The sequence below is a fragment of the Ictidomys tridecemlineatus genome, unplaced genomic scaffold (genome assembly GCF_052094955.1).
Source record: "Ictidomys tridecemlineatus isolate mIctTri1 unplaced genomic scaffold, mIctTri1.hap1 Scaffold_92, whole genome shotgun sequence".
Classification (NCBI taxonomy): domain Eukaryota; kingdom Metazoa; phylum Chordata; class Mammalia; order Rodentia; family Sciuridae; genus Ictidomys; species Ictidomys tridecemlineatus.
In genome coordinates, this window is record NW_027526147.1 from 693,364 (window position 1) to 765,452 (window position 72,089).

The 72,089-nt window shown below is 37.3% G+C and overlaps 1 pseudogene across 1 annotated transcript; it reads left to right on the top strand.

The window, feature by feature from the left end:
- The first annotated feature begins 21,562 nt into the window (after window positions 1-21,562).
- On the top strand, window positions 21,563-46,728 carry LOC144374882 (protein Spindly-like; annotated as a pseudogene). Its single transcript, XR_013434140.1, has 12 exons — window positions 21,563-21,712; window positions 25,631-25,806; window positions 28,851-29,027; window positions 30,776-30,972; window positions 31,556-31,705; window positions 31,799-31,897; window positions 31,984-32,094; window positions 33,388-33,528; window positions 35,701-35,804; window positions 36,330-36,517; window positions 43,560-43,881; window positions 46,051-46,728. The product of XR_013434140.1 is annotated as a protein Spindly-like (transcript).
- The last annotated feature ends 25,361 nt before the right edge of the window (window positions 46,729-72,089 follow it).

Genomic DNA, 72,089 nt, shown 5'->3' on the forward strand with positions numbered 1-72,089 from the left:
GACCAAGGTAACTGCATTCCTGCTCTTTCATAAAATAATAAATAATATATGAGTGTTTAAAAGTGCACCTTATTATTGGAGATATATGTAGAAAGATTTTCAAATTAAATGCATAACAACTTACTTTTTTCTTTCTAAATATTTCCTGACTTTGTGCTGATACTAGATGCATTTGATTTAAGTATTTTTCTCTTTTTATACAGTGCAAGCTAGAATATCAGGCATGTGTCTTAGGAAAGCATATCTCAGTCAAATGTGAAGTACGTTGCCCATGTGCTTCAGTTAAGTCCATGAGTACAAGCAGAAACATTAAGAGAGGTAAGTGATGAACATTTATTTGTAGCTTTATATTTGTTCCAACCTATTAAAAAGTTTTACAATAAGTGACATTAAGTGCAGAATGAAATTTACTCTTATACATGTAGCTAACAGTTATTATGTCTATTTTTCTACCTTTTAGCCCCATAGCAAATAATTGTTTTTATATTTTTGACATTTCTTATCAGAATAAATAGGAAATCTAAAGAAAACCATTTCTTTTCAACGTGTTTACTATATGCCTTCTATAAATAATTATGTATGAAACGTGTCTTTTAGGTCTTGCTCTGTTTATTTTTATACTTATTTATTTCTATCATATATTGCATAGGTATAATTTCCTATAGAATATTTTCATAAATTAAACACTATTTTCTTGATTTGACACCAAATAAACTAATTCTGTGAGATTAATATAATGTATGTATTATAGTATAACTTTGAATTTTCTTAGATTATTTATTGTAGTTTTTATGGTATTATTTATATATTTTATAATTTATCTATTGATTTATTTATTTGATACTGGAGATCGAATTCAGGGGCACTTAACAACTGAGACACACCCTACCCATTTTGTATATTTTTTTATTTAGAGACAGGGTATTGCTGAGTTGCTGAGGCTGGCTTTGAACTTGTGATCCTTCTGTCTCAGCCTCCCAGGCTGCTGGGATTCAGGCATGTGCCACCACACTTGGCCTTATTGATGCTTTTTAAAAAGCCTCCATGGCTGTTAGTTTGATTCCTCCACAGCTCTAGATAAAGAAGGTAGTGTAGGGAATAGATGTTTCTTTAAGTCAAAAACTATTTTACAGATAACTATCAACATTTTCCATGTATTTTATAACTCTCTGACACTTGTAATTAAAAATATCATGGGGTGCCTTTATTGTGGTAGAGAATTGATTTTTGCCTTTTTTCCCCCTCAAAAACTGTGAATAATAGATATGTAGACTAAAAAAATATGTAGTTAATGTGAAATGCATTCAACACACTATACATTTTGTTGAACATGGTGTACCGGTCAGCTTTCTGCTATTGTGGCATAATATCTCAGATAATTAATTTATAAGGAGGAAAGGTTTATTTTTTTCAGAGTTTCAGAGCTTTCAGTCCATGGTGACTTGACTTGATAGCTACTGGGCTTGTAATAGTCCTCCTGTTTATCGTGCTGGGAGCACATGACAAAGGAGCTGCTCACCTCTGGGTAGCCATGAAGCAAAGACAAGGGGCCAGAGTCCCAATATGCCCCTGACCTAACTTCCTCCAAGGCCTCCCAGTGCCCAATTAAATGTTCCCCCACGCCCCTATCATGCCACAGGCTAGAGACCAAACTTTTAGGGACATTCAAAATCTAAATTAAAGCACTTGCTAGTCCATGTTATAGTCTCATAATGAATATTTAATAAAGGCATCTAATCTTCAATTATGTCACTTATATCAGACTTTACCCAATAAAGTTATATCTGAAATTACAAATTTAAAATTAAAAAAAATGTAATGACATTAAATTTAGCAGAGGAGACAGTGAGGTTTGTTTGTCCAAAGTAAATTACATAATTTGCAAACAACTGTTAAGTTAGTGCTAAAACTTGAGGTCACCAACAGAATGAGACTGACTGGTGGAAAGGGTGAAGTGGTCTTCTAGGACGTCTGATCTTTAATCCTCACTTTTGCTGCCTCACCCCAGTGTAGGGCCATCTTCAGAGCTCGCTTCCTTCTTTATTCCCTCCTCTGTATCCTGGATTTTCTCTCTCCATCTTAAGCCCAAATAAGGATTTCCAGCACCACTCTGAATCTATCAATCATCCCCCACATGATTCAGAATCAATTATAATTTTCCTTTCGCCAAGATTCTTTGATGCTTGAAACTTCCTGATCCACACTCCCAATTTAGACATCGATTGATTTGAAGAAACAGTGGAATACATTTTCATCTGAAAAATCATAGGCATGAAATAAATCCTAGCACATTTGATATCTATGTTTCTTTCTTTCACTGGGAGCCTTTAATAACATCTGAGAAGTAGCTCTAATAAATATATATTTAGGATACATTACAGTTCTTCAATAAGATTTCTCTTCAGTAATATTTCCTGCTTTTAGATTACTCATGAATGGGAACATATGTTGGAGATAGTATGAATTTATCATAATCTTCTAGAATTTGCATTAAATATTGGAAGGTAACACATATGAGAGGACCCTTGTGAATAAACAATAATTATGTTATTATTTAAGTTTTCTGTACAGTGTTTATGTTAAAATGTCAAGAAAGAAACTTTTCTTAAAGTCTTATCATCAGGGGATAAAGATCATTTGTGTTCAATTGTGCATTGAGAAATAGGCAAGAGGAATTTAAACTAATCCTGCTCTGACAGATTGTCAGGGCAAAGTAAGTACAGGATTTTGCTAGCTGCTGTGGGAAAGCAGTGCAGAAAATTTTGAATGTCATTTCTCCACAGTGCCAAAGGCCAAGAAACAAGGGAAATGTAAAACTGAGTTCCAAATCATTTCTAATCTTTCAACACCCATTTATATTAGAAGCATGTCTTAGGTGCAATGCAGGAAATGTTACTTTATATTATCTCTGTTCTAGAAGAAGAGGGGAAGAAACAACTAACAATAAAATATTTCTTAAATCTTTCTGGCTTCCTCCATTTGAGGTTAAACTGACACCAGAGTATGTTTTCACCTTCTTCTTTGCAGAATAAATCATTTAAATCTGCTTGGACTGCAGTAAGACTAATAAAAATAGATTTCCTTTATAAAGAAAGTAGAGGAAAATTAATTTCTCCTCCATTTTCCTAATGTATTCCATAATGTGTTCCATATATGTAGGTTCATGTGTCTATATCCAAGTAGCATAACTAAAAAACAATATAATTTACATTTCTTATGATCATGGATTCTGATTTTTTGAAGTAGATAATCATACCATTCTTCAATCAGAAACTTCTAGATTTCTTTCATAAATTTCTTCTTCTTTTCTCTTTCCCTTCATTTAAAAACAAAAGTACAGTCTTCAGTACTGCAAAAAAATATAGTGTTCATTAACAAAGAACAATTTTATTCAAAGATTACTGACCTTTCAGCTGATTTTTTTAAGTTCCCTGATGTTTTTATATGGCTAGGGAAATATAAGATTCATAGTTGTGAGCATGGACTATGAATAAGCCATTTTCCACATACATATTTAGCAATTCTAAATCATAAAAAGAACTTACAGAATCAAATACCAAGATAATCGGTAAAGACCTTGGAAAGGATTTATATTGTGGATGGTAAATCAAAAGAATTACCTTAGACAAATCTTAATTGCTCACATGGCAGTGATTTACAGATATAGTAAACTTTAGACTTAGGCATATCCAAAGTGCTCCCTTTGGTCACTCATTTGATTGGTTAGATGCAAGAGTTTATTTTAATTGTTGTTATTCTTATTACAAATTCAGATTTTCCCAAGTGTGAAATATTTTTCTTGATTCTGAGTCTTATATATCTCATCTTTTAGAATTTTATTCATTTTAAATAATGTCATTTTTAATATTTTTAACACTACCAACAGGTATCTAAACACACCATCACACTCCTAATAATTTGTAATACCAAATTTCAGTGGAAGCACCCATCAAAACAAAGACAATACATAAAAGATTTCAGCAGATCAACTGAGTGAAAGGAATAGAACATGAAAAGGAAATAGGTCACAAAAGTTATAGCACACATTCAAGGAAATCATATGTTCCTTCGGTTCTTGGATGCAGAGTGCTTTTTAGGGAAACATGCTGCAACCATTGCCAGACACGAAGGCTCTGGTTTTAATTCATTGAATTCAGACACACAAAGAAGTTTAAGGTCTTGAAAGAAAATTTCCCAAACATTTTCTTACTCTTACTATGTAACTGTTCTATACAGGCAATTTCATGTTTATGTCTTTGGGAAAGAGGTAGGAAAATAGAAATGGAATAGAATTGCTGGAATAGAATTCACAAGGCTTGGAATGAATATGATAGACAAGGAAATTAATGTATCAAAGATAATTGAGTTTAATAATCTGGGAGATTTATGCATGCTAACACAAATGTCTAGTTTATCTTCCTGAACTTGTGAGTCATACTGTTTCTCTACCTTCACTTTTTTTGTACAATTCAAGGTTCCTTTTACCAAGAGCTGAGAATAGGTAAATTGCATAGTTCCCTTTATGCCTTATTCTCTAGATGATAAGAATTAAATAACTGTGTAATCATGATTCTATTTATTTATAAACTATACTTGCTCCAAATTTTGATTGTTTTTTTAATTTTAACTATTTTTCCTATTTTCTTTTTTTATTATTAGTTGTTCAAAATATTACAAAGCTTTTGACATATCATATTTCATACATTTGATTCAAGCAGATTATGAACTCCCATTTTTACCCCATATACATATTGCAGATTCACATTGGTTCCACATCCACTTTTTTGCATACTGCCATACTCGTGTCTGTTGTATTTTTCATACTTTCTACCTGCATTGTGCATTGTTATCCTATAAGGTAGCAAAAATTAGTGTTTATAGTATAGATTTTAAAATCATAGTTTTCCACTGATGAACATGTATATATTGGCAATATATATATTTAAGCTTATAAATCATAGTTTCTTTGATTACAAAAACATTGAAGGGTTTTCAACTTTTTCTATCATTCATAGTATTTATAAATTTCGAGAATTCATTGTATACTTTGAAATAGCTTAGCAGTATAATTCTGTAGCCAAGAGGTTAATGGTTATTTTCTTTAATAAACCTGATACATTCTTTCACATCTGTTGGTCTTTTCAGTATGTGTTGTGTGTGTGTGTGTGTGTATTGCTTCTTTTATTATGTTACTATAAATTATGTTAATTTATATTTCAAATGAATGACCATTTTTGAAGGTTTTGAATGTATTATCCAAAGTTGTATATGATATAAATTTGTAATTAAAAACACCTTTTCTAGGTCACAAGACTTTTAGGAAATATGTAATAGACTTTATAACTCTGAACTCATTCATTAACGCCTGAACTTCCATTCTTCACTGTTTAAGCAATTACATTTTGTAAAATTTAGATTTTCTTAAATTCTTTAGTACTTTGGGTTTCCTAATTAGTTTGTATCAGAATATGGTTTTACTAAAATGCACATTCGACACCGTAGAAAAAGACTAACACCAGTATGCTAATATATTCTGGCAACATGCATACATAAGTACAACATTTATAAACAGTAAGTTCTCTGATTTTTATTAGCTTTAGAGAATTATAAAATTAAATAAATTTATTGACAAGTGTTGCATGATAATTTACAATAAAATAAATGTTAAAATTTTAGAGTATTTATTCTTGGATTAAAGCTAATATGTGTTCCAAAACAGAACATAAACTGAACAAAAGTACATTTTAAATTTGGAAATTGTTAGAGCTATTCCTTGAAGACTATATTTTGTGAAGCTTATTCAAAGGATTAATTTAGAATTTCACACAAATATTTTAATTTGCACATAAAATTACTGTGGGATTTTTATCTTCCCTATAAATTCTAGCCAGAATCATTTTATTTTAAGCTTATGCACTTGCACATTATCAGATATAAAAGTAGAAATCCTCCTATTTTAATTATTGTAGCCCTAAAGGACTGTTTATACTTATTCTTTATCCAACTTCTTTCCAATCTTTATTCTTTCATATACTTTGAGGATAAATGGTTGCAAAATGTAGTAGAAGCACTCTTTTAAAAGTAGCAGTCATAGTCACAGTACTTGATAAGAACAAATCAGAACTGACTCACACCCAAACAAGATCAAGGCAAATAGTAATAGTAGTGGCCTATGGGTACCTAGTAGATGAACATTAAGTTTAAATAAAACCCAAAGATGAATTCTGGAACTTGATGTTTCTGGGTTTCCATGAATAGGCTGAAATGCATTAAGAGTCTGATATCCATCAACCCTTTTCCTGAAATTCACATGTGTACGTTTTTTTGAAAGAGCACATAAAATTACTATTAATGGAGTGATGATATTTCCAAACTTTTTCTAAGTTCTGATCTGCATCATATCGATTTAACGATGAATGCTCTTGACGGGTTTTAATCTTAAACTAGATACTACATTCCTTTCATTTCATTACATTGAAATCAAGAAAGGAAATAAATAATCACATACCTCAGATAAAGGCACAAAATTACCTATTTCCAAGAATATTTCAGTTTTTGCGTTTCTGGGACCAAAAGTCCTGACAAGAACTATTAGAAGAAAAAAAGTTTATTTTGGATCATGGTTTCAGAGATCTTAGTCCATAAATGGCACACTCTATTGCTCTGGGGCCAAGGTAAAGTAGAACATCATGGTGAAAGAGTGTGGAGGAAGAAAACAGCTCAAGAGGTGGCAAGGAGGAAGCAGAAAGAGTTTTGCTCACGAGGGACTAAATATAAACCCCAAAGGAACACTGCCAGTGACCTCCATTCTCCATCCACTCCCAACTTGCCTACATTTCTTTCAGTGTCTTACATGTGCGATTTTGGGGATATCTCAGATATTAACCATAAGAACTCATGCCCACTATCTGCCTTTCCACTCATTGGTTATGTGACAATGAATATCATCCCCATAGTAGGTTGTATTGACCTCCATCAATATTAAATATTATGGAAGGTATTAATGTTATATGTGCTGTTCCACTACTAATTTAGAATGTATTAAGTTTTCCAACTCTGTCTAGTGAGGTCAAATAATTTGTATTTAGAAGATCTCGTGTGGAACTTTTTTGGTAAGTGACATAATTATGAAATATATTTCATGAAGTGTAGCACCACATACATTTTTAAGACTGTATTACAGTTTATGTCATTTATAAGCTTTTTACAACACTGTGGGTGAGATTTGAGGTATCCAGTGATAGTTTAAAGCCTCAAAATGAGAAAAGGACAGTCAGTGCAGTATCTACATAGTCTCATGAAGACATTGTTGGTTTGTTATTTCAGAAATAGGAAAATACCTACAGATTGTCCATTTTAAATATAAAAATATTGTCCATATTTTGTGGAGAAAACAAGAAAGCTTAAAGCCAGTTTGAATCAAAAACAAAAAAGTGAGAATGCATTCTTTTTTCTGTAATACCTATTCAAAATGAGTAATTTAGTCTAACCAGCCATCCAGAGCAATACTACGCTATACTTCTTTGTTTTATAATTTCTGAATTAATATTAATTAATTTATTGAATGAATCATTTTATCTTAGTAACAAACAACTTTTGAGAGCTAATGATTTGTCAAATTATTTGCTATTTTGTAAGTGTCTAAGGAAATATATAGATACAATCATGTGTTGTTTATATTGGTAGGTTAAAGAATGTTGAACTATGTCCATGATTTTCTTTTATTGGAAAAGATAACAAAAATAAAATCATATTTCATTTAATTCCACAAAACTCAATAATTTTAAAGTGACAATTTTAAAGTGTTCATGTTTTTCTGAGTTTCATTATAATTTATACTTTCATTAGTAGCTTGATAAGCTTATTTTACAAACATTTTATAAAGGTCTATGGATAATTCATAATATAAAAAAGAGGTAATATATTTAGTAAATAGTAGAACAAATCAGTCTTCAAGGGTTTTCAGTGAATACAAAAATTATGAGAGAGGTTATACATGGAGTTTTGAAAAGTTTGAGACATGTGGTAGTTAAATATGATGGTTCAATGGTGAAGAAACATGAGCAGTTATGAGGTCAGTAATAACTGCAGCTGGAATGATGGTGACTAAGAGATTGGAGATGGGAAGCAGATAGATGAGGGACTAAAAAATGTGTAGGGAGCTAAATGGTTAGGACTTGTTGTTTGATCAAATATAGGAAAGAAGAGGCAAATTAATGGTAACTCTTGAAAAGACTGTGCTGATAAAACTGATAAAAAAATTGGTACAATGTCCATATGAGATAGGAAGGATGTTAAGTTTGGTATTGGACACCATGTGTTTAAGGTGTCTATGGACTGCCATGTTTAGACACCATCATGTTTACATATCTAAGGTTAGAGATCTGGGTTGGAATAGACCCAGTTAATAATCAAACCACTACAGTGGATAAAATCTAATGATGTGCACAAGTGAGAAGAACTAGGTGAGTTTTCCAGTTTTTCATTGCTGTTACCAAAGTACTTGAGAATAACAATGTGGAAAGGAAAAGTTTATTTTGAGCTCACCATTTCAGAGGTTCAGTTCATGGACTGATGGCTCTGATGCTCTGGGAAAGAGATGAGGCAGAACATCATGGCTATAGGGCATGGCAGAGTAGTAATATTCAACAGATACAGAAGAGGAGGGAGCCAGGGGGCCAAAATACATGAACCCCAATGACCCATATCCTCCAGCCACACTCATCTGCATACAGTTAGTACTCAGTGAAGTAGTACTTTCAGATTTATTGATTTATGAAATGGATTAATTCATTAATTCAGTTACAGCTTTCATATTCTGATTACTTCAATCATTCCTGCTTTAACACAGGAGCTCTAGTGAGACAACCTCACATCCAAACTATAACACAGGCACATACATTGAAGAGGAAGGAGAATCTATGGAGGAATTGATGGAATTCAAATGAGAAACAAAACTCCTGAATACAGAAGCAATGTTCAGTAATATAAAGCCTGAGAAATGACCACAAGTATTTGCATTTAAAATGTCAGTTACAACCGTAGAAAGAGCATCTAGTGTGAGTTAAATGAAATAATGTAAATAAATTACTTGGCATATTATATAAGATGCAATAAACGTTCTGTCTCCCACTACAGTTTGTCTCCTATCCCCAACATATAATTCATTTCCACCACTGTGGTGGGGTTGAGTGAACAAAATGTAGATGTCAAGTATGAGAAAGTGAAGACTATTTTCTGTAGAGCAGTTGACATTTGAGGAAATTAAAACTCAAATAATTAAAGGACTTTCCTTTAATTTGAAATAGTTACCAGGCTATCTTTCTAACTTTTCCTAGCCTACCCTCTGTATATTTTTTCTAACTTCAAAAAGACTGATTTCAGGCCAGACTTGTGACTTTTATAAAAACTGTTTAAATCCCTTAAATAGGTTGAACTTAACTTTTTAGTAATTTGAAAAACTGGACTAAAAAAAAAAAAGAACTGGACTTATGCCATTTAACCCTCATTGATATAAGCTTGACACTCCTTTAGTTACTTTACATGTATTATTTCATTTAATCCTCAGAAAATCCTATGAAGTGTATGCTGCTTATATAGTCATTTTAGAAATAATTAGGTTAACATACAGAGAAGTTATTTAACCAAGCAAAAGTAACACAGTTAAAAAGTGTTAGGGAGAGAATTTCAACCTATCCTGGCTTACCCTAACTATATTATCAAGCTAGCTCTTCAGAGTTTCTATTCTATTAGATCATCTATGCTTTTTCACTAAAAATATATGGCATTGATGACATGTGTAAAATAATTTATAGTATATATTACATTAGTAACCAAGCAGAGATATATAAAGAATGATATCAGCTTTTAAGAGTAAATTGAGTGCAAGCAAATAGTTATGCATATATATATTTTTAAAAAAGCAATGTTAATCATGTTGTGTTACTTGTTGAAAGTCTAAGATTTAGTAGCTTATGTCAACTACAATCTTGGCCAACTCCTGAGAGTGTATATTTTCTGGAGCCAAATTTTCATAAAATATTACATAATAAAGTTTCTGAGATGCCAACAAGGAAGGATGCAACATTTAGCTTTCTTTTCTTAATGTCTTGTTTGTATCTTCCCCTGCGGGATTTTTCATGTTTCCAGGGTGATTCACGAAGATCATTATGGTAGTGGTGGACAACTTACTTAATGTGTTACTAATTAATCTCTCACATATTTTCTTCTAAATTACATTAATGCCAATTTTCATTTATTTTTGGCAAAATTACCACTGTTTTTATTAGTTTTACAGAATCACTAAAATCAGGAAAACATAAAATCATTTGAGATGATATTACCAAAAATCACAAATCTGTTCAATGATTCAATACATTATTTCCCCAAGACATTGCTCATAATGAAAGTATAATATATATCCCTAAACAAAAATGACTTGATGATGAGAATTTCCACATTATTATGTATTCTGAATTTGGATATGAAACAGTTTTATTTTCTCAGTTTCCTTTTTATCACGTCTTTTTCTTCTTTTGTATCCTCACCAAAATGTGGTATTTAAGCACCCTTCTTGATCGAAATTTATGTCAGATTTTCTTAAGAAGACAATTTATGCGGTTTTATGTTGGATTTTTCTGAAAGTGAGATCTCTAGTTACTCTTTCTTTTTTGTAATGAAAGTTTTTACTGAAAATTTGAGAGTTGTATCACCATAAAGGAATTTTTTCAACAGTAATAACAGAATTCAACTAAAGAAAAATAAGTCACCAATGAATATTTATTAATAACCTGAGAAAACAGCCACAGAGAAATATATTTCTGAATCACAATAAGAGAATTTTAAAATGTCTCCCAAAGATTTTGAATTTGAGTTTCTATATTTCAATAATAATTTGTGTATATGGTAAAACACTAAGTAGTTCAATGAGATCAACTGTAACCTGCACCAGCCCCTAAAACCCCACTTTATTGATTAGAAAAAAGCGTAGAGTTTCTTATGTCTGTAAATAATTTTATTGCAATGTGATATACTATGCCATGGATCTATGTCCATCACCAATATCTAGTTCCAAGTGATGTACCAATAAAATGACAATATCAAGATCAAAGAGATCCTCTTTTTACCATCATGAGTTGCTTAAAGTTGTGTAAAATTTTAATCTTGTATTTGAGAAATTTTTTTCTGATTTGACTTTATTTGCATTTATTTTATCCTGAATTCATTCCTAGGCCATGTGTTTTTGTTTCTTGGGTTTCTTAATTCTCTCCACAGAGTTTCTAAATAGCTCTCTTTTGTTCCTTGTGTTTTTGTTTTGAAAGAACCATACACCATTAGTTTATTGGTATGTGGCTTATATACTGAAGGATTTTTTCCCAAATCCGTTAGTCTCATAAATTATTCCAAAATGCTGCTCACATCCCCCATGCTGTGTAGGGAAGAAATTCTCCATAGTGTTTTTGACTCTTCAATCTATGTTTTCAAGTAAACCTTCCTGTGATAATTTTTCCCTCCATCCTTGAGTGGGACATATTTAATTACCTTGTAGTGAAAGTCACTTGCTTCTCCAAGATTCATTTCCATTCACAGTAATACAGGGAATGTCTTCCTCCAAGGTAACAGTGCTAAGTTTGCTAAAAGTCTTCTCAAGGGAGAGGGCTGGGCAGCTCCTAAGCCCCCTTTCCCAGTTGTGCCACAGATCCACCATGTGCTCAGGATTCCCCTGGACCCCTTTCCCCCATGAGAGCTTGGGAGAATGGTAACCCCAGTGGATAAGAGACTCAAGCTACCCCTTGTGCCATGAATAATCAGTATTAGGAAGATTGGGTAAGTGGGCATATCAGTGCTCTCCACAGGGCACTTTGTCTATACTTTCTTCTCCTTGTGATCCGGTGCAGATGTTTTCTAAACCTGAAATAAACCTACATCTGTAACTCTCATATATTCCACTCTTGCACTGTACCTACATTTTTACTGATTCATTATCTTTACTTTTTTATGACATTTCTTTTAGCTTTGTTTGGCCATATATATTTTGTTATTGTCTTTATAGGTAGATGTAGATGGTGGAGTGTTGGCAGACTTTGAATATAAGAAAATTCTTTATTTTGATCATAGGATTGGACAATAGTATGCCTAAGAATTTAATGTTAGATGAAATAACATAGTCCTTCTGTATTTGAAGAAATTGGTCCCTTGTCTTCTCCTACTGATTGAGAACAATAGTGTCTCTTATATCACATCATTTTGCATTTATCTCATATACTAGATACTGTAGAGTACTGTATCAATAAAATTAGTGTTATACTTATAGAACAAGCTGTACCTACTAGAAAATCCAAACCTATATGTTAAATAATTAGGCACTTAATTTTCTTCAGAAGTAAATATTTTATCATACATTCATACATAATTTCAGATTCTTATTCTTTGAAATATTCAAGCATATCATGGAAAAATATCATTTTATTAAAAAGAATTTCCAATTTATGTTAAATTCTGGTATGTCATTACTGCTTCACATTTTGAAAATATAACAGGTATATCCATGTATACCTTTAAAAAGCTTTAAATGTCAGCCAATCCTCTATCAGATAATTCCCTTACAGATTTTGACCACATTGAAGCATGACAAAATGAAGGAACACAATTATTTGAGACAAAAATGTTTTACATTTTGGACAGATTATTATGACCTTCTGATATTACAGTCTCTTCATATAAATAGAAGATATGGATATAATTACTTAACTAGGTTAGTCAAAAGGACTTTTTTATTAAAATTCTACAATTTAAGGTATTACTTCTTCCAATAAGATATTAAATTTGCATCAGGCCTAATTTTCCGTCATTTTGCATTTATCTCATATACCAGATCAGGTTTCATTTCTAAGAATTATGATCATTATAATGCTTCCTTTAAAATACAACTATCCAGGGAGTCCATTAGTAGCTAAACTCAGGTGCTATGGTTGATATGAATATCTTTATGTCAGTGATACGGCTGCTGCTTTGAAGTTTGACCCTGAGGTTAGTTAAGCACTCTAATTTCCAATGTCCTCTTCTATAAATTAGGTAAAATATAATCCACTGGGCAACTGTGAAGATTAGATTGAATTAAGTAGATGTAGTGTCCTTAGCATGGTATCTAAATTATAACATTTATTTGTCAAGATCTGCATTGGTCAAGGTTCTGATACTTCACCCTACTTGGAAGTCAGCCTGCTAGCTGGTTCATAGATGGTAGCAGCACACAGCAGACTCTTAGCACAGAGATATGGAACATTACTGCTAACACCAAAAGCTCACTGTATGCATTCATTCCACAGATGAGAATCAGAACAGTGCAGGAGAATATTCTGCACACAGTGGGGCTTAGTCTCAATTGAGGAACCTCAGACATGGGAAACTCTTATTCTTCACATAACTAGCATAGTAGCAATCTTGTCCAAACTGGGTCCCAGAAAAAGTCTTATCTTTATTTTTCTAGAAAGCATTGTACTTTCCCACATTGAGGGTGGGAATACTGTCTCAATCTTCCAACCTCATTTGCTAAACAACAGCTTTGATATGATAGTCTGGAACAAAACATTTTATAAGGTGCATGTACATACAAGGGACACTGAGGCACTCTCTCTCAACACCATCATTAGCAAATTCTTCCTTGCTTCTTAGTGAATACCCACATGCTTTGAGCTCTTCAATGCTACTTTGCCTTCTTCTCTTTCTTATGAAATCTGCCTCTCTTGCCTCACTTGAGTTCTGTACCTTTCCCTGACTACCAGCTCCTTTGCCTAGAATCCTCCCTAATGTCATTTATGAAAAGTGATCAGAAAATTATTATTGAGATCAAGTGAGTTAAGTTTACAAATTAATTAGGAGTCTAAATAATGTAGTAGTAAGAGTGAATTTTAAGGAAGGGGCATTAGAATTTATCTGCATCATGGTCCTTGAAGTCAAATACATGATACTAGAAATGAATACTTTCAATAAAAAAATGTTTATATGTTGATTAGTTTTGGCTCAAGGTAATATTGAGCTGAAGGCACAGAGTTGTCCTGTATACCTCTTGCTCTCATGCATGTCCATCCTCTTTAGTTCTCAACATCTCCCATAAGACTGATTTGCTGAATTTATGACATTTGCTGAAACTACATCAAAATCACACAAACTTCTTAGTTTTTATTCAGGTTCAATCTTGGTATTGTGTTCGGTCATATTTATAATGACATGTATCCATTATTTTATCGTGGAATAGCTTCACTGTTTTAAAAATACTCTACACTCCACCCATTCAGATCTCTATCCCCACTAATTCCTGGAAACCACTGATAGTTTCACAGTCTCCATAGTTTTGCCTTTTCCAGAATATAATCTAGTTTAAATCACAGAATCTGTCACTTTTCTGACTGGTTCTTTTCACCTAGCAATATGCATTTAATTTTCCTCCTTTTCTCCATGGCTTGGTATCTCATTTCTTCTTAGATAATATTGCCTTTTGTGGACATACCAGTTTATCCATTCACTCCCTAAAGGACATGTTAATGACATCCAAGTGTTAAAAATTATTAGTTTCTGGCAATTAGTATTGTCAAAAATATGTATACTGTTAATTCTAATACATATATAGTGGTTTATCATTATTGATTTAATTTGCATTTCCTTGATCACATATAATATGGAGCATCTTTTCATATTCTTTATTTGACATATTTATGTCATCTTTGGTGAGCTATCTGTTAAAGTCTTTGTGTTATTTTTTAAATTGGTTGTGTTGTTTATAGTTAAGATGTAAGAGTTCTTGGTATATTTTGGATAACAGTCATACATCAGATAAGCCTTTTCATATATTTTCTCCCACTTTGTGATATATCTTTGAATTTTCTTGACATTTTATTTCACATATTTTAATTTTAATAAAGTCCAGATAATTAATTTTTTTCTTTCATGGATCACACATTTGATTTTAGAAGTTTAAAAGTCATAGCCAAACCAAGTTCATCTAGATTTCCTTCCAATGTTATTTTTTTGCAATATATAATTTTTCAGTATACATTTAGGTTTATGATCCATTTAGAGTTAATTTTGTGACGTATATAACTTCTCTGCCTATATTCATCTTTATGCATGTATATACCCAATTGTTATCTTTTCACTTATTTAATTCTTCTTGATTTCTTTCATTGGAGTTTTGTAGTTTTCCTCATATAGAGCTTGTACATATTTTTTATAGATATGGCAGTATTTCATTTTTGGAGGTATTGAGATATATGATATTTTGTATTTAATATCATATCCCGTTTTTTCATTTGTAATATGTGAAAACAACTGATTTTTCCTATTTACCAAATATTCTGCAACCTTGTTATAATAACTTCTAAACAATTATTATATAATCACATGTACTATAAACTATACATATATATAATCACTTTAGCTTTTTGTTTTCTACTGCAGAACTTTTTACATAGGTAATTATATTATTTGTAAATTAAGAGTTGTTTAATTTCTTTCTTCTCAATGTATGCCCCTTTTTTCTTTGTTATTTGCTATAGTTTCCAATATACTTTTGAAAATCTAACATGATAAAGTACACTAGTTGATTTCTTTTTGTAGAAACAGTGTTACTTCTGGGAATGAATTCTAGAGGAGCATAACATAAAATCTTATTTTATACATTTCTGAAATCAATTTTCTAATACTTTGTTAAGGATATTTTGCTTTTATATTCATGAGAGATGTTAACCTGCAATTTTCTTATAATATCTTTATCTGGCTTTATCATTAAGATGTTGATTGTCCTATGAAGTGAGTTGGAAAATGTTTATTTCTCTTAAAATACCTGAAAATTTTTACGTAGAATTAGGAATGGTTTTTCCTAAATGTTTGCTTGATAAAATTCACCATTAAAATATATGTGCTTCATATTTTCATTTTTGGCAACATTTTAGCTAATAATTCAATTACTTTTACTAGGTGTAGTACTAGTCATTTTATATATTATGTCTTGAAAGAGTGTCAATAGTTTCAATCCATCAAATAATGGGTCTGTTACATCTAAATTATGAAATGTATGAAATATAGTTATTGATAATATATCCTCATTGTCTTGCTAATGTTTAGGAAACTAATATTGTTGACTCTTTTGCATGTCTGTGTAATGCTAAATTTTGTATTCTTTATGTATTTTTTGATTTATCCATTGTTTTCCCATGTTATTCATATGACCAAAGAACTGCCCTTTAGTTTCATTGAATTTTCTCTATTAATTTATTAAAAAAAATCTCAGAAGCAAGTCAAAATAATAGCTCAAATGTATTGAGTGCTTATGGTGGATGGCCAAAGAGTGTTCAAAGAGATTTACATGGGATATTGCTATGAGTCCCATAATGAATTTATGTGACAAGTAATGATGCACATGTTCAGAGGGGAAAAAAAAACAAGAGAGAAATAGATTAGGTAATTCATCAAAATTTATTCCATTTATGAGTGGAAGATCAAAATTAAGTAGTCAGATCAACAACCTTCAGAGCAAATGCCATTGCTGATTGTGCCTTGTGGACTATCACTAGGGAAGCACTACAGATTCATAGATAAACACTGATGCAATTAATTTTTGCACAATTGAATAAATAGATATTTTGGCTTTTTTATAATATTTGCCCCTACTTTTACAGTATTGATAATTACAGATAAAAACCCCAAATGCTTTGTATATGATGTCCAATAACTTAGAGATTGGTATTACAAGAAAGAGATGATTACCTTCATTTTATTATTATATTTACCATTAAAATGATATCATTCTATTCATGGAGTATGAATAACAAAAATGATTTTTAGAAATCTATAAAATCAATAGAATTCATTTTTAATGAAAAAAAAACATTTTTTTCTCTAAACTGTTCTTCAGGTATATGATCACATTTCTATATTAAGGCTGAAGTTAGTTGATCAGAATAGGTAAGATATTCTGACTTTCCCAAATACAGAAAAATCCATTGTCATGATCAACTTCAACCTATAATCTTTCATTCAGTTAGATGGGAGTTAGAGTCTACAGACAAATCAGTACAAATTGGTGCAGAGCTTTGGTAAGAGTGTATATATGTGCATAAATGAGCTGTTATTTTAGAATTCCAGATGGTATAAACAAAATTAGATCATAAAAACAGTAGGCCTGATCCCTCCTCACTCTCCTGCTTTCTGTTCTGCCTTCTTAAGTCCATGTGACTCATCCCCACGTACATGGGTTCCCACCTGATGCCATCTGAGATGTGGTGTTATAATTAGAGGCCTTCACTAATGGCTGGACAGATGGGGCCTCCCAGACTAAGACTTACAGCATCTAAAATTATAAGATAACTAAACATTTTTCCTATATAATTTACCTAGCCTTGGTATTTTTCTATGGCAACAAAAACCAAACTAATACAATCCATTTTGCGACCCCCAAACCATGACATTAGATGACTTTTCAATTTATGTCAATAAATATCAATTTTACTAACACATTTTCACTTTCAAAATGTTCTAATACGGAGTCATGAAGAAATCAAAATCCAGGTTTTCCTTTGCTTGCATTAGTTGATAGATAATAAACATAACATAATATGTTTTCTTATTCTCTGGATTCAGAAATGTATATTTGGGAATTATTTCTGGGGGAGATGATAGTGGCCATGTAAATAATTTCTAAAGATGTTAACTTTTAAATAAAAGACTGGAAAATCAAGAGAAATTGTTCTGCATTATAAAACATGAAAATCCTTGGGTCTTTGAGTTTTTCTTTGTGTGTGTGTGTGTGTATTCACACATGTATGCAACCTGTTATACCTCCTACACTGTGTGTGTTGGTAGCTACAATTCTGTCCTTTCAAACACAGCACCCTTGTTTTAGAAAAGAATTCTCAACTAAGCTTATATATACAATTGTCCTTTGGTGTCTTAAAAATTACTGATGCTTGAAACCTACCTTCAAAGATTTCGATTTAATCATCTTGGCTTGCAGTTTCAATGTTAGGAATTTTAAAGTCTCTCTGGGTGATACTATCATGTTGCTAAAGTTGAGAACCACTGCTTTAGGGTTTTCTATTTGGAAATCCTCGAGAAAAAAGTTTATAACTTCCTTATAGCTGTTCATGTTGAACTTTTGTATTCCTTAAGAAATAAAGGTTGTGACCAAGAAGTCTCCAGATTTCAAACTCTTCAAGAGTAAGTAGGAGGTGGAAGCCAACTTCAGGGTATTCCACACAGCAGATGAAAAGCTCTGCTCACAAGCTCTCATCAGTCTTCTAAGTTACTTACCCAGATCCACAATGAAACCACAAGGAATATGTAAAGGAGAGCGAGATACTTAGTGCTCTCAGTCATCTGGGAAGACTGAGGAAGCTCAGAAAATACCCCGTAGAAAACTGCACAATAGTTATACCTCTCTAATGTTTGCATTCAGAAATTGTGAGATAGATGTGCTATGCATCTCTGTTAGAGGAGTGCTTTGGGATTTTTCAAAAGCATGAGTCAGCAAAACAGTGAGGGGTCAAGTCCACCCAAAATTAATAGAAAGAGCAATTATGAAAGAGCAATAGTTTCTACTTTTTATATGATTTTTAAAAATTTTTAAAAGGGATAATTATATGAAATTTAAATTAGTGTTTCTAAATAAAGTTTTTTTTTGAAGAAGCCATGAACATTTTCCTCTCTGTTTTCTATTGCTCCGTGACTGCTACAGTGACAGAGTATAATCATTGTGAAAGAGATCACAAAGCCTTCAAAACCTAAAATGTTTACTCTTACCTTCTTTATAGAATAACTGTGGTGACCCCTGATCTAAAGGTGTTTGAGATAAAACTGATTTATACTCTAGAAATCGCTATGCAAAACACTTAGCTCATCCTGTGCTCACTGTATGAAGAAAGTAAGAAATTAGAAAGTATCAAATGCCATTCTCCATTACCATAAAATGAAGTTGATAAGCTAATGGATTTTCAAACAGAAATAAAGCCAACATAGCATATCTTTCAAAATAAAACAAAGGAGCAGAGAAATATAAAGCCTTGGAACAGTAGGCATCTGTATTCAGACAAGTAACAGAGTTTGGATGTGAAGAGTTACTTTCTGTTAAAAAAAATATATATATATATACACCACTGTTTAGCACCAGACTTAGGAATGATCTGGAAAAAAAATAAAGCAAGCTAAGTCTGAAATAGCTAAGATAAGAGTGGCAGATAATCATACTAATCAAGAGAACACCTTCTTCAAAAAAAAAATCCTCATTTCCTATCAGTGAACACATACTGATATACCACTTTATTGTGAAGAAACATAATAGGTTGTACAAATGAAATCCAGGTGTCAACACCTACTTCATGTTTTATTACTCATTAATAACAGACATTGTTGAAATAGAGAATTAAAGCTTTGGATTCTGAGGCAATTTCCCATTCCTGCTGATTCCTAATGTGCTGATTCCAAATGTGCTCAGGGTCGCTAAGTCCAATTCATTCTGTTGATACCCTAGAATCATGTGCATGATTCTTTGATAGGAAGGAGATGACACACCAAGGAAATGAATGCTTGAAGACCTGGGAACAAATCTTACCATCTACCACTCTCTTGCTTTTTAACTCTAGTAAATTATCTAATTTCACCCATTTAAGCTATGTATTTGTAACTACCATAGAGCTTTAACAGGGCCTGATGTTGAAAACAAAACGAAACAAAATTTAAAAATTTGGAATATAAAACTACGAGAAAAAAATGATGTAAAGTGCTATCAATAACAAACACTATTTTCAAAAAAATTTTCCTCCCTGTGTATGGGTGGATGGAATCAGTGGTAGCAGAGAGGAAGGGATGAGTCTGTATGTCCTAAAAATCCTAGCCTTTCTGGATTATATCGGGGGATTTTCTTAACCCTTGACTGATGGGTGATATTCCTGTTGAATAATAGGAGGCTCTAGCAGGAGACCAAAAGGAGGAAGGAGAGAGCGGTCCAGGTAGTTGAAACGATTAAATTTCATGTGTCAACTTTGTTAAGATACCGTGCCTAGTTGTTTTATGCACCATTAGTCTAGATATAGCTATGAAGGTAGTTGGAGATGGAATAAATACATAACATCACTGGGAGCTTAGTCAAGATTAACCGTTTTGGAGAGGGTGGGCCTCATTCAATCAGTTGAAGGCCTCAAGAGCCCAAACTGAGGCCTCTTAGAAAAGGAATTCTGTGATATGACAGAAATAGTACCTGAGCTTCCAGCCTGCCAGCTTGCCCTACAAATTTCACACTCAAGACTCTAACATCCACTCCTGTCTGAGTTTCCAACCTGCTGAGCTCCCCTGCATATTTCAGACTTGCCAGCCCCCACAGTTGCATGAACCAATTCCTCAAAAGAAATTTCTTTATATATCTCATCTATATCTATCTCTATAGCTGTCTATATTTACATGTCTTACAAATTTCTTAAATGAATCATATAAATCTCTCTTTCTACTGTAATATATAATGTTTTATATATTGGGAGATACAGAGAGGCATCGCCTATTAATTTTGCTTCTCTGAAGAATTACTGCAGCCCGTTCGTGTTCTGGGGCTCTGACTCAATGCAGGCATCTGTGTCCATCTGTGTATATAATGGGATTCCCGCATTATATATTTCTCCGGCCCTATATCTGAGGTATAATGTGCTTTGGTTTCTCTCTGCTCGAATGACTCTGATTTAAGTGTCTTAAGTATTTCTCACTTGGGCTTTGATAGGGCATGTCACGAGTTATCAGAATAAAAATAAGAAAGTCTCCAAAAAGTATTGGGACGAAGGCCCTCCACTATGAAAAGTCCACAAGAGATTCTGCGGGAAGGTCCTCCGAGGGCACGCGCGCAGTCCGTTGGTGGGTGGACAACGCTGACAACGGCCCCCAAGGTCAGTCCCACCCATCCCCGCCAACCGACACTGTCCCTCCAGAAGGCCCTGTCATAAAACCACAAGCCCCACAAACATAGCAATTTTAAGCAGACACCTAGACGAAAGCCTGGAAAACCACCTGAGGTAAAACTGACACGCCAAGAGGCCAGGTCTGCGCCTGCGCCAGCCCAGGGCTCACCACTCGCACCTGCGCAGTCGTTGCGGGGGGGGGGGGGGGGGGGGGGGCGGGGCGCTTCTGCTGAACGCTCCTCGGCGTTGGCTTTTCTCGCGCTGTTAGAGGAACGTTTCGTGAGAAGTGAGAGTTCTCGCGGGAACTGTGTTCCAAAAGCCCTGGCGCTTACAGGACTACTAGGTAAATGAATGGGAGGGCAACTCTGGCAGGCTGAGGTTAGCATCACGGATCTGGACGCCCAGACCTCTCAGCTCTTGCCAGCAGCTGGGGGAAGGAGAGAGGACGACAGAGGTAAAGACTAGTGAGAGTGGAGAGGAGCGGTAGGCGGCGGGGAGCAGGGCTTGAGGAAGCCTGGGGCCTGGGTCTTGGCGGAGGCTTTGGCCGGAACGCCTTCGATCCCGGAACCCTAAATTCTTATAAGCTGGCTTCCAGTCGGGCCCCAGTCTTCGGTTGGACAGTTCTCGCTTCTCTGGGGAACTCTGGCTAAATATGGAAGGCCAGGCGGCTGCTGGGAGCCTCAGACTGATGGCCCCTGGAGGTGCGTTGTCCAGTACGATGGCCCCCTAGCCACTGTGGCAACCCGAATTAAATGTAAATTATACACTGGATTTTAAAGGTAGTATCCCACAAGAGCTGTATCTCTGGCAATTATTATGATTGCGAGTTGAAATGATATTTTGGATGCATTGGGTCAAGTAAAACGTCAAGATGAATTTTGTCCTTTGTTTACTTTTTTAAAACGTTGCTCGAAACTTTTAAATCATGCGTGTCTCCCTGCCCTATTTGTATTCCATCCATTATTATGTTTAATGTTCTCAATAAGCCTGTAAGATGGTCATTACCCTCCTTGTATTGAAGATGATGAAACAAGGCGTTAAGTTACTTGTCCGAATTCGTGCCACCAGTAGGGGATGGAGGTGGAAGGGCCCAGGCAGCTTTGACTTCTAAAACTTCCTGTGTTCCAATGTTTTTTGTATGCTGTTTTTTTTGGGGGGGGGGGCGGGTGGAGCGGCGTACTGGAGATAGAACTCTGGGGCCCTCAACCACTGAGCCACATCCTCAGCCCTGTTTTGTATTTTATTTAGAGATAGGATCTCACTGAATTGCTTAGGGACTCGCCGTTGCTAAGGCTGGCTTTGAACTTGGGATCCTCCTGACTCAGCCTCCCAAGTCACTGGGATTATAGGCGTGAGCCACTGCGCATGGCTTGTATGCTGTTTTGAGAGGCCAGACAGAAATGTGAGCACCAGGCTTTGGAAATGGACTCTGGTTCCCATCTCATTTAGCTCCTGAGTGACTGATAACCCTGAGCAAGTTACTTAACCTTTCTGTGCCACATTAAGATTGCATGTTTAAAATGTAAGTTCTTCTACCCTATGAGATCTTTGAGAACATTGCTAAGAAAATGTACATAGAGTACCAAGCAAAATTTATGGCACATATTAGTTTTAGTTCGTCCATGGCTAAAGGATAGGTTAAATCTTTGCAGGTTGATAGATTAATTCTTTTTTCACTCATTAGAGCTCAGCTGAAAAGTCACGTAATCAGGGAACTGTTCCCTCTTGTTATAGGCTTAGATACCACCTTAGTTACAGCTCTCCCTTTTGCACTTATCACACTTGTAACATTATAGTTTAGTTATTTGATTTGATGCCTTTCTACTAATGTACTATAAAATTCAAGAAGACAAAATATTTTCTAGTGTTTGGATCATTATTTTATCCTCAACACTAAGCGCATTGTCTGACATGTAATAAAATTCCAGCAAATTTTTTGAATGAATGAGAACTAATGTTTTGGCTTCCTTGTGTATTCCTTAATGGGAGGCCTTGAGGTTAACCTCATTTTTATTTTGATAGATGGAGATAATAATAATGGCTTAACATGGGCTCATGAAGAGCATTAAATGAGATGATGTATTTGAAGCACTTCTTTTAGCAGGTGGTAAATCCCCAACAAATATAAGTTATTGTTAATAAAGCAACTTTTAGCTGGCTAGCTTCACTGTATATAGGTTTTGAAAAGGTCTTGCATTTTAAAGTAGTCTGCACTGGTTAGTTTATGGTATCTATTTTACCCTATTATAAAACCCTATATCTCCTACCTACTGATTCTCAGTTAAGAACTTTGTTTTCTAATTCAGTGATAAGTGAGGCATTTAAAAGGTCACACTAGGGTTGGGGATGTAGCTCAGTGGTATAGCACTTGCCTAGCATGGGCCAGGCAGGCCCTGGGTTCAATCCCCAATACCCTGCTACCAAAACATAAATGAACAAAAAACCAACTAGGTTTACTTCAATATACTCCCTACTATATCTCTCTAGTTAATCAGTATCTATATTGTATGCTTTGTTTTCATTTTAGAGAAGATATCCATGCTACATTCTCAGTACATTAGACCTCATCCTCTAGTCAAGGACATCACTCTGGCAGTTCTCCAGTATCTCCTATGTCATCTTCTGTCATGAATTTATCCTAGGGTATACACACATATTGTTTTGTATCTTTGAAATAGTAAGTAAATTTGTCTCTACTTCCATTCCAGCTACTATCCTATTTGCTTTTTGAAGCAAAACTGTATTTTCTGTCACTTTTTCATCTCCTACCATTCTCTATCATACTCATTTCAAGTGGGCTTTTACCCTATCTTCCCACCAAAATTCTCTTGGGGTCACCAGTGACCTCCATAAATTCAAAATCCAGTGGCCAATTTGACTTAGCAGCAGCGTTTGATATGAGCTCTCCTACCTCCTTAATACACTTTGTTTATTGGCTTCTAAGACAGCACATGCTCTTGATTTCCTCCTTACCTCACTGTTAACTCCTGAATATACTTTACATCTTTTTCCTCACCTTCTAGTAGGGTTCAGTCCTTCGTCCTCTTCTTTTTGTTATGTTCATCCTCTGTTGATACTCAATCTGAAGGACTTGTGCTGATAACTTCCAAATTTATATCTGTAGCCTATACCCCTCTCCTACATATATATTCATTCAGCTTCCTGCTTGACATCTTTCATGCAAAACTTGAAATCCTGGTCCCCCTGGCCCCCCAAAAACTTTACATCAATATCTCAAATGAGGGCAACTCCATTCTGCTAGTTGCTCAGGGCAGAGCCTTGAAGGTATTTTTACTTTTTAAAGGCATTTTTTATTTTGCTATATTCCATATATAAGAAAATCATGTTGGCTTTACCTTTAAAATATAGGTAGAATCTGGGCATTTCTCACCTACTATGCCACCACCTAGCATGAGGCATTATCTCAGATGGTCTCTCTGCTTCAAATTTTGTTTCATCCTAACTATTCAACACAGCAGTGAAATGATTCTCTTAAATTTTACCAAATTGTCTACTTCAGACTTTGAAGTGACTTCCCATTTTACACACGTTAGAAGCCAAACTCTTTATAATGGACTGATCTGCCGGCTCCTTTATTATCTGTGACGTAAATTCTAGCTCATATCTTGGACTCTTTTTCCATATTAGGGTTTCCCATCTGCCTGGAACATTTCTTCCACACAATGATGCATACCTATTTCCCATCTTTTGCCTCCTATTTATACCACCTATCTCTTTTGAGCTTTTTTTTTTTCTTCCAATTCTATTTTCTAATGTATTTAATTATTATGCTGTTACTTATTATTTTCCCCTCTTGGAATGTAAGTTTAATGAATGAGTAACTTTGCCAGTTTTGCGCCATAATGATCTGAAGTGCCCAGAATGAAGCCTAGCTAATGGGGCATTCAGTAAATGTTTGTTAAATGCATGATTCTATAAAATTAAGACATAGGGAATCATCTGATGCTCTATGAAAGCAAAGTCCAGTTTCAGTTTGGCTTAAAGGGACTAGGGCCAAAGAGGAAGGGACAATAAATGAGGTTAAGTTAAAGTACAGTTATCCTATGTATAAACTTGTAAGGCTTAGCCTGGAAATTGCTCTGAACATAGTTTCTATTTTACATACTCTGTTAAGAGTAATTAGAAAAATACTGTGAATCTCTTTCCAATGAAACAAATACATTCAGCAAAGTAGTACTACTATAAAAAATAAGACAGGATATTCTTTACTTTATCTTGTGAGTCTGATTTAAAACTGTCTTTTTATACTCTTAAGTAGCAGTCATGCATGCATACCATAAAGTTTCTTGGTTTCTGTCATTGCTCTCTTTTTACTTTGATTATTTTGACAGTAACACAATTATGAGACTAATTCTACCTTAGTAATTATGGACATTTAACATATAACAATTGAATAGTTTCCTAATGTTGAGTTTCTTAGGAGCACAATTGAGTGTATTTTTTTTTTTCTGTTCTTTTTGGTTTGGTCTCAACTCAAGTAAAAAAATTATCAGAACAATTTTTGCTCTTAGAACAAGAATGCAAATTTGACTCCTTACAAGTCAGGAATAAAATCTCAATATTATGTTTTTATATGATAGTAGCACTGGGGATACATGGTTCCTTTATTATTGGTTTTATTGTAGGGGGCTTTTTTGTTTAAGCTCAAAAAATTGTATTTCTTCTATTTATAATAGTCTAAAAACAGGAAAAGAACATGGAGGCAGATATTGCAGATCTTCAAAGCAAGCTCAAAGAGGTTGAAAAAGAGCGACTAAAAGCTGCACAGTATGGTTTACAACTATTGGAGAGCCAAAGTGAATTGCAAAATCAATTAGATAAATGTTGTAATGAAATGATGACCATGACTGAGGTAAGACTATGGATTCCTCTGTTTGTGAGGGTGTGCTTATCTATTGAAGGTTTATTTTGTCTAGCAGTAGTTATTTTATTTTCTGAAGATCTAATTTTCTATCTATGCCATTTTCATTAAAGGTGAATAAGTTAATCAATTCCTGATATTCTTTCCAAAGCAGTGTCTTCTGAGTTTCAATTATGTTTACTCTTTCTACCACAATTTACCTACCATATTTATCACAAAGTTTTGTTTGTCCACACTCTTCATAGGTTACCTCACTTATTTTGGAGCTTTGAATATCATTTAAATGCCCCCATAGTAGTTTAGCGACCTAAACTGTTTAATTAATGTATTCAATTGCCCACTTAAGAGTATTTCAAACTTGATATAAACAAACAGAATATTTAATTCCCTATCTACTAATCAAACATTCTCTGTCTTTAGTTTATTTATTTAGTAAATTGAATGACATTCAGTTGCTTGACCCAAAGATCTAGAAGTCTCATATTTAGTCCACAAATTCTTAGGGACATGATTTATAAAACATCTATCTAGGCCACTGTCTTCTTTCTCCCAGCCTTCTAACCAGATTGCCTGCTCCATCATTGCCATTCAAATCATTCTTTCTCAATGTAGAATCATTCTTTCTCATGGAAAAGCACAAGAGATCATGTCATTTCCTTTCTCAATCTGCATAAGGCTTTCAATTGTATTTACAAAAGACAGTCTGAGGGTTTATACATCCCTATGTGATTTGACTTCTGCTGGACTTTTGCAAACATAGGAAACTGTTTTCCTTGTTCAGGCTATCCTAGTCTTGCCTTATGGGTTTATATGAGCTCCTTCCTCCTGCTTAGTTGTTCCTCACCCACTCTTCATAGATTGAATCCTCAATCTTCAGATTTCAGTTAAATGTCATAGAGTCCAGCCCTAACTAAAGTCGGCATCACTCTTTTGTGGGGGGAGTTCAGGGTGTATAATTACCAGGGATTGCACTCAGGGGCACTTAAGCCACATCCCTAACCCTGTTTTGTATTTTATTTAGAGACAGGGTCTCACTGAGTTGCTTGGCACCTTGCCTTTGCTGAGGCTGGCTTTGAACTTGTGATTCTCCTGCCTCCCTCCTGAGCCGCCAGGATTACAGGTGTGCACCACTGCACTTGGTAGCATCACTCACTCTTAATTCTTTGCAGTACTAATTATCTCCAGGATTGCAAGGTCCTTAAGAATTTTGTCTTGTTCACTGCTATATTCTCTAGTGCTTTGCACACAAATATTTATTGAAAAAATGAATAAATCAGTTTAATTTAGTAAATCCTCAGTGGTATAAACTAAAATTGAAAATTATAAATATAGCAGGTAAAAGTTACTAATGACAGCTCTTGTTTTTCCATATGGTACTGTTCTTGACCACGAGCTCAATACCTAATTATAAAGCAAAGCAAAGAATTAAAAATCTAATAGTAGAAAATAAAACCATGTTATATATAATTATTTGGAGAAATAACTTATCAAAAGTGGAAGTGCTTTTGGAGAAATAATGTTACTTGTTTTAGGTCTTTTTTCTAGTTTCATTTTATCTTATACTTTAAAGCTTCATGAAGGAGTTTGAACTAATACTTCTCTGTCAATGCCTTCTATGGGGTAGTGAAGCAATTACCATATCTCTATCATGAACTTTACCATACAGTAGGCCCCCTCCTTATTTCTAGTTTTACTTTTCTTAGTGTGGATTACCTCTGGACAACTGTAGTCTAAAAATATTACATAGAAAGTGCCATAAGTAAATAATAAATTTTAAATTGCATGCCATTCTGAATAGTGTGAGGAAATCTGGTGTCATCCTACTTTATCCCACCTGCTCCACCTCACTTCCTCTCCTCACCTAGGCATAGTACAATGAGATATTTTGAGAGAGATCATATTCACATACTTTTATTACAGCATATTATTATAATTGTTATTAGTTATGTTAACAATCTCTAACTTGCCTAATTTAAAATTAAAACTCATCAAGGTATGTGTGTACATATGTATATATGGAGTTTGGTTCAACTTGTGGTTTCAGCTATCCACCCAGGGTCTTGGAACATCCCCTGCATATAAAATGCAAATGATATCTGATCGTGTGTGGAGCTCAGACACCTGAATGATCTGACTAGTTAAACAGTTATTCACTTTATGATGTTCTCTGCATCAGAACGTAGTATGTAAGCATGTGTCCTAATACTTTAAAAATCAATATAGACATTACTTTTTTCAGGAAGTGTATTCTGAGCTAGCACTTACCAGTTACTGTGACTTAATGTAATTGCTGAATTGTGTGTTTATTGTTCCTTTAGACATTGATCCTCCTTGAAGTCAGGCATCATTTTTTATATTTATCTGAGTTTCTCTGTTACCTGGCATATTTGCTGGGTTCTTAGTAAGTATGTGTGGAATAGATGGAAGGTTGAATGCCTTGTTTCTGGTCTTTTGTTACCAAAAGTCCCTTTACTTTTTCGTGTTCTCTCTCAGATGGACTCCAGATTTGAAGGTTGTGCTATCAAACTGTACGAAATAATAAGTAGCTTATTTTCCTAATCGTCAAACAAATGCCTAGTTTTGGGTCAGCATGAGATAAGACATGCTGCTGTGACAGTTGATAATGTAGCCAAAATCAGGGACATTTTAACATAGCCTGATGGTACTCATCATACAAAGTTTTATTCAGATTTTGGAATCCAGAGAATGCCTCCCCAGTTACGTTTTGCATTGCGGGTTACTAGGGCATCAGAGCCCCAGATTGGAAAGTGGTTACCTTGCATCTTTTCTAGAGTTGATGCCTGTACTAACTTCAGCTTGAGTGTTTTTGACATTACTGTACTTTCAGAATATACCTTAGGGATTCACTAAAACTGATGAGCTACAAAGTTATTCCAGATTTAACATGTGGTTGTACCTCAGAAAGCAGCAAGTGTATGAAACAGAAATAAGCCAGTTGAAGGTTAGAACTGATTATATGTAATAGTTTTAAGTGATTTTTTATGTAATTGAATTGTAATTGAATCTATTTTCAGAATTATGAACAAGAAAAATATACTCTTCAGAGAGAAGTTGAGCTCAAGAGTCGCATGTTAGAAAGTTTGAGCTGTGAATGTGAAGCTATTAAGCAACAACAAAAAATACAGCTAGAACAATTAGAAGAGCAGCTAAGCAGAAGCCATGGACAGGAAGTGAATGAACTAAAAAACAAGGTTTGAATATATGTATGTTTTCAGAGCAAAAATACCCCATGTTGATGCAACCATCTGTTAATGTAAGGTGATAAAGATTTTTCTCAAGTATCACTATGAAAATAGCATAGATCAGTTTTCTGTCATTTTAATGTTGAGAGTAGAAACACTGAGAAACAAAAACTTATAAAATGACTTATAAAAGTGAGAATTGTATCAATATAGTCTTCTAATTACATATAATTTTCCAATTTTGATAACAGCAATTTTTTATGATCCATTTATTTAGTAACTACTGAGGCATCCTTGGTCATAGTCAAGCAGTCTCCTTTCATAAAGAGTTGTCTCTTAGCCTTTACTGCAGCTAGTGGTGTGCTTTGTAATTTTGTAGAACAAATCAGTAGTTCCTTATAAATTACTATATATTAGTATTGATACCTTATAATTTATTTTTTGAGGAAAAACATGATCCAGTTCTCAAAATATATTTTTAAGGGAAATCCTATTGTTAATTCCATATTACTGATGAGAAAACCAATGTTTAGGTAGATCAAGCAAATTGGACAAGGTGAGAGCTAGAAATTGTCAGTTGTGAATTGAAGCAAGTTTTCCTCACACCAAATTCTGTGTCACTGAGTGTCTACATAATCTGATGACACATTACATACTAGCTCCACTTCATACATAAACACGAAATAGACAACAGCTGTTCATGAATGCCCATTCCTTTCTAGCACCCCCACCCATCCAGCCTTCAGATTGCTACTTAAGAATCCAGAACTTCACCATGGCTCCTCTTCGTGTGGAATCCAGACTTTTACAAACCCTTTCTTTCAAAACTCGCTTGACTTTTTATTGTCTTCTCAGAAGTCTCTTTCAATTTTTAGATTTTTTATGTAACATCTTCTAAGATTTTTTTCCATGTCTGTGTACAAGCTATACTGCTGCCTTAATTCTTTATTGATTTAGCTCTAAATGTTTTTCTATTTTTAGTAATGAAATCACATATTTGAGTTGGTTTATTTTTTCCTAATAGACAGTTAAACAAACAAATAATGCTTTTGTGAAATACATAGTCATCCTGCATATTACTGACAAATAGTCTAGCTTGTCTGGAACTAATCTGGTTTTAGACAGTAACGACTGGTAATGATGCATTTTCATTTCTCCTGGTGGGTTTTTTTTTGTTTTGTTTTGTTTTTTCATGTAGCTTTCATTACATAAACAAATATAGCAGTATAGAGGATATTTTTTCAGGGCCTGAAGTAAGGACCAACTGTAGAGATGGCTTAGGTGGTAGAGCAAAGAGTATATCAATACAAAATTTTCAGTCTTACTGATGTTCTTAAATCACTTTTGCCAAAAGTTTGGCTTCTTTTTTCCCCCCAGTACCTTTCTCTTCTCATGTTGAATTTATCGGCCTGTTGTGGGGATTTGGCCAACAGAATCTTGATGTAGGCTACTGTGGCTCTAGTCCCCACCATCCCCTCTCCCCTAGACTGTTGTGGTAGCCTTCTAATCAGGTGTCTGCTTCTGCATGGCTGGTCACAGCATCGTTTACACAGCTACACAGTGCTTCTGGTAGCTTTAATGCATCCAAACCACTTGGATGGCTAGAATGGACTGTTTATAAAACAAGGTGGGTCACTTTTGGAGTGTCCTTGGAAGCTCTACTAGTTTCTTGTACAAGTTTAGATCATTCGGTGATATTTTACAGAAAGAAAATACCTTTTGATTTATAAAATTGTGATTTTTTTTTTTTACTTTAGATAGAAAAACTGAAAGGAGAGTTAGATGAAGCTAGGCTTAGTGAAAAGCAGCTAAAGCACAAAGTAGACCACCAGAAGGAACTCCTGTCTCATAAATCGGAGGAAATACGGATGATGTCTGAGCAAGTCCACGAAAGCATGTCTTCAGAGATGCTGGCTCTCTTCAGGTCGAGCTGACTGAAATGGAAAGTGTGAAGGTAATTTTTATGGCATGTGTTTTCTTAGATTTTTAAATTTTTCTTTTGCATACATTTTATGTGTTTTTATAATAATTCTAATGAGCTAGTGTGGAGGAAGAAATGTTTTTTTGACCTACTTTTATCTAACTATCCAAAAAATGTTTTATGTAGTTTAGGTGAATTACTTTATTTAAAAAAATAGTATTAGGTGACCTGATTTAAATAAGGCAGACAGTACCTTTAGATTAATGAAAGCTCTGAAAGGACATAGACATTTTCTGATCCTAGTTTGTGTCATAATATAAAATGTTAGTACAGTGGAAGTTGAAATTTTTGTGAACATAGATTTTTCATTTCAGACTATGAGTCATTAAAAATTAAAGCCCTGAATTCACAGTCAGAAAGAGCAGTCTCTATAGCCTTTTGTTTGGTTCCCTGTTGAAAAATTAAGTAATTTTTAAAATTTTAATAGGTATCTGACAACTTTGACAGGTTTTTGTAGTTTTAATTTGAATGTGAACCACTACAGATAAGTTAGCTGAGCAACTGCTAAATGAAAGCATTTTCAAGAGAATTTTGTCTTTCAATTTCTGTTGAATAGAATGCTCTCAAGGAAGAAGTGAATGAATTACAGTACAGACAGGAACAACTAGAACGTTTTAGTACTAACTTAATGCGCCAGGTAGACCGACTTAAAGAAGAAAAAGAAGAGCGGGAGAAAGAAGCAGTTTTATACTATAATGCCTTAGAGGTATTATGATTACAGTAGTATTGTTTCCAGTTTTTAAATTGTTTTCATGCTAATTTAATCTCTGCTAGCTAAATTATTTTCTTTTGAATTTAGAAAGCTCGTGTAGCAAATCAAGATCTGCAGGTGCAATTGGGCCAGGCCCTCCAGCAAGCCTTGGATCCCAATAGTAAGGGCAACTCTTTGTTTGCAGAGGTACTTACAAGTATTCTAATAATTGAATTGGGTAAACTATTATTTCATTTAGTACAAGAACAATTAAACATATCAATGTTTTCCAGGTAGAAGATCGAAGGACGGCAATGGAACGCCAGCTTATCGGTATGAAAGTCAAGTATCAGTCACTAAAGAAGCAAAATGCATTTAATAGAGAACAGATGCAAAGAATGAAGGTGTGGAATTACCGCTCTTAAATGTTTGTTAAAACTACTTCATATTAGCATTATATAGATAAATATATCACAAAATCCATCTTTTCCTTCAAGGGGTATACTTTTATATTTTTTTCTAGAACTGAATGATTTTTTAAAAAATTAGAAATTCCAGGTAGATCATAAGATACTTTTATGTTTTCAAAAAGTTAATCTTGGAAAAACATTAATGTGTTTAACAACTACTATTTGTTTATTTTAATGATCATTCACTAACCTTGCCAGGGAGGTTTAAATCTTTATAGAATAGGGAAAAGGAATTTAAAAGTGTTTGTTTCTTACTTATTCTGAGTCTTTCTGGGTTCCGCATCAAATGAGACTAGCTTTTGCCATTTCTCACTTCTCATGAAGGCTTATTTTAGATGGAAATTTGAACTATTTAGGGTTCTCTTTTCTTGCAGCTCCTCAAAGCATGTAATTAACCCCTTTAATTTTAAGGGTTTTGTTGATTGTTGCTGCACACAAATAAGAAGTAACAGAAAACCTTATGGCAATTAGAAAGATTCCAAGATTATAGCAGTCCTTAGAATTCCAATGTATGGTCTGTTCTGCCTGATGTTCCTAAGGTGGTGTTTGGAAGAAAGTTTAGATTTTGTTTTCAAGATGTCAGTATTACCAGAGAACTGAGAAAGGTCACTGATTGAACTTGGAATTAGATGGACTGGATTGAAGTATAGTTGTCATTTGCTAGTTGTGTTACCTGGGACATATATTCTGAGAGCATCTAAAAGGCATACCTCATTTACAAAGTAGAGGTGATAGAACTTGCCTCTCAGAACTGTCTTGGGGTTAAAGTGTAGAAAAATACTCATATGGTACTTCCCATTCTTATCATTGTGAATATCATGTTTGTGACTGAGCTGCTTAACAATTTCCCCTACTTAAGTAAAGCTAATGGAGAATTTTGAGAAATCGCTTCAACAGGAGTTAGTATAGGTGGTGAATAGCAGGCCACATTTATCCAGACTTACTTACCAGTTAAATGACACCCTCTGGACCACAGTCATGCTGTTCAATTTTGTATCACAAACTAGGTAAAACTATATTAAAGACTTCAGATATCATTAAAAAGTAGAAGTACTCCAAAGTTATGTCTACAACAAAACTAATTGATGTATATTTTCCAATTATTAGACTAGAAATAACTAATTAGTTTTCAAAACAAGTTCTAAATAGTATTAGTACAAAATACAAATTGTTCCAGAAATATGCTTATCAGAATATCTCAATTTTGTTGTGGTGGGGGGATTCTAGTTACAGATTGCTACATTGCTACAGATGAAAGGATCTCACACTGAATTTGAGCAGCAGGAACGGTTGTTTTCCATGTTAGAGCAGAAGAATGGTGAAATAAAACATCTTTTAGGTGAAATTAGAAATCTGGAGAAATTTAAGGTATGTATAATATCTTGAAAAGATGTGGCTGGATTTTTATTTGAATATCTTAAATTTTCAGTTTAAATAGGTTTCTCATCGTATAATTGACTTTCAGTTTCAGTACATATTGACCCAATCTTTAAATTATTTTTTTCTTGTCTCTGCTTTTCAGTATTATTGACCATGCTTCTTTTACTAAAGCAAAGACAAACCAATCTATTCTATTTTTGTTGTTATTATCTGGTTATTGTTTGTAAGTACCTATATCTTTAGTGTACAACTCAGTTTTAACATATATATGTTTATATATGCACACACACACACATTTATATCTGTATATGTATATTCTTACAATTACTATCAGATTACATAAAATATTCCTAGCACTCCAGAAAAGCCCCATTGAAATGAAGTGCTCCCACCTCCTAACTTTGTGTCAACATTATGTGAACATTCTGTTAAACTTCATATAAATTGAATCATGTAATATATATACCCTTGTTTCTGTCTTATGCTCAGTGTTATGTCAGTGAGATTTCTTGCCTGAATGTCATCAGTAATTATTTTTTAGTGCTATTTGTTCCATTAATTTTAGAGCTTTGTCAATTCAACATTGTATATCCACTGGAATTTATGGATGTCTTTAATAAATTCTAATAAATTTATTTTATTTTTCACTTCTAGGAAAGTGAAAGTACGCCTACATGCCTTTGACTCAGAGCTCCCTATTTCTTATTTGTACGCTTGATTTATAACTTTTTCTGTTTTTATATGTTTTTTCTTAAATTTTGAGACTGAGTTCCAAACTAGACGTCCTTTTACCCCTAAGCACCATGATATTATTGGAGATATAAGCAAATGGTCAAAATTACAAATTAACATTGATATGCATTGAACCAAGCTACTTTTTACATTTTGCCAGTTATCATTGATACCCTGTTATGGTTTAGATATGAGATGTCCTTCAAAAGCTATTGTGTTAGTGCAAGAATTTTTAGAGGAGAAATGTTTGGATTATGAGAGCTTTAACCTGATCTGTGGATTGATCCACTTAAATGGATTAACTGAGTAGTAACTTTAGGCAGGTAGAGGGTGACTAGAGGAGTTAAGTTACTGGAGGAGTGACTGGAATTTTGTCCCTGGTGAGCAGAGAGCTCTCTCTCTCTGCTTCCTGATTACCATTTTCTAAGCTACTTTCCTCCCCCACACCCTTTCACTATGATATTCTACCTCACCTTGGGCCCAGAGCAATAGAGTTGGCCATCTGTGGATTGAGACCTGAAACCATGAACCCCAAGTAAACTTCTCCTTACATTGTTCTTGTTAGATCTTTTGGTCACTGAGACAAAAAAAAAAAAAAAAAAAAAAAAAAAAAAAAGCTGATGAAAACATACCCTAAGCAAATTTTAAAAGAAAAAAAAAATTAGTGTTTTCAATTCTAGGGCCTAATCAAAGGTTGCATGTTTTACCATGAAGTCTCTTCAGTCTTCCTTAATCTGGAACAGTTTCTCTTTCTTTATTTTGACATTTTTGAAGAAAAATTTGTTTATATGACTTTATCTCTGTTTCTTCTAAAAACTATTAAAAGTATTATAATTTTAGCTAAATTTGCAGTGTGTCACTTGGCAGGTATATGTAGTCTATTCCTGGGGCTTTGTGCTATACTTTGAAAATTGTGACCTTAAATTAGGAGGATTTTAAAAAGTGCAATCTCTGAAATTCTTTGCAAGTTTTTAAACATCTGCTTTTTTTTTCCAGTAAAGAAAATATTCAAAGAGTGAATCGGAATATTTAAAGCGTGGATACCAAAAATAACCTCAATAATCTCCTCTCTTTTTTCGTATTTTTCCATTGTATAGCTTTGTCATACCAGAATTCAACCCCAAAAGCATTTGCTTCTCTCATTCTAAAAGCCAGGAGAGTGAAATCCTAAGACAGGTATAGTTGGGACTCAGAGATATGAGTGCGAGTTAGATCTGGATTCAGAATCTAGCTCTTGATTTACTTGCCGGTAGTACCTTGAGCCACTTTTCTGGTGGTTCTTGTACCTACTGCACTCAGGTAAGTGGGTGGATCTTTGAAGAATATTTGTCAAAGGATGAGAGATTAACATGTGGCTGCTGCCACTGTTAATAAGCATACAGTAACCTAATTTGTTATGTAAATAATAAGAAATTTTGCTTTCTTTAGAATTTATATGAAAGTATGGATTTAAAACCTTCAGGCAACTCTGGTGCTCTGGAAGATAACACCTATTATACAGATTTACTTCAGCTAAAGCTTTAGAACTTAAAGTAGGTGTCTGGGTTGGCAGATGGAAGATAAAGACTTTTTATTTATTTTAATAGATGGTATTCAAATAATAACAAATTTTTAAGTTCAAATTGCCAAAAGAAATTTCCATAGAAAAGAAAGTCAATAACATGTCTTTGTGTAATACATGAGTTTTATGCAAGATTTAATAATTACTAATTACTGAAGAATACTTTCAGTAAATAATTTGTGTTTAGCTTTTTAGATTGGTAAGTAAAAAGGACTTTCATGTAGAAAATATTCTTATAATCCAAATTTCTCAAGAATAAGTATCTCATAACTTAAAGGAAATTTATGCATGAATCACCTTGGAATAATGCATGAATTTTGGCAGCGGGGGATGCTATTGTTAAACTTTAATTATTTGTTGTTTCTTTGTTACTAGAAATCCCAAAGAAATATATTTTTAACCAAGTGTTCAAATATAAAATTAAAGATTCATCCCACTAAGTTATTCACAAAATTATATATTAACATTCCTTGGTTCTTCTTTTCTGTTACTGTAGCAAAGAAAATGAAAGCAGCAAAAGTGAATTGTCCATACAGCGGAGGAAAGCATTGTTTGAGAGCCAGCGGGCCCTGGATATTAAGTGAAAACTTTTTGCAAATGAAAGATGCCTTCAGCTTGCAGAAAGTGAAAATATGAAACTGAGAACTAAGCTAGATGAATTAAAGCTGAAGTATGAACCTGAAGGTATGCAAGTTTCGTATGTTTTTGTCTTTTAAGTCCTAAGTAGCACTGAGAAAGTGTATCAACATTTTTTTCAAACTATATCTTTTAGCAAATCTCATTACAAACCAATTTTGTGGTTATCAATCTGTAGTTAATAAGGGAAATTTACAGCTGAAAAATTCAAAGGGAACTAGGTATGCATGAATGTGATATGTGGCTTTTTTGGATGTCTAGGCTTCATCATACTGTCACTTGAGGCTTATCCACTTAAAATCGTAGCATATTGTCATACCAAAAAGTTAAATAAGCAGCTAATGTTGGAAGTTATGCTAATTCAGATTATTTATAGAATATCTAAACACAGTTTAGGTTTAAGTGCTTGTGATTACTCTTCCGCCGATGAAAGTCTTGGAGGCATTGCAGGATTCAGACTCCTTTTGTGTTTGTCTGCCAGTATCCCATTGAGCAGAGTTGATTTATGTGGCCTTGCTGTCACAGCAAGGCAAGATTGAGAAAATTCAATCTTGATTCTCAGGGGCCATGTTCCAACTAAATATTGGGAATTCTATATTTTTTATTGACATATTAATAATTGGACATTTATTATGTTTTTATTTATATATACATTGTGTAATGATTAAATGAAGGTAATTAGCATGTGATCACCTTAAATATTCATTCTTCATTGAGAACACTCAACTTCTACAAAATCAACCTGGTTTGGATTCCACAGATGAATAGGAACGTGTAGTGTTTCCCTTTTTGTGCCTGACTTATTTCATTTAACACAAGATCCTTAGGTCATTCAAGTTGTCACAAATGACAGGATTTCATACCTTTTTTTATGAATGCATAGTATTCCATTACTTATACATATCACATTTTCTTTCTCCATTTATGGGAGTTCAGATATCTGGAAAAACACACACACACACAAACACCTAGTATTGGGATTGCTGGGTCACATGTTAATTCTATTTTTAATTTTTGAGAAACTTCCATACTATTTTCCATAATGACTACTAATTTATAGACCCACTCATAGTATATGAGAGTTCTCCTTTCTCCATATCCTCACCAGAATTTCTTTTTTTTCTTTTGGATAATAGTTATTCTAACTTGGGTGAAGTAGTTTCTCATTTTGGTTTTAATTTGCATTTTTCCTGATGTTTAGTGATTTAGTGGTGTTGAGAATTTTTTTGTAAACCTCTGTATTCTTTAGAAAAATGTCTGTTCAGGTCTTTTGCCCATATTTAAAATCAGATTATATGAAGGGTTTTTGCTATTGAGTTCTTTTAGTTCCTTATAGATACTACATAGTAATGCTTTGTCAGCTGTATAATTTGCAAGCAGTTTCTTCTATTCTGTAGTTTTTCTTCACTTTGTTGATTGTTTTCCTTGCTATAGAAACTTTTAGTTTGATATTATCCGGTTTGCTTATTTTTGCTTTTGTTTCTCTTGCTTTTGAGGGATTGTCTAAAAAACATTTGCCCAGACCGAGGTCATGTAGCATTTCCCTATGTTTTCTTCAAGTAATTTTATAGTTTTTAGTTGATTTTTGTATATGATAAGAGAGAAGTCTGGCACAAAAAGACAAACACTACACGATCCTATTCATCTGTGAAATTTAAAAAAGGTTGATTTTGTAGAAGTTGAGAATGTTCTCAATGAAGAAATAATGAATATTCATGGTTCTACATGTGGAGATCCAGTGTTCTCAGCACCATTTATTAAAGGACTGTCCTTTCCCCAGTATGTGTTCTGAGCTCCATTGCTCTCTTCACTGTTTTTGTGTCCGTACCATGCTATTTTTTGAAGTCAGGTACTAGGATTGTTCCAGTTTTGTTCTTTCTGCTCTTTGACTATTTGAAATTTTATTGTTTAAGACAGGTTAGGATTATTTTTTTCTTATTCTGTAAAGAAAATTTTGGAATTTTGATGAGGATTGCATTGAATTTGTAGATTGCTTTGGGTAGAATGAATATTTTAACAATATTAATTCTTCTAGTTCATGAATATGAGATATCTTGCTATGTTTTTCTGTCTTTTCAATTTTCACCAGTGTTTTATGGTTTTCACTGTAGAGCTCATTCATCTCCTTGATTAAATTTTTTCCTAGGTATTTTATTTCACTTTTTTTTTAAAAAACCATAGCTTTTATAAATGGGATTACTTTCCTTATTTCTTTTTCAGATAATTTGCTATTTTTGAATGGAAACACTACTGACTTTTATATATTGGCTTTAGTATCTTATATCCTTACTGTATTAATTAGTTCTAATAGTTTTTAAGTAGAGTATTCAGAATTTTCTGTAAAAGATTGTATTATCTGAAAACAGGGACGGTTTCCTTTACAATTCGGCTGCCTATTATTTCTTCCTTTTATCTAATTTCTCTGGCTAGGACTTCAAGTTCTGTGTTGAGTCATAACAGTGAATGCTGGTGGCATCCTTGTCTTGTTCCAGATCCTAAAGGAAACACTTTGATTTTGACCCTGTTGAGTATGATATCTGTGGGTTTATCATCTATGGCCTTTAATATACTGAGATGTGTTCCTTCTATGCCTAATTTATTTAGAGTTTTTATCAAAAAAGGATGTTAAGTTTTATCAATTATTTTTTCTATTGAAATGATCCTATGGTGTTTGCCCTTTTGTCTGAAATGTGATATATCAGCTTGTTGATTTGTGTTTTAAGCCATTCTTTGATCCTAGGGTGAATTCCATTTGATCGTGGTATTTAATTATTTTGATATGCTGTTGCCTTCTGCTCTCCAGAAATTTTTTTTTCAGGTTTTCCAATTTGTTTGTATTTACTAGTTCTTAAAATTCTTTGTTTTTGTTTCTGTGAGGTCAGTTAAGGTTCCCTTTTTCACCTCTGATTTTTTAAAATTTATTTGAGTTTTTTTTTTTTTTTTTTTGGTCTGGCTAAAGATTTATTCATTTTGTTTATCTTTTCAAAAACCAATTATTCATTTATCTTTTATTTTCTTTTTTTCCTCTATTTTGGTTATTTGTGCTCTGATCCTTACCATTTCTTCCTTCTACTAATTTTGGTCTTATTTTTTTTCTTATTTTTTTCTAGTTTATTGAGATGAGACATTGAGATCTTCCTTCTTTTTATAAAAAAATTTTAAATTGTTTTTGAACCTTTATTTTGTTTATATGCAGGGCTGAGGATTGAACCCAGTGCATCTTACGTGCTAGGCAAGCACTCCATCACTAAGCTGTTCTCTTCCTTCTTTTTTTGAAGTAGGAGTTTATTGCTATAAACTTCCTTCTTAGAATTGCTTTTGCTGAAAGCATAAAGTTTTGGCATATTTGGTATATTTTTATTTTTACTTGTGAAAAGAAATATTTAAATTTATCTTTTAATTTCCTCATTGACTTATTGGTTGCTTCTAAGTATGTTTAATTTTTACATCTTTGTACAGTTTCTGATGCTCTCTTTTGTGGCCTGACATGATACCCTTGAGAACATTTCATGTGCAGTTGAGAGGAATGTGCTGCAGCTGGTGCATGGAAAGGTCTGTAACTTCTGTTAGCTCCATTTGGTCTAGAGTACAGTTTAAATCTGATGTTTCTCTCCTGGTTTTCTGGCTAGATGCTCTTCCATTGCTAGAAGTGGGCTGTTAAAGTACCTTATCACCGCAAAAAAATTGCTGCCTATCGATCTACATTTAACAATGCTTGCTTTATGTATTTAGACATATTTACAATTGTTGTATACTCTTTTTTTTTATTCTGTAATGGCCTTGTCTCCTTAGTTTTTGACTTGAAGCATATTTTATTTAAGTATAACCACTCCTACTCTCTTTTGGTTTCCATTTGAATGGAATATCTTTTTCCATTTGTTCACTCTCTATCTATTCCTTACAAGTGAGTGTCTTGTAGGCAGCAGAGTCAGATTTGGGTACTGTCATGTAATTACTTGTTTTCTGGTTGTTTTGTACATCTTTTTTCTTATCTTCCTGTCTTCCTTTGTTAAGTGATTTTTTTTCCTATCAGCATGTTTTGATCCCATGGTTTTTATTTTCAGTGTATCTATTTAAGGTTTTTGCTCTGTGATTACCATGAGGCTTTCACAGAACATCTTATAATTACAACAGGTTATTTTGAGCTGCAACAACTTAATTTCAAAAGCAAAAAAGAAAAAAATCCTTCTACTCTTCAACTCCATTTCTCTCCCATATTTTGAGTTTTTGATGTTAAAATTTACATCTTTTTATATTACATATCCCTTAGCAGATTACTGTATTTGTATTAGTTTTGTCCTTTAGGCTTCTTACTAAGGATATAAATGGTTTACATCTCCTAGTTCCCATGTTATTTTGGATGTATCTGAATGCTCACTTTTACCTGTGGGTTTTTATACCTTCAGATGTTTTCATATTAGACATTCTCATCTTTTTTTTTTCTCTTTGCATTTGAAGAACTCCCTTCAGCCTTTCTTGTAAGATAGTCTGTTGCCATGAGTGCATTCAGGTTTTGTCTGGGAAGGTCTGTCTTCCCTTTACTTCTGAAGAAGCTTTGGTGGGTACATTATTCTTGGTTAGCAGATGTTTTTCCTTCAGCAGTTTGGATATCATCTCATTACCTTATGTCCTTTGGGTTTTTGCTGAGAAGTCCACCAGTCATATTAGAATTCCCTTCTGTGTCACTTTCTTCTTTCTTTCCTCTTGCTGCTTTCATAGTCCTCTTTGTCTTTGACCTTTGAGAGTTATTTGGGTTGAATCTGATTGGCAACCTTTGATTATCCTGTAATTGGGTGTTTGTATCTTAGATTTGGAAAGTTTTCTGTTATATTTTTGGATAAACTTAATTCTAACCTTTTGTCATTCTCTAGATCCTCTTGGACACCAATGACATAGATTTGCTGTTTTAATGGTGTCCCAGAGATCTCATGAATTTTCTTCATTCCTTCTCATTCTTTTTTCTCCTCTGTTTTCAAATAGCCTGTTATCAAGCTCACCAATTCTTTCCTCTTCTTGATCAGTTCTGCTATTAATGCCCACCAGTGGCTTTTTTATTTCATTTATTTATCAGCTCCAGAATTTGATTTTTTAAAATTATTTCAATCTGTTAAATGTCTCCTTATAAATTTTTCTTAATTGGTCCTCTGTTTTCTTGAAGTTTCTTGAGTTTTTTTTAAACCAGATATTTTAAATTCTTTGTCTGCCAAATCATGCATATGAATGTCTTTTGGGTTTATCTTTGGCAATATGTTTTGTCCGTTTGATAAGGACATCTTTCCTTGGCTCTTCTTAGTCCTTGTAACATATATCTTTGTCTCTGCATTGATGAATTAGGTATCTCTTCCTTTTTTTTTTTCCCAGTCTGGACTTGTTTGTGACTATTCTACTCCAGTAGGCTTGTTTAGACATTTTTAGCAGACTGCCTATGGTATTCCATTTCAGCATTAGAGGGCACCCTGAGCTCAGGTTAGATGCAGGTTTTTTGAGAACTCTGCTGCTGGTGCAGTTTCCAAGCTGGATGGACCCATGGGAGATTCATGGACTTCACTCAAGGCATGTGGGAGAGCCAGTCAGGCTCTTGAGTCCAGAGGATCTATAAACCTCGCCTCCAGCAGTAAACATTTCTAAACATTCTGTCTGCTAACATGTCTCCTCTGGCAGGGATGGAGGGCCAGTGCCAAGTTCTGTGTGCTAGTTCGAGCCCTACTTCTCCTTCCTTCTAGCTGGTCTCAGGAGCATCCCATGGAGTATTCTCAGTGCTTGCTGTGAGCCCATGCAGTGAGACTCCCACAGAGGGACTCTGGTGGTGAGGAAGTCAAATATCTATTTTTCTTGCTTACTTTTTTCAGTGTATACACTGAGTTTTGGGGGCTTTCTGCAGGTGGTACCATGAAAGCTTGGGGACAAAGTGTTGCAGTAACAGGGAACCTTTCCCCTTGTGGGCTTCACAGTCTAACTTACCTTTTCTAGTTTTCTTAGTTCTTGTGAATGTATTTTTGTGGCATATAGTTATTTAGCTTGGTCATTCTGTAGGGAATTTATCACTGGAGATTTCTACCCGACCTCTTCTCTTACAGTTCTAGCCTTTAAGGAAAAATGTTTGGACAGTTATTAGAGCAAGTCACATCACCGAGAAAAAATAGCCCAATACACCCTCTGCCTCTTGTATACTACAAAAAATGAACTTTACTATGTATAAATTTTAAAATAAAAGGGCAAATGTAAAGAAGTCCATGAATGTGATGGTCCTAACTCCCTCCCCTCCCCAAAAGGTATTGTCAACATGTTTTAGGTTAAGGATTCTCAACGGGTTTCTGCCCCCGCCCTGTTGACAGGCTGAACTCTGTTCATTGTGGTCAATAGTGGGGAAAATGTAAACAATGAGAAGTTTTTTATATTGTTTTAAAAGACTTCTCTTTCTTTTGTCCTTTTTCTCTTCCCTGATCCTAGTAAGCTCCTGTGAGTAAAAATTACCCATTAGGAATTTCAGGGGTAGTGTGCTGAACTGAACACAGCAAAGGGACAGGAGGATGGTTAGTAAATCCAGATGATCTGGGTTTCAGAGGAGCAGCAAGGGATATCCAATATTTAGAGTTTGACCTGTTTTTTTCATTTAATCCTTGTAACAGACAAAGCAAAGTAAATATTTTTAATCTGCATTTTGCAGATTTAGAAACCTTAAAATGTAGGATGATTAAATACTTTCCTAAGGTCATCCAGCTGCTAAGTGCCAGACTTGACCCTAAACTCCCTGACTGTTTGCCACTGCATCTTTATCTCCATGGCACCAAGGTCACCCTTAGGAACCATCTCCCCTTAGAATTTTTTATCAAAATACCACAAGAGAACATTTTATTCATTCCTAGAATTCCTGTATTGAGTTCCCAAGGAAAAATTTATGCTCAAAATAATCTATAAAAGCTTTTATTAATGCAGTCTATGAAAAAGAAAGAAAAAGAAATAGATTTCAGTGAGGTGATGAGTGGATTTTGAAAGAATAGAAAAAAGGAAAAGACTTTATGTATAACCGCTCTCCCTTGGTCTGTCTTTTGTTTATTGACTGGATTTTTCTAATGGTTTTCATTCTCAGAGAAAATCGAAGTTTCTATACTCAAAAAGAGGTGGGAGGTGCTACCTCTGGATGTGACCCCTGCTGAAGACGAATGTGCCAGTGGTGCTGCCGGGGAAGGAACTTCTAGATTCCCACCTCACAAGGAGACACAGTCCTGTCCTAACCCTTCAGAAGGTGACTTGCAGTTAGAAAAGTCAGTATCTGCAAACACTCCCACTGCCCCTCTCTCTCCTCACAAAAATCTGCCCGTGGATGTGCAGCAGCCAAAGAAGGAGAACAAATGTGTGAAGCTTGCTCAAGCCTTAAGTGAAAGAAGTGAGAACACGCCCGGCTCTCTCAGGTCAGTGTCCTCTTTTCAAGTCAGCCAGCAGCCCTCCCTTTCTCTCCCTTCTCACTGCATGAGCTATGCTCTTTGTCTCTTTATCTGTCTTCTCAATATTGCATGCAGTCTAATCCCCCAGTTTCATCTGCCTGCCTTCAACTTCTCTAAAACTTTGAGAAAGACAAAAATGATTGCAAGGGGAAAGGACTCCTGAAAAAAGGGAGTCATTAGAAAGCCACACATCTCTCTTGTTGGTTTGAATAAATGTGCTATTACTTTTCTCCTGGTAAAGGAGTAGCCATGAAGGAACAATCAACTTACCTTCTCAAAGGTTTTACAGTAGTCTGAAGACAGTTTAGTTAAGAAAATGTAGGTGAAGTTTTCTATGGCTTTTGATGATGTTTATACCAGTCCTTCAGACATTACTTTTAATTATTTTGACATTTTTAAATATCCAAGGTAATTTGTTTCCATTTTTTCTAAAACATCAAAGCCTCCAATTTCTGCAAAATTGAATTTGTGACTTAAAAGAGAAAGTGTCAGATATGTGTATCTGAAGGACCAGTTGAAGGGCCTTGTCCTTTAAAAGGAATAGAAGTGAGAAGGTAAGAGCAAGTGAACAGAGGGAAGAGGATGTAACTGGCTGCAGCTGGAGTTCTGGGCATGCACAGCAGGATCTGGGTAGGATAAACAGAAGTGAGTGAGGGAAATGGAGGGGAAATCAAGATGAAGGTTGTGTAATGCAATGGCAGGTATATTAAAAATAAATACTTTTAGACATGTAAAATTCAAACTTGTTTCTGTGAAAGTAGCCAGCTTGGGTTGTCTCCAATGAAGTGAGGTTTTTAAGGTGCTACTAGGGCTACTTTGTTCTTAGAAAGAAGGGAACAGAGTCAGGCATTTTCTGTGTGCATTTGATTGAAAAAGTAAAACAGTGCATCGTATGTAAAAGAACTTCCTTCTATGTTTTATCTGATTTTTCTTTAAATTTTCAGTGCTTCTAAATGTACTCAACAATGATAAATAAAACTCAAGCTGCTGTTGTTATTGTAAGGAAAACTAATTAATTATTTCCTTCCTTGAGTTTTTTTATAATGTTGTAAGTCACATAAAATAAGAGCTTGATATTCTTGAGGAAATGACAAATGGATGCTACCTGACAGTACCCATAGTGCTAACTGTTCTGAGGCGAGTTCTGCAGGCCGTGCATGTGTGTGTGTTGCTCACTGTGGGAGTGTGCATATGGCCAGTGCGGGTTTGCGTGGCTCACGGTGTGGGTGTGTGTGTGGCCTGTATGGTCTTCCAGAGGTGGATTTCCAGAACCGATCAGTGCATATCTTGCCAGCTATGTTGCCTTCATTTCTTCTTCTGCCCTTTTGTGCTTGAAAAAAAATATTGCTTCAATGTATCTAATTAAATTGTTTGACTCAAATTGCATATTGGAAACTATTTGCCTTGCTAGTTAAACAAAAACAAATAAAATACCACAAAACACTTTATTTTTATTTATTTATTTATTTTTGCATGTGTGTGAGTCCATCTGCTCACTGCAGACATTTCCAACCTTGTGTCTTGCATGCTTAACTTAGATACACAATCTGAAGATGATTTTATAACAAGTGGCTTTTATTTGAAACTTCACTGTTGCATGCTTTATAAATTTAATTGATGCGCTTCTTTAAAGTGTTCGCAGGCCTATTTTATTATCTCCCCACTGTTTATATTTTTCTTTAACTATTCTCCTAGTTGAAACTCAGTTTGAGTGTGTTTTCATTGTCTGAGACAGACATCTGTGCAGCCAGGATCCCATGGTGTTTTCATCTTGTGCATGGGCCTTTTGTGTGTCATGTTATCTTTAAAATACTGCTCCAGCATTTCAATTTTTGTGTTATGTGTACTTATCATGATAGATATCTCATCAGATTTAATTCTTTAATCTAGGCCTTAACAGGCCTTTTTTATCAACCTTAACATATTTACTAGACATTTAAAAATCAAGTCTATTGATAAGAATAATTCCTTTCAAGAGTCATTTAGTATTTTAATGGTACTGGAGTCGACTAATTTTTTTCTTATTAAAAAAAATAGCATCATTCCTCCTTAGAGACTCAATATATTATGGGTTTGTTTCTCTATTTTTTTCCTTAACTACATTTGAATTCAGAGTGGATGCTTTAATGCCTGTAGATTAGCCGCTGAGTCAATGCTTCAAACAGACGCAGACGTTAATGAAAGGAAAGAACCTGCAAGCAAATTGGAAAAAGAACCTTGTAAGAAATCACACCTTATTGTATACGTGTCCTCCAAATCCACTCCGGAGACCCAGTGTCCTCAGCAGTAAGGACTTCTCTCTGATCAGAGGGAGGTACTACTTTCCCTGAGGTTACTGAGGAGTTTAGTTAAGAGCCAGAGTGGTACCAGAGTTCCAAATACTCATGTCTCCTCATTGTATCAAGAGCCGGCATCTCCATGCTTCTCAACCAGGCTTTCAATTTTGATTGTGATCCTAAGGAGAGTTTCTTAAGTGATGACCCTTCATGGATCTTCTGTGATTCACACTGAATAAACTGTTAACGGAAGGAAGACTATACTTAACTTAAATCTACATGCAGTGTAGTGTCTGGATTTTTTTCAAGTGAAGTGAATATTTTAACCTACCTTCAGAGCCATATATTCAGAGAATGAACTAATATACTATTATATTTTCATATGTAATCTTTTTATAAACTTAGTTTTTCATTGTATTGTAAAAATAGGAAATTTGATTTGAAAATATATATTGTTATAGATTTTGTCAGTGTTTAAAGCACCTATATGTATCTTTATTTATGTTCACTTTATGACTGAAGCATATGAGACAAATAATTTTAAAATATGAAATAAAATTGCAACAATTTCTCCTCTTTGTGTTTTCTTATTCTGTGTGGATAACAGGATATTATTATTTTTTTTAATATTTATTTTTTAGTTGTAGTTGGACACAATACCTTTATTTCACTTATTTGTTTTTATGTGGTGCTGAGGATCGAACCCAGGGTCTCGTACGTGCGAGGCTAGCACTCTACCACTGAGCCACAATCCCAGCTCCGATAACAGGATATTATCAAAAAAGAATAAAGGTGTGGTCAAAAAAAGAAACTTCAGGGATTCTCAATTCCTTGATACCTATGATCTTACATATAAATATATGTATTTTATATATAACTTTATATTTTGTGAATATATACCTATATATTAAAAAAAGATTTAATGCTAAACTTTCTAAATGAATATAGATTGGTTCATAGCAATTTCATGTATATTTTCTATAGGTGGGTGAATTAGGGTTCTTCCATGTACATATACCTACATATTTTCACATTCATTCATATTCACAAGCATTTCTGAATCCAATGTGCTGAATTAGAAATGTTTCATTTAGTAAATTAAGTCTGAATAGAAATCTAGGAGCAACACACAAAGAGTTTGGGAGATGTTTTTTACAAAGAGACTTGCACAAATATTTAAAGAAATTAAGCAGCCAATTGAAGGTTGAAGAACTGGGTCAACAAGGTAATCTCATACATTGAGGCTCTGCCTTAATCCCTAGAAACTGAGGCAATTCTGTTGATCTTGAATCTTCTAGGAATATTTTGAAAAATCACTGCTGTAGATGATGGGAAACAAATAATGGATATAAGCAAAATAGTGTCCTCACTCAATTTATTTTAGTAAAAGCTTTGCATAGTTCATAATGGAAAATGGATTTAGAAAAAGCTAAGAATGGAGGCCAGAAATGGCAAGGTTTGTCATTGGATAGTACAGTTAAATACACAATGAGACTGAGGCAGTAGGTCAGTAATATAAAATGAGAGTTGGATTCGAGATACAGTTTAAAAGGAACAGAATTGTCAATAAGTGTTGAAAATGAGATGTGGGACTCAGATATTAGTGGATAAATGGTGGTGGTAATAGAATGTAGGAGTTGAGGGATTCAGTTCTAGTGGACACTTTTACTCAAGTACATGCAGGGAGCTGGGCAAAATGGCGCACACCTATAATCCCAGCTGCTCAGGAAGCTAAGACAGCAGGATTATAAGACACCATCTCAAAAATTAAAGGAGCTTGGGATGTACCTCAGTGGTAGAGCACCCATAGTGTGTATGATTTGCAAAAGTAAGTTTTTTTTATTGAAACTTAATTTTGAAAGGAAAATGTGAACTAACATATAGCCTTGTTCTAACAGGCACATTTCTCCCTCATCATTACTCCAAAAAGTAGCCTTGGTTTATTCACTATTAGACAGAACCTGGAGTACAGATGCCAAAACTATTTTTCCTCCTTGAGAAAGGTGTTAGTAGGAGGGAATAATGTTTGATTTGCTAGATATTTTATGTTCTGCTTCTCTTAGCATAATAATAAGATTGTAGCATTCTAGGATATCTGAACCCAAATCTCAACTTCTCAGCATAAAGTTAGACTTGGGCAACTTTGTCTCTGGGAACAGTTGCTTTGGTTATTGCATTTTTTTAATAGTTGTAAGTTTTTTTTTTATTAGTTGCATTACATTTATTTTATTTGTTTATGTGGTGCTGAGGATCAAACCCAGCACCTCCTCACGTGCTAGGCAAGCATTCTACCACTGAACTATAACCACAGCTCTTGTGTATTGCTTGTTTAACATTTTATTTTTTTATAATTATTTATAATATGTAGATCCATAATCTACAAAATAAAATATATTTATAAGAAAGGTTGCTTTTATCCTTGTGTATGACTTACTTTTTCTCCCCTAACTTTTATGTAGACAAAATAGGTAGATAGACTTTTCACCTCCTTTCTTAGATTAAAAATAGAATACTGAGAGATGTCAGAGAAAAATGGTGTACAGGGAGCTTCAATGGACCACCCGTTCCTCTACAAAATTAGCCAATTAACTAAGGAATTGTAGAAAGCATAATGTGACTGTAGGAACTCTGGAGATTGATCAAGAATGTATAGCAGTGAGGGAACAGTCAAGGAAAAAATCAGCCTGAGTGTCGGCATTGAAGGAGATCTCTGATGATCACTAGCAATTACACAGCACATGCTTAAACCACCAGTGGGGTCAAAGAATCACAAAGAAAATACTTTTAAAGATGAATTTTAAATACTTAAGATGAATGAAAGTGAAAATGTAATAGAACTTAGAAGGAGATGTAGCAAAGTCAGAAGGACTCAGCAGGAAATTTATGTCTGTAAATTCCTGTGTTTAAAAAGGAACTCAGGCCAATAACTCAACTTTAAGGAATTAGAAAAAAGAAGATTGAATCCAAAGCTAGGAGGAAACAAAAAATCAGAGAGACAATACAAAAATAATAAGATGTATGTATGGAAACAAAACGTTCATTCTTTGAAAAAAAAAATCAATAAAATTGGCAGACTCAATTAGATAAACCAAGGGAAAAGAAGAAAAGACTCTAATTGATGAAATTGGGGCAATACTAACCATTTTATAGACATAAAAATCATAAAAGAATACTGTAAACAGTTATTAATTAGATATATCAATGAAGTTGTCAAATTCCTACAAAAAAAAACTACCAAAATCTAAGAAGAAACAAAATTATAATGTGGCATAACAAAAAAGAGATTGTAACAGTCAATAGTTTAAATAATAATTTTTAAAATAAATAATATTTTTTAAAAAACTTTCAGAATAAGATTCTGGGACCTACTGGCTTCACGAGCAAACTCTATCAAATGTTTTCCAAACCTTGCCAAAAAAGTAGAAGATCATTTCCTGACTCATTCTTTTAGGAGAGTATTAGCCTTATACCAAAACCAAAGAAAAACTTTAGAAGAAAACTATAGACCAATATCAATGATGACTGTGGCTGCAGAACTCTGTAAGGTAAAGGAATAGATACCATGGCTGTCAGGGCTTGCATCTGAATTGCCCCCCAAAGGCTCATGGGTTGAAGACTGTCCCCAGTGCAGATGTGGGTCTTTGGGGAAGTAATTGGATCGGGAGAATCCTGACCTTCTATATGGGTTAATCCATAAATCCATAGCTGAATGGGTTATTGGACAGTGGTGGGACCTAGTTGGAGGGAGTGGGTCCTTGGCAGTGTGCCCTTGAGGGCTGTATCTTGTCCAGGGCCTCTTCCTCCCTCTGTGTTTCCCAGCTGCCATGAGGTGAGCAGCTTTGCTGTGTCATACCTTTCTGCCATGAAACTCTACCTCACCACAGGCCCAGAACAATGTAGCAAGCTGACCATGGACTAAAACATCTGAAACTGAGCCAAAGTGACTCTCTTCCCCCAAGTTCTATTTTGTCAGAGCAATGAAAATCTGACTAACATAATGACCAAGTAGGATTTGTTCCAGGAATTCAGATTGGATTAAAGTGAAAATCAATGTAATATAAATCGAAAGCTACCCCATGTTCAGGAATTGAAAAGCTCAATATTGTTATGATGGCAGTACTCACTGTCTTAGTCAGTTTGGGCTACTGAATCCTAGGTGGTTCAAGCAACATTTTTCACACTTCTGAATGCTTGGAAGTTCAAGACAAAGATACTAATAGATGCAATGTCATGAGGGCCCACTTTCTGGTGTGCAGAGCAATCATTGTATATTCTCATATGGTGAAGAACAGAGAAAGTAAGTGCATGTCTCTTTATAAGGTCACTAGTCCCATTCATGAGGACTCTACCCTCATGACCTGATTACCACTTGAAGCACCCCCCACCCCGTACTATGGCAGTAGGGGTTAGCATTTTAACATAGGACTGGGGAGAGGGCACATTTGGTCCATAAGATGACCCAAGTGATCTGCAGAATCAATGCAATTCCTATCAAAATCCCAATGGCCATTTTTTTGCAGAAAAGCTAATTCTAAAATTTAAGTGGAATTGAATGGCATTCCAATAGCTAAATTCAACTTTAAAAAGAAGAAAGTTGGAGGTCTTTCACAAATTTCCATTTCAAAACTCACTGTAGAATTGCAGGAAACAAGATACATGCTGCAATGTAGATGAACCTTGAGAACTGGCACAAAAGACATTTGTTTTATAATTCCATTTGTGTGACATATCTAGATAGGCTCATCCATAGATAGAAGAGCTTCCTGGTTGGCAGAGACAGAGAGGAAAAGGGAAAAGGGAAAAACTGCTTGATGGACACAATTCCAATTTGAAGTGAAGAAAATGTTTTAACTAGATGGTGGTGATGGTTTTGCAACATTGAATGTACTTAATTCCACGGAACTGGACACCTTAAAACAGTTAAAATGATGACTTTTATGCTATGTCACAGAAAAATTTCCAAAATCTTGTAGAAAGCAGCTTTCAGAATGTATAATGTGCAAAAAGAAATGCCTCAAATTAACAGTTTAAACTTTGAGGAAAGTAAAAGAAAATCTAGCAATTAAACCTTTAAATTTTCTTTTGAGAAAGAAAGTACATTAATAAGAAGAAATCAATAAAATAGTGTATAAGTATGTAGTAGAGAATCCACAAAGCCAAAAATTGATTATCTAAAAAGATTATAAAACTGATAAACTCCAAACCAGATTTGTGAAGTCAAAAAGAAAATACAAATTAATAATATCAGGAATAAAGAAAATACATTACAGAATTTACTGATTTTTAAAAGATAACAGGTGGATGATCAGGTTACACCAACAAATCTGACAATCAAGATAAACTGATTAAATTTCTTGAAAAACACTTATTTAAAAAAAAAACATTAAGAAATAAAATTTGAATTACCTAATATTAAATTGACATTTTAACTAAATGCTTTTCCATAAAGAAAACTGTAGGCTCAAAACTTGAATGCATTCTTCTAATCATTTAAAAAACAACACCAACCTTAAAATTATTATTATTTTTTTTATGTTTGTTATTGGTAGTTGCGAGGGGTGCTGAACCACTGAACTACAGCCTTTTTTATTTTTTTATTTTGAGACAGGGTCTCACTAAGTTGCTAAAGCTAGCCTTGAGTTTGCAATCCTCTGGTTTCAGACTACTAAATCACTGGGATTACAAGTGTGCACCACCATACCTGGCTTAGAATAGTTTTTGCTTTATATATAACTAATGCAAAAAGGCAAGAAAAAGAAAATTAAAATATACAGCTTTGAAAGGAAGAAGTAAAACGTTTTATAGGTGACATCATTGGGTAGAAAATCACAAATAATCAACAGAAAAATACATGCTGACAGGGCACCATGGGACACACCTATAATCCCAGTGAACCAGGAGGCTGAGGCAGGAGGTTCAAGCCCATCCTTAACAATTTATTGAGAACCTGTCTCAAAGTATAAAATAAATAAATAAATAAATAAATAAATAAAAGGCTGAGGATATAGTTCAGTGGTAGAATGCTGATGGGTTCAACTCCCAGTACCCCCAAACAAAATCTGCTGAATCTAATAAGCAATTATACTAAGTTTATAGGATACTTTGGGTTTTGTAATGGCCCTTTAGATACAACACCAAAGGCACAAGCCATGAAAGAAGCAAAAATTTTAATTAAAAATGGGTAAAAGATCTAAATAGACACAAAACTACAGATGATAAATAATAACTAAACATATGAGAAGATGCTCAACATTTCTATCATTAGAGAATTGCAAATTAAAACAACAATGAGATCCCATTAAATTTCTATTAGAATGGTTAAAACCCAATACACTGAAAACAGCAAATGCTGGTGATAATTGGGAGCAACAGGAACTCTTATCCATTGCTGACAGAAGTACACAGTGACAAGCTACTTTGGAAGGCAGTTTTCTTACAAAAGTAAATACAGCATTACTACACAATCCAGCAATTGCTCTCCTTTCTTGGCATTTACCCAACTGAATTAAAACAACAACAACAAATTTCACAAAAATGTTTATAGTACACATACACCTACATTCAGTGCATCTACTCAGAAGTGTTCACAGTAAATTTATAATCGTCCAAACTTGGAAGCAACAAAGATGTCCTTCAGAAGGTGAATGGATAAACAAATGGATATGCCCATACCATCCAGTCTTATTCAGTGGTAAAAAGAAATGTTATCAAGCTACAAAAAGACATGGAGGAACCTTTGACCTAAGGTTTCCTAAGGGAAGGAAGCCAATCTGAAACTGCTACAGACTGTGATTCCAAATGCAAGACATTGTGGAGAAGGCAAAACTACAAAGACAGAAATCAGGGGTTGCCAGGAGTGAGGGGAGAGGGTAGGAAGTGGGATGGTGAGGTGGAGCACAGGGAGTTTTTAAGACAGTGGAACTACTCTGTATGATACTGTGTGGGTGGACTCATGTCTGTCATTTGTTAAAACTCATGGAACTTCACAACATGAAGCTGAGTCCCTAAGGTCAACTGTGGACTCCATGATAATGTATCAGTATGGATTCATTAATTCTAACATGTTCTAACATGCTCCATGTAGCAATTACACTGCACACGCGAATTACAAAGAAAATACTTTTAAAGATGAATGTTAAATACTTAAGATGAATGAAAGTGAAAATGTAATAGAACTTAGGAGGAGGTGTAGCAAAGTCAGAAGGACTCAGCAGGAAATTTATGGCTATAAATTAAAAAGGATCTCAGGCCAATAACTCAACTTTAAGGAATTAGAAGAAAGAAGATTGAACTCAAAGCTAGAAGGAGGAAAGAAAAAATCAGAGAGACAATACAAAAATAATAATACTAACCATTTTATAGACATATAAAGGTCATAAGAGAATACTGTAAGCAATCATTAATTAATTAGATATATCAATAAGTTGGTGGAGGGCACCATTTTATATGAAAAACTGCTTGTGGGCAAGAACATGTACAGGGGAACTCTATTTTTGGCTCAATTTTCTATAAATTCAAAATTGCTACAAAAAAGCAAACTAGTTTTAAAAAAAAAGAAACAGTTTCCACCCAATAAAACAAGAGGGGCTTTCTTTTAGATTAGAAATACCCCTCAAAAGCAGATAAATCTTATTTACTCATGAGAACTGTGTACAATGTTTCCACTTACCTAACAAGTAGAGCTATTTTTAAAATTATTTTTTATTTATATATGACAGTGAATGCATTACAATTCTTACTACCACATATAGAGCACAATCTTTCATATATCGGCTGTATACAAAGTAGATTCACGCCAATTTGTGTCTTCATACATGTACTTTGGTTAATAATGATCATCACACTCCACCATCATTTCTAACCCCATGCCCCCTCCCTTCCCCTCCCACCCCTCTGCCCTATCTTGAGTTTGTCTATTCCTCCCATGCTCCCTTTCCTTACCCCACTATTAGTCAGCCTCCTTATATCAGAGAAAACATTCAGCATTTGTTTTTTTGGGATTGGCTAACTTCACTTAGTACTATCTTCTTATTTTATTCCTGACACACACACACACACACACACACACACACACACACACATGCTTAAACTGTGGAACCAACCTAGATGATGTAGCGTATATGCACAATAGAATATTACTCAGCAATAAAAGAGAATAAAATAAGAAGATTATATATATATATATATAAAACCAAGGATTTATATATAAAGCCTTGGTATTTTCTTACTTTAAAAGGAAAAGGGGCTGGAGTTGTGGCTCAGTGGTAGAGCACTTGGCTAGCATGTATGAGGCACTGGATTCAATTCTCAGTGCTACATGTAAATAAATGAATAAAATAAAGGTCCATCAACATCTAAAAAATATATTTTTTAAAAAAAGTGAAAGGAAAAGAAAAGTGGTAGAACACTTACCCAGTATGTGAAAGGCCCTGGGTTTGATCTCCAGCACTGTAAAAAAATAAAAATGGTTATCCTTTAGTTATAAAGGCTATAAGAAAATCATTTTAAATATGTTACAACTCATGGAATTTTGTAGCCATAAACCCTCCTTGAGGGATTTCCTAAAATGTAATCATCCCAACAGAAGGTGCCTGGAATAACTTTTGCAATAGGATTGAAAAATTGAAAAATAACTACACATGTTATGGATAACGGGGTCAGAATGTGCAAAGGAGGAAGGCTAAAACAAACTCTCTGGTGTTGAATTGGAATTGAGTTTTATGAACTCCTGGATATGTCTACTGAGAGGTCCTGGCAGCAGTATCACCTGAGTACTGGTGAGTACCCTTGGCACCCAGATCTTGATTTCTTAATATCATTCTCCACCAAAAAGGAACTATAATTTTTTGAAAATTAGTGGACTCCAGGAGTATGGCTGGGAATGAATGAGATGAGCCTTATAGCATCTTATGCCAAAAAGTAAGAAAGTGCTCAGAGAATGGTGGGGCACATCGAAATGAACTTATCACCTTGAAGTGGCTCCCATTGGCCAAATCTGAGGACATTTTGAGCATGTAAGTTGACAATAGTAATAGGTCATAACATTGAGTAAAATAAGAAACCACAAGCCCATGTAATTATAAAAAAAACAAAATACTAATGAATAAATGAAGAAAACCTTTTGCTCACAGTAGAATTGCTTTGCATGAGCTCAGAAGAGAGAATGGATTTCAAAAATCTCTGGTACATATACTAGGTCATTTAGACAAGAATCACCAATAAATGCTATAATTAGTTGGATAAAAGTATAATAAGTTTTAGGATATTTACTTAGCCTCAAAATATTTACTGAGTAGCATCTTTCCTGGCTTGTATACTTCAAAATGCAGAGCATGAGTGATAAGTAAAGGTGGGAAACCTGATTCTGATTAGAGACCTATATCTGATGAATGCAATTTGTGATAGGAATAGTGGAACAACTGGCAAATTTGTACTTTGATTAGCTGATAGTATTGTGGGAATGTTCATTCCCTGATTTTGATTCTTATACTGCCTTGTTTTTAAGAAATGTACAATGAAATATTTAGGAGTGAATATTACTTATTCTCATGTCTGCACTTTATTCACAAGTGGTCCAGGAAAAAGAAAGTAGTTTTATATATTGAAAGAGACATGAAAGCAACTATATTGAAATGTTAACATTTGGGAAAGGTACTTAAAGAATCTACAGGCTCCATTGTTCTTGTAACTTTCCTGTAAGTCTGAAACTATGTTAAAATTAGAAGCTTTTCAGTGTTACTATTTGCATATGCTTTGTAGAAAGTCTAAAATACTTTGTAGATAATCTATTAAAATTAATGATGAAATTTATTAAAGTTGCCTATCAAATGCAGGTTGAATTTTTAAAAATCAGCTATAGCAGCTCTAAACACATGGAGAAATTTTTATTCAGTTTTATTAATTCTTTTTAGTTATGCATTACATTAGGATCTATTTTGATGTAACTATAAAAGTCTGAAATATAATTTGCTTGAAGTCAGTCTCTAGTATTTCCCCTTTTCCCTTCCATCCTCCCTTCTCCCATTCCCTTCCCTCTTCTCTACTGATCTTTCTGCTGTTTACTTGTATTTTTTCTTTTCAATTAGTGCCTTATGAATATATGTAATGGTGAGAGTCACTGAGGTATATTCATATATGTACCTAGGAAAGTTGTTCATTCCACTGTTCTTCACTTATCCCATCCCTCCTGCTTCTTCCTCAATCCCCTTCCTGATCTTTATCCTATTTTGATGAAATCCTTCCCCTTTTCTTTTCTATTTTTTTCCTTATTTTTGACTAGCTTTTGCATGTCAGAGAAAATATTCAGCCTTTGACTTTCTGGGTCTGGCTTATTTCACTTAGTACATTAGTCTCAAGTTCCATCTATTTATTGGCAAAGGCCACAATTCCATTCTTCTTTATGGCTGAGTAATACTCTCATATGTATATAATCCACATTTTCTTTATCCATTCATCTGTTGATGGGCATCTAGGTTGGTTCCATAGCTTGGCTACTGTGAATTGTGCTGCTATAAACACAGATGTGGCTACATCTCTATAGCATGCAGATTTTAGATCTTTTGGATATACTGAGGAGTGAGATAGCTGGGTTATATATTGGTTCCATTCCTAGTATTTTGAGGGATCTCCATACTGCTTTCCAGAGTGGTTGTACTAATTTGTAGTCTCACCAACAATATTGGCGTATACCTTTCCTCCTACATCCTCACCAACAGTTCTTATTTGTATTTTTTATAATTGCAATTCTGACTGGAGTGAGATGAAATTTCAATGTAGTTTTAATTTGCACTTCTCTGATTGATAGAGATGTTAAACATTTTTCATATATTTGTGGGCCATTTGTATTTTTATATTTCTTCTTTTGAGAAGAGTCTGTTTTTTAGTTCTTTTGCCAATTTATTGATTGGGCTATTTTTTTTTGTGTGTGTGTATATGTATGTGTGTCAAGATTTTAAATTTCTTTTTTCTTACTGGATATTAATCCTCTGTCCAGGGAATGGCTGGAAAGATCTTCTCTTATTTTGTAGACTCTCTCTTCACATTCTTCACTGTTTCCTTTGCTGTGGAGAAGCTTGTTAATTTGATGCCATCCCACTTTTTAATTTGTGATTTTATTTATTACACTTTAGGAGACTTGTTAAGGATATCAATACCTGTGCCAATATGTTGGAGTGTTGGGCCTACATTTTTTTCCTAGCAATTGCACATATTCTGGTCTAATTCCTAAGTTTGTGATCAGCTTGATTTGTCTTTTGTGTGGTGTGAGAAATAGGGGTCAATTTTCATTTCTCTGCACACGGAATATCCAGTTATACCAGCATCATTGGTTTTAAAAGGCTATCTTTTAACCAATATGTTTTTGGCACCTTAATGTAGTATGAGATAACTGTATAACCAGGCATGGTGGTGCATGCCTATAATCCCAGCATCTTGGGAGGTTGAGGCAGGAGGATCACAAGTTCAAAGCCAGTCTCAGCAATTTAGTGAAGCTGTAAACAACCTAGCAAGACCCTGTCTCAAAATAAAAAATAAAAAAGGCTGGGAATTTGCTTAGTAGTTAAAGACCCTTGGGTTCAATCCCTGATAAAAAAATGAAAAATAAAAAATGACCGTTTGTATGTGGTTTGTGTCTGTGTCTTCTAGTCCATTGGTCTTTGAGTCTATTTTAGTGTCAATGCCATGCTGTTTTTTTCCTATAACTCTGTAATATAATTTGAGATCTGCTATTAAGATGCCTCCAGCATTGCTCTTCTTTTTTCAGGATTGCTTTGGTTATTCTAGGTCTCTTATTTTTCCAAATGAATTTTAGGACTGTTTTTTTTTTCTATTTCCATGAAGAAAGTCATTGGGATTTTAACAAGAAGTGCATTGAATCTGTATAGCACTTTTGGTAGTGTAGCAATTTTGACAATATTTATTCTGCTTATCCAATAATACAGGTGGTCTTTCTATCTTCTATGGTCTTCTTCAATGCCTTCAGTATTCTATAGTTTTCATTGTAGAGGTCCTTCACCTCCTTCATTAGATTAATTCACAAGCAATTTATTGTATTTTTGAGCGTATTGTGAATGAGATAATTTCTCTAATTTCTTTTTCAGCAGATTCATTATCACTAATGGAGTATATGGGAAAGTTAATCTTATATCTTGCTACTTTACTGTATCTTTTTTTAACTCTAGAAGTCTTCTGATGGAGTTTTTTGGGTCTTCTAAATATAAGATCATGTTATCAGCAAACTGATAATTTTCCCTCTTCTTTTACCATATGTATCCCTTTATTTTCCTTCTCTTGCCTAATTGTTCTGTCTGTGTTTCAAGGACTATGTTGAATAGGGTGATAAGAGTGGGCATTGTTGTCTGGCTCCTAATTTTAGAGGGAAATGCTTTCAGTTTTTCTGTGTTCAGTAAGATGTTGGCCTTGGGTTTGCCGCAAATAACCAAGAAGAAAAATGTTTGATCATATAATTGTAAATATACCATACTTTTAGAGATAAAGCCAACAGAAAAAAGTATAAGACTTCTCTATTAAGAACTTCAAACATCCCAGGGTAAAGAAGATTTACTTGGTGGTATATATTAAACTAAAAATATCACTTATTTCCAAATTGTTCTAAAGATTCAATACAATTCCAATAAATTCCCAGTAAATCCCCCCCTCACACTAGAACACAACAAGTTCATTCTAAAATTTATATGGAAATTCAACAAGCCAAGAATAGGCAAGAAAATCTTGAAGAATAAAGGAGGAGGGCTTATACAAACATACAAAGAATATTAGTGTATAAAGAAAGAAATTGAAGAAGACCTTAGAAGATGGAAAGATCTGCCATGCTTTTGGATAGGCAGCATTAATATTGTCAAGATAGCCATACTACCAAAACTGTCATACAGATTTAATGCAATTCCCAATGACATTCTAGATAAAGCAATCATAAAATTCATTTGGAGAAATGAGACCCAGAATAGCCAAAGCAATCCTTAGCAAGTAAAGCAAGAGATATCACAACATCAGAACTTGAAGTGTACTACAGAGCCATAGTAACAAAAAACAGTATGGTATTGACAACAAAACAGACATGTAGACCAATGGTACAGAAGACATAGAAAAAAACTCACATAAATACAGTTATCTCATGTTAGACAAAGGCACCAAAACATTCATTGGAAAAAAGACAGCCTCTTCACCAAATGGTGCTGGAAAAACTGGAAATCCATATGTAGCAAAATGAAATTAAATCCTTATCTCTCACCCTGCACAAAACCCAAAGTGGATCAAAGATTTAAGCACTAGAACAGAGACCCTGTGTCTAAAAGAAGAAAAAGGAGGCCCTCACCATTTTGGCTTAGGAACTGACTTCCTTAATAAGACTTCTAAAATGCAAGAAGTAAAATCAAGAATCAATAAATGAGATGGATCCAAACTAAAAAGCTTCTCAGCAAAGGAAACAATAAATAATGTGGAGAGGAAGCCTACAGATTGGGAGAAAATCTTTACCACATGCACCTCAGATAGAGCATCAATCTCCAGGATATATGAAGAACTCAAAAAACTTAACACTGAAAAAAAAATAACCCAATTAATATATGGGTTAAGCAACTGAAAAGATAATACACAGAAGAAGTACAATTGATCAACAAATACATGAAAAAATGTTGAACACCTCTAGCAATTAGAGAAATACAAATCAGAAGTATCCTAAGATTTCATCTCACTTTAGTCAGAATAGCGATTATCAAAGATAAAGCAAAAAAATAAATGTTGGCAAGGATGTAGGGGGAAAGGCACACTATTACATTGCTGGTGGGACTGCAAATCGGTACAACCACTATGGAAAGCAGTTTGGAGATTCCTCAGATAATTTGGAATGGAACCAACTTTGACCCAGCTATCCCATTCTTTGGTTTATACCCAAAGGACTTAAAATCAGCATACTACAGAGATGCAGCCATATAAATGTGTATAGCAGCTCAGTTCGAAATTGCCATACTATGGAACCAACCTAGATGCCCTTCAACAGATGAATGGGTAAAGAAAATATGGTATATACACACTAATGGAATATTACTGTGTCTTAAAGAAGAATGAAATTATGACATTTGTGGTAAATGGATGGAGCTGGAGAATATCATGCTAGGTGAAATAAGGCAATCCCAGAAAACCAAAGGACAAATGTTTTCTCTGATATGTGGGTGCTAATTCGCAATTAGAGGGTAGGGTCTAGGGATGAGTTGAGGTACTTAGGGTTAGAGAGAAGGGAGTGATGGGAAAAAAGGGAATATGAGAACAGGAAGGACAGTAGAATGAATTAGACATATATGTCCATATATGATTACATGACCAGTGAGATTCTACGTTGTGTACAACCGGAAGAATGAGAAGTTGTACTCCATTTATGTATGATGTGTCAAAATGCATTTTACTGTCATGTATAACATTAGAACAGTAACAAAAATAACCTTAGTGTAAATAGTAATTGATTCAGCGTGGTTTAAGAGCAAACAGAGACTCAGTCATAAAGAAGAATGTAATTATGGCATTATTTGCCGGTAAAAGAATGGAACTGGAGACTGTCATGCTAAGTGCAATAAGCCAATCCCCAAAACCCAAAGGCCAGATATTCTCTCTGATATGTGGATGGTAACACATGATAAGGGAGGGGGAGGGAAAAATAGAAATTCATTGGATTAGACAAAGGGAAAGGAAGGTAGTGGGAATAGAAAGATAGTAGAATGAATCAGAAGTTTCCTATGTTTGTGTATGAATGCATGATCAGTGCAACTCCATATCATGTACAACCACAGGAATCCTAATTAGAATAAGTTTTACTCCATGTATGTATAATATGCCAAAATACACTCTACTGTCATTTATATCTAAAAAGACCAAATTATATATGTGTGTATATATACACATATACATAATATATGCATAATAATATATATGCCCAGTATATATATACATACATATATACATATCTATATATACATACAGAGAAATAAACCAAAGAAAGAACAGAGAACCTATAAACAGAGTGAAGCATGCACATGCTCTCCTATTTCATAATAGACCACATAGTGCCAGAGGGAAATGTTAGTCTTTTTGAAAAATTGTGCTGGGGAAATTTGGGTAGTGCATGGAGAAGACCCTTGATCCTCTCTCCACTTAACACAGTTATATGGGTGTTACAAAGGCAAATGTAAGGCCCAGTCAGTTTACTTGAGAGCCTAGGCTGAAATCTAGACTCTCTGGCCCCACATGGACTGTTGCTTTTAGTAATGTTGATACTTCCTGTGAGCCTTGAGGGATACAAAAAAAAGAGAACAAAGAAAAGGCTGTAAAGAAAATATAAAAGAGGAGCGCACACCCGAAAACAATTTCAAAGAAAATAAGGATAGTGAAATTTAAAACCTAAACAGGCGATTCCACTTAACTGAACAGGTGGCTCTTTGAAACCCTGCTTTTTTCCTATCTGGTTAGAATAATGCTTTACCATGAATCATCTGTTCTTCGCATTTCCTCTAGATCTGTTCTTAAACTCATTCTTTGTCTTTCTCTGAAAAAATAACTTTATAAGGAAAGGAAAGTTGGCATACCTGTTTTGACTACAAAATGGTTACAATGTTGAGAAATACAGAATCAACTTATGATTAAATAGTATATTATTTATACTTGCAAATAATATGTCCCATGGGTTCAGCAAGATACTCTTAAATTAATGAGTCTAATTGGCAACCTGGAAAAAAATCATAAAAACAGGGAAAAAGTATGACTGTATATTTTTTAAGATTAACAAACCATTAAATTTAGAGTACTCCATCCCAAAAGGTATCAGAATGATAAAGAATATTATATTGAGTGTGTTATTTTACAAAGCAGGCAACAACTCTTGAACAATGTGCTTATCCTACCTTCAAGGACTTTGTGGACATCTTGTATGGTAAAACACTTTTCCACCTCACCTTTTAGCACATTTCTACCTCACCTACGCAGCACCATGAGTGGTGACTTCAGGTGGCACTGCTGAATATCTATGTGGCCTTCTCTTATTTCATGGTTCTCTTTGCTCTTTGAATGCTGACTGAACACAGGAGCAGGGCAAGGACAAGGGTGGGCGTGAAAATTGCTAAGCCTAGTTCCATAGTGGAGCCCCACCAAGTATCCATTCCTGGAAATCCAGCCTCACTTCTGCCCTCTCATCAATTTTGCAACCCACTTAAAACTCCATAATGCTTGCTTTCCTACTTAAATTGGTTCAAGTAGATCCTGTTCTCTTTATCTGAACTGTCAGCACTGTGATCCTTTCAGAACAAAACCAGTTTAAGTCAATAGGATTCAGATACTAACCTCTACCTGGACATAAAAAAAAGAGTCCTTGGAGCAAAGATAACCCCCCTGTGGTGCTAACTGACTTAATTGTTTGTGTTGCTATTTGTTCAGTGGAAGTGGGCTCTCACAGAGGCCTCCCACTTCTGTTCTGGAAGCTTCTGGCCCTTGACTTACCACTTTTTCATTGTCTGTCACAAAAACCCTCAAGTTTTTCCTTATCTTAGATTCTACTCTTCATAATTAGCCCTTCCCTTCATGCCTGAATACTCTTCTGAATTTCCCTGGGAAGACCCCAATCCTAACTTAAACCCAGCTCTTCCCATGCTCTAGTTTGAGTTTAACTGTCCCCCAGAGGCCCATGCTTACAGGCTGGATCCCCAGCTTGGTACAATTGGGAGGCAGTGAAAAGAGGCAGGTCTGCTAGGAGGTCTTCTGCTCACTGGGGTGTGCCCTTGAAGGGGAGAGTGGGAGCCTAGCCCCTTCCTCTTCTCTCTCACTGACTCGCAGCCCTGACGGGAGCAGCTACTCTCGAGCATGCTCAGCTGGCCATGATATGCATCCTCAGGACAGGTCCAAAGACAATGGGGCCACTCCATCATAGACTGAGACCTCTGAAACTGTAATTATAAATGGGTCTTCCCAGGTATTGGTTACAGTGACAGGAACATGACAAACACAACTGGGTATCTTCTAAAGTCTCCTAGACCTTCTTCCCAGATGACTGCAATCAGAATTGGGGTGTGGGGGACACTGAGACTGAGATTCCAATCTACAGCCAGAGTGGAGACTCCCTGGTCTAATCCATGTCTGCACTGAAGTGATTAAATGTGGCACAAGAAAACCATTTGATCATCTTGAGTCTTTCATGTGAATCCTATAACCAATAAGCAGATGGCTTCCATGTCTTCAAGATGACCTTCATTTCTCTTTCACTCTTCCTAGTCTCAGCTGATGACCTTCGTATTTTGCTGAAAACATAATAATTTGCTGCATATCATGTGAAAAACACTAGTGTTCTATATATATATTTCTAAATTGATCTGAACTCTGGAGTAGGTGCCACAAAATTGTTTCATCTTCAAGAAGTAAAAACTGAGTACAAGAAACGTCACTTTCTGTGACCAAACTCACAAAGCTTGGACTTGAAGTAATTTCCATTTGAACCTGGAATCCATCTCTCACCCACCTCACACTCCTTTTATGGAGTGCTGAAACAAAGAGAAAAAGAACACCTTTGTCTGATCTCACATTGACTGACCAATCTGTCTCTGCATCAATGTCTTCTCCTTTCCCCACCTTTAGCGCACTCTGTGCATACAATCCACCTCCTCAAATCCAAGACTTGTTAGCAATAATAATATCGTCTACTTTGAGTGGAATACTTCCATGTTCCTGCTTGAATCATGAAATGAAGATAAAAGCACAGTCCACTGTGGCAGTTCCATACTACAGAGTTAACATGAGCCAGATTCCAAAGAGAGCATAAATGAACTATAAGGAGAGCACTGGGAGCACATATGAGGGAAAGCTGCAGGACACAAGAGGAAGTACCACGTAATGAGCATATGTGATTCGGGTAAGGGGAGGAGAGGAGAGAAAATAAAAAGGGACAGACAAAAGAGAGAAAATGGAAAAAAAGAAAGAGAGTGAAAGAAAGGAAACAGGAGAAAGGAAGGTAGGATAGAAAGAAGGAAGTACAGAAGTACTGAAAAAAAGGAAAATGGGGAGGGAATACAGAAGGAAAGGGAAAAAAGAAGGAGACAGGGAAGAAAAAGAGAGGAGGAATAGGTAGAGGGAAGAAAGGAAAGAATGGAGGATAAAGGAAAGTAGAGAATTAAGAGGAAGGAACAGAGAGGAAGGAAAAAACAGGAGAAAGAGAGACAGAGAGAAAAGGAAAGACATGAAGACAACACAAAAAAAAAACAGAAAAAGGAACAGAAGACAGAATAAAAAAGAGAAAAGAGGAAGAATAAAGGAAGGTGTTAAAAGAAGGAGGAAGAGCAGGTAGAAGGATGGAGGGGATGCGCGATGGGAAGGGTAAGGGGAGAGTGGAAGGGGGGAGGGAAAAAGGAAGGGGAAGATGAGGGGAGGGTGGAAGGGTAAAGAGGAGGAGGGAAGGGAAGGGTAAGAGAGGGTGGAAGGATGCACATTGGGAAGGGTGAGAAAGGGGGGAAGGTTGTAAATGAGAAGGGATGGAAAGGGTGAGGGAGGGTGGAAGGGTGGAGGGGAGGAAGGATGGAAAGAGTGAGAAAGGGTAGAAGGGTGGAGGGGAGGAGGAATGTGAACGGTGAGGGAGGGAGGAAGGGTGGAAGGGAGAAGGAAAGGGAAGGGTGAGGAAGGGTGGAAGGGTGGAGAGGAGGAGGAAAGGGAAGGGTGAGGGAAGGTGGAAGGGTGGAGGGCATGCATGATGGGAAGGGTGAGGGAGGGTGGAAGGGTGGAGGGGAGCAGGAAAGGGAAGGGTGAGGGAGGGTGGAAGGGTGAAGGGGAGCAGGAAAGGGAAGGGTGAGGGAGGGTGGAAGGGTGGAGGGGAGCAGGAAAGGGAAGGGTGAGGGAGGGTGGAAGGGTGGAGAGGATCAGGAAAGGGAAGGGTGAGAGAGGGTGGAAAGGTGGAGGGGAGGAGGGAAGGGAAGGAAAGGGAGGGTGGAAGGGTGGAGGGGAGGAGGGAAGGGAAGGGTGAGGGAGGGTGGGAGGGTGGAGGGGAGCAGGAAAGGGAAGGGTGAGGGAGGGTAGAAGGATGGATGGGAGGACATATGGGAAGGATGAGGAAAGGAAGGAAGGGTGGAGGGGAGGAGGGAAGGGAGGGGTGAGGGAGGATGAAAGGGTGGAGGAGATGCACGCTGGGAAACAGGAGGGGGGTAGGGTGAAGGGGAGGAAAAATGGGAAGGGTGAGGGGAGGGTGGAAGGGTGGAGGGGAGGAGAAAAGGGAAAAATGAGGGAGGGTGAAAGGGTGGTGGGGATGCCCCTTGGGATGAGTGAGGGGAGGATGAAAAGCTGAAGGGAAAAAGGGAAAGGAAAGGTGAGGGAGGGTGGAAGGGTGGAGGGGAGGAGGAATGGGGGTTGAGGGAGGGTTGAAGGGTGGAGTGAGGTGGGAGGGGAAGGGTGAGGGAGGGTGGGAGGGTGGAGAGGAGGAGGGAAGGGAAGGGTGAGGGAGGGTGGAAGGGTGGAGAGGAGGATGGAAGGGAAGGTTGAGGGAGGGTGGAAGGGTAAAGAGGACGATGGAAGGGAAGGGTGAGGGAGGGTGGAAGGGTGGAGGGCATGCATGATGGGAAGGGTGAGTGAGGGTGGAAGGGTGGAGGAGAGGATGGATGGGAAGAGTGAGGGAGGGTAGAAGGGTGGAGAAGATGCCGCTGAAGAAGGGTGATGGGAGGGTAAAAGGGTGGATGGGAGGAGGAAAGGGAAGGGTGAGGGGAGGGTGGAAGGGTGGAGGGGAGGAGGGACGGGAAGGGTGAGCGAGGGTGGAAGGGTGAAGTGGAGGAGGGAAGGGAAGGGGGAGGGAGGAAGGGTGGAGGGTATGCATGATGTGAAGGGTGAGGGAGGGTGGAAGGGTGGAGGGGAGAAGGAAAGGGAATGGTGAGGGAGGGTGGAAGGGTGGAGGGGAGGAGGGAAGGGAAGAATGAGGGAGGGAGGAAGGTTGGAGGGGAGGAGGGAAGGGAAGGGTGAGGGAGAGAGGAAGGGTGGAGGGGAGGAAGAATGTGAAGTGTGAGGGAGGGTCTAAGGGTGGAGGGGAGCTGGGAAGGTAAGTGTGAAGGAGGGAGGAAGGGTGGAGTGTATGCATGATGGGAAGGGTGAGGGAGGGTGGAAGTGTGGATGGGAGGAGGGAAGGGAAGGGTGAGGGAGGGTGGGAGGGTGGAGGGGAGGAGGGAAGGGAAGGGTGAGGGAGGGTGGGAGGTTGGAGGGGAGGCCTTTTGGGAAAGGTGAGGGGAGGGTAGAAGGTTGGAGGGGAGGACAGATAAGAAGGGTGAGGAAAGGAAGGAAGGGTGGAGGGGAGGAGGAAAGGGAGGGGTGAGGGAGGATGAAAGGGTGGAGGAGATGCGCGCTGGGAAACAGGAGGGTGGTAGGGTGGAGGAGAGGAAAAATGGGAAGGGTGAGGGAGGGTGGATGGGTGGAGGGGGGAAGGGATGGGAAGGGTGAGGGATGGTGGAAAGGTGGAGGGGAGGAGGGAAGGGAAGGGTGAGGGAGGGAGGAAGGGTGGAGGGTATGCATGATGGGAAGGGTGAGGGAGGGTGAATGGTGGAGGGGAGGAGGAAAGAGAAGGGTGAGAGGAGGGTGGAAGGGTGGAGAAGAGGAGGGAAGGGAAGGGTGAGGGAGGGAGGAAGGGTGGAGGGGAGGAGGGAACGGAAGGGTGAGGGAGCTAGGAAGGGTGGAGGGTATGCATGTTGGAAAGGGTGAGGGAGGGTGGAAGGGTGGAGGGGAGGAGGGATGGGAAGGGTGAGGGAGGGTGGAAGGGTGGAGGGGAGAAGGGAAGGGAAGGGTGAGGGAGGGTGGAAGGGTGGAGGGGAGGAGGGAAGGGATGGGTGAGGGAGGGAGGAAGGGTGGAGGGGAGGAAAGATGGAAAGGGTGAGGGAGGGTGGAAGGGTGGAGGGGAGGAGGGAATGAATGGGTGAGGGAGGGAGGAAGGGTGGAGGGCATGCATGATGGGAAGGGTGAGTGAGGGTGGAAGGGTGGAGGGGAGGAGGGATGGGAAGGATGAGGGAGGGTGGAAGGGTGGAGGGAATGCTGCTGAAGAAGGGTGATGGAAGGGTAAAAGGGTGGATGTGAGGAGGAAAGGGAAGGGTGAGGGGAGGGTGGAAGGGTGGAGGGGAGGAGTGATGGGAAGGGTGAGAGAGGGTGGAAGTGTGGAGTGGAGGAGGGAAGGGAAGGGTGAAGGAGGGAGGAAGGGTGGAGGTATGCATGATGGGAAGGGTGAGGGAGGGTGGAAGGGTGGAGGGGAGGAGGGAAGGGAAGGGTGAGGGAGGGTGGAAGGGTGGAAGGGAGGAGGGAAGGGAAGGGTGAGGGAGGGAGGAAGGGTGGAGGAGAGGAGGAATGTGAAGGGTGAGGGAGGGTGGAAGGGTGGAGAGGAGCAGGAAAGAAAAGGGTGAGGGAGGGTGGAAGGGTGGAGGGGAGGAGGAAAGGGAAGGGGGAGGGAGGGTGGAAGGTTGGAGGAGAGGAGGAAAGGGATGGGTGAGGGAGGGTGGAGGGGAGGAGGGAAGGGAAGGGTGAGGGAGGATGGGAGGGTGGAGGGAAGCAGGAAAGGGAAGGGTGAGGGAGAGTAGAAGGATGGATGGGAGGACAGATGGGAAGGGTGAGGAAAGGAAGGAAGGGTGGAGGGGAGGAGGGAAGGGAGGGGTGAGGGAGGATGAAAGGGTGGAGGAGATGCGCACTGGGAAACAGGAGGGTGGTAGGGTGGAGGGGAGGAAAAATGGGAAGGGTGAGGGAGGGTAGAAGGATGGATGGGAGGACAGATGGGAAGGGTGAGGAAAGGAAGGAAGGGTAGAGGGGAGTAGAAAAGGGAAAAATGAGGGAGGGTGAAAGGGTGGTGGGGATGCCCCTTGGGATGAGTGAGGGGAGGGTGAATAGGTGGAGGGAAGGAGGGAAGGGAAAGGTGAGGGAGGGTGGAAGGGTGGAGGGGAGGAGGGATGGGGGGCTGAGGGAGGGTGGAAGGGTGGAGGGGAGGAGGGATGGGGGGCTGAGGGAGGGTGGAAGGGTGGAAGGGAGGAAGGAAGGGAAGGTTGAGGGAGGGAGGAAGGGTTGAGGGGAGGAGGGAAGGGAAGGGTGAGGGAGGGAGGAAGGGTGGAGGGTATGCATGATGGGAAGGGTGAGGGAGGGTGGAAGGGTGGAGGGGAGGAGGGAAGGGATGGGTGAGGGAGGGAGGAAGGGTTGAGGGCATGCATGATGGGAAGGGTGAGTGAGGGTGGAAGGGTGGAGGGGAGGAGGGATGGGAAGGGTGAGGGAGGGTGGAAGGGTGGAGGGGATGCCGCTGAAGAAGCGTGATGGGAGGGTAAAAGGGTGGATGGGAGAAGAAAAGGGAAGGGTGAGGGGAGGGTGGAAGGGTGGAGGGGAGGAGGGATGGGAAGGGTGAGGGAGGGTGGTAGGGTGGAGTGGAGGAGGGAAGGGAAGGGTGAGGGAGGGAGGAAGGGTGGAGGGTATGCATGATGGGAAGGGTGAGGGAGGGTGGAAGGGTGGAGGGGAGGAGGGAAGGGAAGGTTGAGGGAGGGAGGAAGGGTGGAGGGGAGGAGGGAAGGGAAGGGTGAGGGCGGGAGGAAGGGTGGAGGGGAGGAAGAATGTGAAGTGTGAGGGAGGGTGAAAGGGTGGAGGGGAGCTGGGAAGGGATGGGTGATGGAGAGAGGAAGGGTGGAAGGGAGGAGGGAAGAAAAGGGTTTGGGAAGGAGGGTGGGTGGAAGGGAGGGGAGGGTGGAAGTGTGGATGGGAGGAGGGAAGGGAAGGGTGAGGGAGGGTGGGAGGGTTGAGGGGAGGAGAGAAGGGAAGGGTGAGGGAGGGTGGGAGGGTGGAGGGGAGGATGAAAGGGAAGGGTGAGGGAGGGTGGGATTGTGGCGGGGATGCCTTCTGGGAAAGGTGAGGGGAGGGTAGAAGGGTGGAGGGGAGGACAGATGAGAAGGGTGAGGAAAGGAAGGAAGGGTGGAGGGGAGGAGGGAAGGGAGGGGTGAGGGAGGATGAAAGGGTGGAGGAGATGCGCGCTGCAAAACAGGAGGGTGGTAGGGTGGAGGGGAGGAAAATTGGGAAGGGTGAGGGAGGGTGGATGGGTGGAGGGGAGGAGGGATGGGAAGGGTGGGGGAGGGTGAAAGGGTGGAGGGTATGCATGATGGGAATTGTGAGGGAGGGTGGAAGGGTGGAGGGGAGGAGGGAAGGGAAGGGTGAGGGAGGGTGGAAGCGTGGAGAGTAGGAGGAAAGGGAAGGGTGAAGGAGGGTGGAAGGGTTGAGGGCATGCACGATGGGAAGGGTGAGGGAGGGTCGAAGGGTGGAGGGGAGGAGGAAATGGAAGGGATAGGGAGGGTCGAAGGGTGGAGGGGAGGAGGGAGAGAAGTGTGAGGAAGGGTGGAATGGTGGAGGACATGCATGATGGGAAGGGTGATGGAGGGTGGAAGGGTGGAGGGGGTGCCGCTGAAGAAGGGTGATGGGCGGGTAAAAGGGTGGATGGGAGGAGGAAAGGGAAGGGTGAGGGGAGGGTGGAAGGGTGGAGGGGAGGAGGGATGGAAAGGGTGAGGGAGGGTGGAAGGGTGGAGTGGAGGCGGGAAGGGAAGGGTGAGGGAGAGAGGAAGGGTGGAGGGTATGCATGATGGGAAGGGTGATGGAGGGTGTAAGGGTGGAGGCGAGGAGTAAAGGGAAGGGTGAGAGGAGGGTGGAAGGGTGGAGGAAAGGAGGGAAGGGAAGGGTGAGGGAGGGAGGAACGGTGAAGGGGAGGAGTTAAGGGAAGGGTGTGGGAGGGAGGAAGGGTGGAGGGTATGCATGATGGGAAGGGTGAAGGAGGGTGGAAGGGTGGAGGGGAGGAGGGATGGGAAGGGTGAGGGCGGGTGGAAGGGTGGAGGGGAGAAGGGAATGGAAGGGTGAGGGAGGGTGGAAGGGTGAAGGGGAGGATTGAAGGGATGGGTGAGGGAGGGAGGTAGGTTGGAGGGGAGGAGGGATGGGAAGGGTGAGGGAGGGTGGAAGGGTGGAGGGGATGCCGCTGAAGAAGTGTGATGGGAGGGTAAAAGGGTGGGTGGGAGGAGGAAAGGGAAGGGTGAGGGGAGGGTGGAAGGGTGGAGGGGAGGAGGGATGGGAAGGGTGAGAAAGGGTGGAAGGGTGGAGGGTATGCATGATGGGAAGGGTGAGGGAGGGTGGAAGGTCAGAGGGGAGAAGGGAAGGGAAGGGTGAGGGAGGGTGGAAGGGTGGAGGGGAGGAGGGAAGAAAAGGGTGAGGGAGGGAGGAAGGGTGGAGGGGAGGAGGGAAGGGAAGGGTGAGGGAGGGAGGAAGGGTTTTAGGGAGGGAGGAACGGTGGATGGGAGGAGGGAAGGGAAGGGTGAGGGAGGGAGGAAGGGTGTGAGGGAGAGAGGAAGGGTGGAGGGGTGGAGGGAAGGTAAGTGTGAGGGAGGGAGGGTGGAAGGGAGGAGGGATGGGAAGGGTGAGGGAGGGTGAAAGGGTGGAGGAGATGCACCTTGGGAAATGGGAGGGTGGTAGGGTGGAAGGGAGGAGGGAAAAGAAAGTTTAGGGAGGCTGGAAGGGTGGTTAGGATGCCCCTTGTTAAGAATGAAGTGAGGTTGAAAGGGTGGAGGGGAGGAGGGAAGGGAATGGTCACGGGAGGGTGGAAGGGTGGATGGGAGGAGGGAAGGGAAAGGTGAGGGAGGGTTTAAGGGTGGAAGGAAGGAGGAAGAGAAGGGTCAAGGAGGGTGGAAGGGTGGATGGGAGGAGGGAAGGGAAAGGTGAGGGAGGGTGGAAGGGTGGAGAGGAGGATGGAAGGGAAGGGTGAGGGTGGGTGGAGGGGAGGAGGGAAGGGAAGGGGAAGGGAGAAAGGAAGGGTGGATGGGAGGAGAAAAGGGAATGGTGAGGGAGGGTGGAAGGGTGGAGGGCATGCATGATGGGAAGGGTGAGGGAGGGTGGAAGGGTGGAGGAGAGGAGGGAGGGAAGGGTGAGGGAGGGTGGTAGGGTGGAGTGGAGGAGGAAGGGAAGGGTGAGGGAGGGTGGAAGTGTGGATGGGAGGAGGGAAGGGAAGGGTGAGGGAGGGTGGAAGGGTGGGGAGGAGGAGGGAAGGGAAGGATGAGGGAGGGTGGAAGGGTGTAGGGAATGCATGATGGGAAGGTTGAGGGATGGTGGAAGTGTGGAGGGGAGGAGGAAAGGGAAGGGTGAGGGAGTGTGGAAGGGTGGATGGGAGGAGGAAATTGAAGGGTGAGGGAGGGTGGAAAGGTGGAAGGGAGGAGGGAAGGGAAGGGTGAGGGAGGGTGGAAGGGTGGAGGGGAGGAGGGAAGGGAAGGGTGAGGGAGGGTGGAAGGCTGGAGGGGATGCCCCTAGGGAAGGGTGCTGGGAAGGTAGAAGGTTGGAGGGAAGGAGGGAAGAGAAGGGGGAGGAATGTTGACAGGATGGAGGGGATTTCCTGGGAAGGGTTTTGTGAGGGTAGAAGGGTGGATTCAGGAGGAGTGTGATGGGTGAGGGGAGGGAGGAAGTGTGGAGGGGTAGAGGGAATAGAATGTTGTGGGAGCGTGGAAGGATGATGGGGTTGCCACTTGGGAAGGGTGAGGGGTGGGTGGAATGGTGGAGGGAAGGAGGGAAGGCAAGGGTCAAGGTAGGGTGGAATGGTTGGATGGAGAAGGGAAAGGAAGGGTCAATGGAGGAAGAATGGTGGAGTGGAGATGGGATGGGAAGTATGAAGTTATGGTGGAATGTTGGAGGGGAGCTGGGAATGAAAGAGTGATTGGAGAGTTGAAGGGTTTAGGGCGTCTGGAAGAGAAGCTGCTAAGGAGGGTGCAAGGGTGGGAGGGCTGGAAGGGGAGTAGTAAAGAGGGGAAAAGTTTGGTACATCTTGAATTTACCAACTCTCTTCCCTTTAGGACCTTTGCATTTGTGGTTTGTCTCTCTGAGCTCTGAATTCCTAGGCATCCCTTGTTA